Source organism: Micromesistius poutassou (assembly GCF_964030765.1).
Source record: "Micromesistius poutassou genome assembly, chromosome: 20".
Lineage (NCBI taxonomy): Eukaryota > Metazoa > Chordata > Actinopteri > Gadiformes > Gadidae > Micromesistius > Micromesistius poutassou.
The window spans coordinates 4,487,674-4,558,060 of NC_140290.1; the positions used below are offsets into that span (position 1 = coordinate 4,487,674).

At 42.3% G+C, this 70,387-nt stretch overlaps 8 protein-coding genes across 9 annotated transcripts; 6 read left to right on the forward strand and 2 right to left on the reverse strand.

The window, feature by feature from the left end:
• Positions 1-4,216: 4,216 nt before the first annotated feature.
• rpz2 (rapunzel 2) lies at positions 4,217-6,767 on the reverse strand. The gene is made up of 2 exons (XM_084485117.1): positions 6,653-6,767; positions 4,217-5,255 (listed from the first exon to the last, which is right to left on the reverse strand). The coding sequence occupies exon 2, from the start codon at positions 5,196-5,198 to the stop codon at positions 4,509-4,511; it is 690 nt and encodes a 229-aa protein (XP_084341243.1). The 5' UTR covers positions 5,199-5,255; positions 6,653-6,767; the 3' UTR covers positions 4,217-4,508.
• A 3,669-nt stretch (positions 6,768-10,436) lies between these two features.
• On the forward strand, positions 10,437-11,816 carry LOC311365290 (uncharacterized protein; the record flags this gene model as incomplete). The annotated part of the gene is made up of 3 exons (XM_084484808.1): positions 10,437-10,471; positions 10,778-11,348; positions 11,550-11,816. 3 exons carry the CDS (start codon positions 10,437-10,439, stop codon positions 11,814-11,816), a joined length of 873 nt encoding a protein of 290 aa, XP_084340934.1.
• Positions 11,817-12,353: 537 nt separating this feature from the next.
• LOC311364925 (transmembrane protein 272-like) lies at positions 12,354-13,947 on the forward strand. 2 transcript variants are annotated; one of them, XM_084484430.1, is made up of 4 exons: positions 12,354-12,406; positions 12,523-12,573; positions 13,053-13,244; positions 13,505-13,947. In XM_084484430.1, the coding sequence occupies exons 1-4, from the start codon at positions 12,364-12,366 to the stop codon at positions 13,750-13,752; spliced, it is 534 nt and encodes a 177-aa protein (XP_084340556.1). In that variant the 5' UTR covers positions 12,354-12,363; the 3' UTR covers positions 13,753-13,947. The 2 variants fall into 2 exon arrangements, with proteins under 2 accessions (XP_084340556.1, XP_084340557.1); XM_084484431.1 differs by having other exon boundaries at positions 12,372-12,406; positions 12,520-12,573.
• A 147-nt stretch (positions 13,948-14,094) lies between these two features.
• On the forward strand, positions 14,095-16,031 carry mrpl9 (mitochondrial ribosomal protein L9). The gene is made up of 7 exons (XM_084484535.1): positions 14,095-14,337; positions 14,572-14,734; positions 14,822-14,946; positions 15,063-15,116; positions 15,221-15,322; positions 15,466-15,549; positions 15,761-16,031. Exons 1-7 carry the CDS (start codon positions 14,260-14,262, stop codon positions 16,019-16,021), a joined length of 867 nt encoding a protein of 288 aa, XP_084340661.1. The 5' UTR covers positions 14,095-14,259; the 3' UTR covers positions 16,022-16,031.
• A 1,205-nt stretch (positions 16,032-17,236) lies between these two features.
• Positions 17,237-20,380, reverse strand: prcc (proline rich mitotic checkpoint control factor). Its single transcript, XM_084484534.1, has 7 exons — positions 19,660-20,380; positions 19,508-19,558; positions 18,786-19,271; positions 18,576-18,680; positions 18,271-18,417; positions 17,682-17,747; positions 17,237-17,376 (listed from the first exon to the last, which is right to left on the reverse strand). Exons 1-7 carry the CDS (start codon positions 19,966-19,968, stop codon positions 17,290-17,292), a joined length of 1,251 nt encoding a protein of 416 aa, XP_084340660.1. The 5' UTR covers positions 19,969-20,380; the 3' UTR covers positions 17,237-17,289.
• Positions 20,381-20,735: 355 nt separating this feature from the next.
• Positions 20,736-24,881, forward strand: LOC311365438 (hepatoma-derived growth factor-like). The gene is made up of 7 exons (XM_084484975.1): positions 20,736-20,858; positions 20,998-21,156; positions 22,295-22,371; positions 22,673-22,811; positions 23,438-23,596; positions 23,747-23,935; positions 24,033-24,881. The coding sequence occupies exons 2-7, from the start codon at positions 21,070-21,072 to the stop codon at positions 24,051-24,053; spliced, it is 672 nt and encodes a 223-aa protein (XP_084341101.1). The 5' UTR covers positions 20,736-20,858; positions 20,998-21,069; the 3' UTR covers positions 24,054-24,881.
• Positions 24,882-26,521: 1,640 nt separating this feature from the next.
• On the forward strand, positions 26,522-28,518 carry mrpl24 (mitochondrial ribosomal protein L24). The gene is made up of 5 exons (XM_084484363.1): positions 26,522-26,937; positions 27,035-27,130; positions 27,398-27,501; positions 27,626-27,756; positions 28,080-28,518. The coding sequence occupies exons 1-5, from the start codon at positions 26,755-26,757 to the stop codon at positions 28,214-28,216; spliced, it is 651 nt and encodes a 216-aa protein (XP_084340489.1). The 5' UTR covers positions 26,522-26,754; the 3' UTR covers positions 28,217-28,518.
• A 7,643-nt stretch (positions 28,519-36,161) lies between these two features.
• Positions 36,162-58,432, forward strand: LOC311365291 (brevican core protein-like; the record flags this gene model as incomplete). Its single annotated transcript, XM_084484809.1, has 16 exons — positions 36,162-36,170; positions 36,707-36,795; positions 37,632-37,708; positions 37,932-38,360; positions 44,625-44,799; positions 44,924-45,051; positions 45,462-45,755; positions 46,190-47,158; positions 47,331-47,614; positions 47,717-48,365; positions 51,192-51,299; positions 51,948-52,106; positions 52,659-52,741; positions 53,074-53,218; positions 53,590-53,772; positions 58,308-58,432. The coding sequence occupies 16 exons, from the start codon at positions 36,162-36,164 to the stop codon at positions 58,430-58,432; spliced, it is 3,906 nt and encodes a 1,301-aa protein (XP_084340935.1).
• Positions 58,433-70,387: the final 11,955 nt, after the last annotated feature.

The following is a 70,387-nucleotide window of genomic DNA, read 5'->3' on the forward strand; positions in this document are numbered from 1 at the left end:
ATTTGTAACAAGAGAACCTCCAAAGGGACAATTTTGACAGACCCTTTAACCAGGGAAGAGTTTTTATTTATATGTGATACTTACTAGGCTACTGTGAATTAAAGAGACGGATTTTGGAAGACGTTAAGAAAGTTTTGTTGCTTTGTTCCTTTTACTTATATCAACTTGCTTTTCAGAAATCCTCTCAACATCTATTTGTTACTACCGTCCTGCCACTTGGGACCGGTAACATACAGGTACTTTCCTCGCCACACCTTACAAAGAACATAACTGACAGTCACAGCCAAACAATAATCATGGGAGATTTATGACTTACAACCATGCATACACACATTCAGACTGTTCATGCACAACAATGGTGTTGCTGTAACCTAATTATTAACTATGACCTCATGTGGCATACAAGGAAACTCTCATCTATCTCTCACACACATGCACGCACACCTCACAAGGTCTGTGTAAAGAACACACTGACAATAGGCATGTAAAAGGCCAATGTGTGAGCAAAATAAACACCTGTACCACACCAATAACTATTAAGTTAGGTGGTACACAAGGCACTTCGCTATATCTCACTAACACTTTTTTTCAAAACCAGCCCAAACTGTATATCGCCCAATGCTAACTTTTCCAGCCTAAAGTGATGAAAAGTAGCCCAATTGGGAGGGGAACAGCCCAATCTTGCAACACTGGTTAGTGTTTTTGGGGAAAACTGATCCAAAGTTGATCAGGATGATCAGCGTATTCTGGAGTTTCTAACAGTATAGATTTGCACAGCTGTTTCGATTACTGATAGTTGTAACACATTGGGTTGGAGAGTTCGAAGTTTAAAATATCCTACCAGGTAGAGAACAAGCGAAAACATATCATTGTAGGCTAAATTGGCAATGGCTGGGGCAGAATGGTTCTCTGCTTACTAAGAGCAACCAATCTGTCCATCAGGAATCCTGAAGTAATAAGTTTGGCTAATGAAATCATAGGTGGAATGTAAAGGTACTTCTTTGGAAGATGCCATCAACCGTCCCTTGGAACCATTTCCTTGACACGCCTTAAAAATAACATAACAAACATTTATGAAATAGCCTCAGCTTGGATCTGGTGATAGGCGAACCGTACAACAAAAGGCTGAGGAGTTATGAGTCTTTAAAGTTTTCAATTAGTTGCCATAGCGCCCCCTATGGTCGTATTTGGATGAACTTTAGCGAGGTTGACCTTGACCTATGCTTCTTTAAGTACTTATTTTGTGCGATGATTGATTCAAGTTAACCCCACCTTTAGTCACCTAACATTGATTGGGCTAATTTGGACGTCCAGCCGCCATTTTGTTACAGGTTCTTGTTTCCCTAGGAACATGTGCTCCACATTAGGAGAGACAAATGTCTACAGGATTTCATGACTGTAGGTGAAAGGGGTCAGAAAATATGGCCGTCAAATGTATGCATTTTCAGTTTATGGTTATAGCTCCCCCTATCGCCCGATCTGGATACAATTTGGAGAGGTTCATTTTGATCCATGTGCCTTTGACTCCACCAAGTTTGTTGATTGGGTTAATTTAACCCTGCCTTTTGGGGATAAATTAAATGTGGACGATTTTGAGCCTCTGGCGGCCATATTGTTTTGTCAATCGACTTCATCTTACTTTAACAGTTAGAACTTTGGTCCCCAACAGCCACTAAGTTGGTCCTGCTCAATTCAAACATTCCGTCTATTAACTGTGGTAATTTTAGTCACGTCAGTCAAGGCACTTCGCTATATCTCACTAACACTTTTTTCAAAACCAGCCCAAACTGTATGTACCCGCCCAATGCCAACCTTTCCAGCCTAAAGTGATGAAAAGTAGCCCAATTGGGAGGGGAACAGTCTAATCTTGCAACCCTGGTAAGTGTTTTTGGGGAAAACTGATCCAAAATTTGATCAGGATGATCAGCATATTCTGGAGTTTCTAATGGTATAGATTTGCACAACTGTTTTGATTAGTGATAGTTGTAACACATTGGGTTGGAGAGTTCGAAGTTTAAAATATCCTTCCAGGTAGATAACAAGCGAAAACATATCATTGTGGGCTAAATTGGCAATGGCTGGGGCAGAATGGTTCTCTGCTTACTAAGAGCAACCAACCTGTCCATCAGGAAGTAAGTAATACTTTTGGCTTATGAAATCATAGGTGGAACGTAAACGTACTTGTTTGGAAGCTACCATCAACCGTCCCTTGAAAACATTTCCTTGACACACTGTGGCCGGCTGCTCGGATTCGCTGTAGGACTTGCTGTAGGTGGAACCTGTGCTCCTCCCAAGACTGGCTGAAAACAGTCATTCAAATATGCTGCAGAGAAGTCACCAACCTCCCTCAGCACATGGTCCATCAGTCTTTGGAATGTGGCTGGCGCCCCCTGGAGCCCAAATGGCATGACCTTGAACTGGTACATCCCAAAAGGGGTCCTGTCAACCTGAAAGCAGTCAGTTCCCTAGCCTCGGGTGCCAAGGCTAATTGCCAGTAGCCTTTGCTCAGATCCAGCGTAGTGATGTACTGAGCTCTGCCCACTCTCTCCACCAGATCATCGATTCGGGGCATGGGGTAGGGGTCAAAATTGGAAACTGTATTCAAGTATCTGAAGTCAATACAGAATCTGAGAGATCCATCTTTCTTGGGCACAAGCACAATAGGACTACACCACTCACTACAGGTGACCTTGATTATCCCCAGCTCCAACATCAGCTTGATCTCCTTCTGCAGAACAGGAATCAATCACTCAGGGATCCTGTAGCTCTTCTGCCGGACTGGAACATTCTTCATCAACCGAATCTTGTGTTGGACCAACGAGGTGAAACCTGGTGTTTAATTGAAAAGCTCTGGCTGACTTGGAAATGAGACCCGATGTCCAAAACTACTATCCCTTTAATTTCCTTCCTGCCAGGCTTCAATAGGCTTAATGCTTATGGTTACTCCACACTTGGAAAATAAAGCAACTTAAAACTTTAATTCGGTATAGCCCTATCGTTACTAGGGAAATAAGTTGACATTTAACCCCGTACAATAACAATATAATTATGTATATAATTTATCTGAATTGTTTATTCTTACTTAAGTCACGCCCCGGAAACTAGTCGCCCTGTTGATTTTCATCAACAGTTAAACGCAAAGTTTAACATATCAGTTTAAACAAAAAAAATTTATGGCAAGAATATGAATGTGTATATATGAATGAATATAAATGTTGATTATAATGAAGAATTAAATTAAAATAAAAAATAAAAAAGTTTAAACAAAAAAAAAAGACTACTTTCGTCTGGAAAGATTATATTGAAATATAACATAAGCTTTCAGAAACGAATGAGCTGCATCATGGACAACAGTCAACAAACTCTTGTCGCTTTCCAAAAAGAAACACCTTCATCTTACCTATAAGTTGTATATTCTCAAAGGTATGCAGGACAAGATCTTCGAATAGTAGCCTACTATTCTTGTATGCCTAATAGGCCTTATTGACTTAATCGGTCAATGTGTTGCCGACAGAACGGAGAAGGAAACTGAAGAGGGTCCGGTTGGGTGTTCGTTCGTTGATAACAGCGTACTCTGGCGGCGGGATGGACGTATTGCATTTCGCATATTAATATATTATATTACTTGCACTGACAGTGCTTATAAATAATAAAATAGTATGTCCACTCTACCTACAAATTCTTAATTATATTTCGTAGTATAACTTTTTATTTTTTAACATATTGTCTAATATCAACCCAAGCACGCTGTATATACTGTTGGCCTATATTGTATTCATGCATAAACTGTCATTTCCATCTGCCTCATGTGTATAAAGAAACCTGGTAATCATTCCATATTCATTCCAGCATCTTTGCACTCTGCAGTGTTGCAACAACTATATCTATATTTAGAGAAATTGTTATATTTACCTTTGATTAGCTTAGTTCTTTGTTTTAGCTGTATGTCTATCCTGGGTTAGTGCATACAGTTCATAATGTATGTATAGTCCAAATGCTATAGGTAAGTTGGAAGTTCTCTGATATATTTAGCAATTTATACCTATTTTTTAAGAGAAAAATAGCTAGAACAATTGTACTGTAATTAAACACATGTGCCGTTCAGAGTTTTTTAACCTCCCATCTCCCCCAATGGTAAAGTAATATCAAAGCGTGAAAGTAAATAAACCTTGTAAAAAACAACAACATTTGACACATTACAGCAGCATTTATTGAGGCAGCTAATGCACAAAAGCATGGTCTCCATTAAACTAAATATCACACCCAGCATTGATGTGTCAACCAAAATAATGAAAACAATAGAATATGTGGCAGGCATCCTGACTATACAAATAAATCTCTAAAGTATTCCCGGCATGATTAAATATCTTTGGATTGGTCGAGAGTGGATTCAGGGAGTAAAGTGACCCCACCCCACCTGAAGTGCTTCCATAATGATATGGACAATATCGTATCCCCCCACCCCCACCCCCCCATCTCCCCTCCCCTCCGACCTCCCCTTTCAGAACCTACGGCGGGCTCTCATCCTTGCATTGACTCAGCACCTCCTCCATCTTCCTCTGGATCTCCTGCACCCTCTTGGCCCACTTCTGGGCCACCTCCTCCTCGTCGTCCTCCGTCACCGCCGTGTAGGCCATGAGCGCGATGAGGCCCATGTGGAAGAGGTGGCGCAGGTGGGAGCAGCGGTGCTCCATGACGGTGCGGTCGCGCTCGCAGTGGTCCAAGTACACCAGCAGGAGGGGCCGGCCGAACACCGAGCCCTTGCCCATCACGCCGCGGTAGTAGACGTCCAGGCTCATGTCCGCCTTGTCCCGCTCATAGACCCTCTCGAACGCGCTCATGTGGTGGTCGGCGGCGGCCGGTTCCTTCTTCACCCGGGTCACCATGTCACAGAAGGCGGCGTACTGGTGCTTGATGAACTCCTCGTACTTGCCGAAGGTCTCGTTGACCTCGTCGATCCGGATCTTCTGCAGGCACTGCCGGTTCTTGGCCGAGATGCTCTCCATCTGGGTGTGCAGCGCCTGGAAGTCCTTGTCCATGGGGTGGGCCTCATCCTCCTGGAGCCCCTTGCGCAGCAGCCCCACCAGGGGGGAGATGATGCCGCAGATGGGGTCGACGGAGGAGGCGAAGGACGAGACCTTCTCCACGCAGCACAGCACCTTGACCACCGTCTTCTTCACCTGAGCGGCGTCGGCCATGGCTCCTGCTTCACGGCCGCTCGGCTGCTCCGTACTAGTAGAAATTTGGTGTGGAGACTGTAGACGGAAACACAGAAACACAGTTGGTTTTAACCAACATCGAAGTCTATCCTGATCTCTTTATTATTGTAGGAGCCTAAATGCCTATTTGTTCTTTTTAAGTTGATATTTTATGATAATGTTTGGATTTTCACGAGTGAATATTATAATAGTCAAGTGTGGTAATTCGGAATACATATAATTTTATTTTGAAATTCAATTGCATTATTTTTGGTGCATGCGCACATTTAATTACTTTATTTTGAAGTGTGAGGGGAAAATTTATTGTGTAAACGACGTGAGACAGACAGCCAGGATTAACAAGTGTGCTACACAGTTTTTTAACCTCTCTCTCTCTCACCTCTCTGACTCTCATTTTATTATAACCTCATATTGTGGAAAAGGATTTTTGTATTTTGTTTTTGAGAAGAAAACCTTTCAAACTTCGCGTTGTGGTCCCGTGGATTCTTTTTGTGGATATTGGACGAGGTAGGCCTATGTGTCGAGGGGAAATACGGAACGGCAAGCTGGAGCTTCACTAATTAGACCCAATAGACAATACAACCCTGCAATTATTATTCAAAAAATATATGATATTATCATCAGTTATAATAGATCAGCTTTGTGTGAAAGGTGTCTTTTAACAGAGAAATGAGTAAGACCCGAGGGGCTTGGTTAAATGTTTGTTGTCATTGCTGCATTAGCGTCAGTCTGTCACCAAGGGAAACCGAGATCAGATGGTGGGTGGGGTGCATGCCTCTCAATGTGCAGCGCCATCAACATGTATGTAATTAGAGGAGCCTGTGAGCCCACCATATGTCCACGTCTCCACTTACATCTTAATTCCCCGCAACGTAAAACCAATGTTTGGCCCACACAGTTATCCAATTTTTCGATTTGATGGAATTAATCATCTCTTCTAATTATGACCATGTTATTAATAATTGTAGATGTCCCTAAGTAGCAGTGGCACTTTATTTTACAAGGCAAGATATGATCACACCCACTTACACGGAATGAAACTCTTTGTATCCATTCATATCTATGATCTTAATCACCAGATACATATCCTGTTTCTCAGGAAAAATAACTTAATGAAAAGTGGATAGTGGGTGTGTCTTAGGTCTTAGGCCTATTCTTTACGTGAAGGATAAACACATTTTAATATATTTGATTCCTTTTATAGACATATCCAGATTGCATTATTAAATAAAGTCACATAGCAGTGCTCTTACAATTATTTGTTTTGATGAGACTGATGTCATTCCTTGATTCTTAACTATACAACAATCAATCATTGGACTTCCTTTCTCTTTCATCTGTTCAAACCATGTTCAATCGTAATCAACTGTAACGCATGTTAAATGCTCTCGTCCAACACGCTATAACTGATTAATACTTTAACGTTGACTTACCTGAGAGGAAACAATTGAGGTTATTCTGTCTACATAGGATGTCAGACATCTCCTTCCACCATTTTCCTCTGTAGTCAAATAAGGACAGCCCCTTTGTTCCAAATAAGGGCATAGGAACGGGGAAGTGGTTTGTATTTGACGAGCGCTGATTTGCTAGCGAGGAATGTCGTCGACCAGGAAGGGGAGTGCTTAAACACCACGGTGCGGTGCGATTCGGTTTTTAGAAACACCAGCTGAGGACAGGGCGGGGCAGTGTAAATCGTTTGGGTTGTTTTGGTCATAGCAAACCCTCCTAGTCCGTGTTGGTTAAAATAAAATACGCAAAGATCTTATTTATAAGATATATCTTATTTATAATACGAGTAGAAAAGCCAATGAGAGCATAAGTAAAGATTATAAACTTGATATATCCTGCAGGATGTGAATCTTGAATCAAGCAAAAGTGACTAGTTCCTGTCGTCAGCTGTGTTGATCCGGTGCATTTCTCCTATATGACGGAGAGAACAGTCCAGAAACAATGGATGGTCAATGCGGACAATTTAGGAAGCACATGTTCCACAGCAACATTTTCAACCGCAGAGAAACTCAGTTCATTAGAAATGTAGCCATTATTTGTTGTACAGGTGAATAATGTTATAATAAGCAATAAATAAGGGGCAAAAATCGATAAGAGGCGGTGCAGTTATAAGGGTCCAATATATATATATTTTTTTTTTATCAATGACGCAATTTGATAATTGGTTTATATATATATATTAACCAATTATCAAATTCTGATACAAAACCATTATAATCATAATTTCCGACAAACATACAAATACATACGATGAAACTAGTTTGCACTTGTACCTTCTAACTTAATCTAATATGCTTCAGGAAAAACTTGAAATGATCTATACTGAGATGGTGATGGTTCCACTTGCAGTGCTAAGGCCAACCTGTTGAAATAACCATATTGCTGGAATGTAAAAAAAAAAAATTGTATAGGTAAATATAACACTGCAGATAAGGTTGTGTTGTAGTGATTGCCTTCTTGGAAGTGAAAGTGGAGAAGCTTCCAACAACATAAGCCTACCCACACCAGCACTCCCAGTGTCTCCCACATGCACATGTGTCTAAATACTGGCTTGCAATTGTAATTTGAATCCATTTCTTCTACGTTTCTATAACAGCCATAGTGTAGAGCAGCGAATGTTTCACAATTGTGGTAGTAATGGTGACAAATTAACATTTGCACAACAAATTACAAATTGATAAAACTATATCAAATATCTTTGTGCTGTCTGTGAATATAATCATAAAGGTTAACGATCATATTCAGAGACAGCAGAAAAATATTATACAATATTCACCTCAACTCAACTCAAGTAGTGTTGAGTTGAGTACAATAGGACTGCATAATAAGATCAACACCATGTAATGTTTATCTTTCTCTCCCTGATAAGATAATTGATGGGAAAGGTATCACCTGTGGAACTTTACATGCCTCTTCATCTTCAATGGGTTTTGACCTTTGACCATATTGTTATTTGGTCATCAACATATTTTTCATAATGACAGTTTGTTGGATGGATTGTCTGTTTGCTATGCCATTGAAATAAACAATGCAATCAAGTTAAATCGAATGCAATCAAATTAAAATCCCCCAAATCTCCACTAACTAATAGTGTACTTAACAATCATCCCCAACCACCCCCACCCCCACCCCCCCCCACACACACACACACACACACACGCCCCAAGCCCCTAACCCAACATACACGTCACAACCCAGCGGGTCCGTACAGTATAATCTCTGGTCGGTTCCCTTCCTCTGTCTGTTAGGCTGTGACCACGCTCTCTCTCTGTCCATCTGTTGCTACCTTGTCTGTCCACCTTCATTCTTACGACTGCCTGGTCGCCTGAACACTCCAGTTATTTGGTTTCAGGTAAACAACACTCCAACAGCTAGCCACTGTCGCAAACACATGCTTTGGGTCTAATTTTGGGGGGATTAGAAAGGTTAAGCCCTCTATTGAAATGCCCCCAGAGGGGTGAGCCGAGTCCAGCCAAAGCCTGGCCTGAATTTGCTTATTAGCTGCTATGCTTTATTTATCTTCGTGTCTTTACTTTTATGGCCTGTTGACGTTATGTGAATGTGTAATCGTTTTAGAGAAAATGAGATTGTGAGAAGTACAATAAGTTGGTTCATAAATTATATATTTTAAAATTGGTTTAACTTTATTTTTTCACTCAAAAAAACTTGAAGGATCACATCCTTCATCGTTTGACATCAATGTCAAACGATGAAGAAGACTGTACAACTAGTGAAAACTTCATCAGCAGTGTCAAGACAGTAGATGTAACTTTTATTACAGTGGGGTGTGTTGTTGGGAAAAACTGTCTGTCTAGTTACTTGACCAGATGAAATGAGACAGAGAGGTAATAAAGTCTGTCAGCACGAGGGCCTTGGATTTATTGAGTAAAGTAGCAAAAGTGATACAGGTTCATAAGGCGTGAGAGATCGAATATTTCTAAGTCCCTAACAGCGCTGAGGTCATCTGGCGCTTCGCCTCCGTGGAAGTTCTGCTTCAGAAGAGCATGAGGTGATCTGTGTGGTATAGTCTTATGCTGTATTTTCCCTCCCCACGAGGTGTGTGCGTTCGGGCTGGTGTGTGTGTTTCTGGATGCTTAGCTTGACCTTGAGCCTCTGGGCACTGATATCGTTTATGAGTGTCTTCTGTGTTTCTAACCAGGTGCGAGGGGTTCTCGAGGGGTATCTTGACCCAGTGTTATGGCCGAATATTGTCAGCAGACTGACTCCTGTTCTTGCGAATTTGTGGTGCATTGTCTGAGTCTCTAGCATCTCTCCATATTGGGAGATGTGGCCTCCGGCTCAGGCCTTGACCTGAAGAATAGCTGGTTATGCATGTGTTAGTTAGAACAAGGGTTAACTATATTCGTAATGTACGTATCATGTGGTGTGTTCGTAATGTACATATCATGTGGTGTGCTCATTAGGTTGTTTTGCCCATCAGTGTCACGGCTTCCAAACATGAAAATATAATATAAAGCCGTATCGGACGCCTAGGGACGGACTTCAACGCGCTGCGGCATCAACTTACGTTATTGTTGAAGATTCTTGAAGATCGGCCGGTTGTGGTGCGTGCGTGAATGAGTAAATGAATGGACGTGTGTGTGTGTGTGTGTGTGTGTGTGTGTGTGTGTGTGTGTGTGTGTGTGTGTGTGTGTGTGTGTGTGTTCGCCATTCAAAGTAACAAAAAAACTTAAAGACGATGCATGCATCTAGTGTATACTCAACTATTCGTTCAATTGCAACAAATCAAAAACGGTGTCGCCTATTCGCTTCAAACCAATTATAAACAAATCAAAAACGGCGTCGCTTATTCGTTTCAACTTTCCTTTTTCTAAATAAATCAAAAACTTCTATGCGGTCTATGACGTTCTATGCGGCGTGGTACCGAGCGGTTGAAAAACAATTTATGTCGGCGTCTCCTGTCACCTCTCACACCTGTGTTAAATTACTTATTTAAGGCCACGTCACGCAGTGTTGCGTCATTAATAAAAAAACAAAATCAAAAGTGCGACACTTGTAGTTATGGCTCCAACAGGGTGTTTGGAATTGGAAAGATGGGGAAGTGGTAAAAATGTTATTTGCATTCTTTCCTTTATTTCTTCTTTTCTGTTGATAACTAGTGGCTTTAACCCCAGGTAAAGTCAATGTTGACCTGACTTTTTGTTCTGGAGTACAGGTGCTGGAAATCTGATGACGGGCACTGCAGAAATGTATCAGACACTCCAGCTGTTGCTCATTGCCGGGTGAGTCTGATTATAATAATGAATACTTGTTTTAAACTACTAGTGAGTAGAGTTGCTTGTTTTTACATTGGTGCTAGAATATTGCTATAGATATGGTTCATTCATTTGTGTATTTTTTTATTATATATTATTTGTTATGTTTCTGTTTTATAAGCTTAAGAAAGTACATTTCATGAAAGTACAATTTAAAAAAGATACGTTTCTTATTTGGATCTGGGGGAATACACAATGACGGCAAGAAGTATAAGCTTTTGAATCCTCCAGATATTCAAAAGAAAATGTCCCCCAATGTCTTCCATTGATCAGAATCGTTTGCCCAACTGACGGTGCCATTCAAGGACCTGTCTACGATGAGACCCCCGACCCAGAGTTCCTCAACCCTTCCTGGATGTCCGGCCTCCCCGACAGCTCCCCCCTCTCCGAGGTCACCATGCCAGGCACCCACAACACCATGGCTCTGTTTGGCGGAGCTCTCGCTGAATGCCAGTCCTGGAGCCTTGGGTCCCAGCTCCGCGCCGGTGTGCGCTTCCTGGATGTCCGTGTGCGCCACGTGAAGGGTAACCTCACCATCCACCACGGTGTGTCCTACCAGAGGGCCCACTTCGGCCATGTCCTCCAAGGTGTGGTGGACTTCCTGGACGAGTACCCCAGCGAGACCGTGCTGATGCGTGTGAAGGAGGAGTTGAGCGAGACGCGTGACATCTACGGTGCCTTGGTGAGCTACATCCACCGCTACGCCAACTGGGACATGCTGTGGCACAGCCGGCTCATGCCAACCATGGGGCAGGCTCGGGGGAAGCTCATCATCTTGCAAGACTTCCATGGACCGGACCTGGGAATGCGCTACGGTTCCCTTGACATAGCTGATGACTGGAAGGTATGAAATACAATCTGATGGGCTCATATTATTTCTACCAAGGTGGAACCAATTTGTCATTAATTAGAAATAATTAACTGCAATTACACACGTTTCAAGAGAGGTGCTGTCCATGCAGTTCCATTTTGTAATTTGTTTTGCTTTAATCACCCTCACTAGTCACCCTTCACCACTCATTCTAGTCACTGCCTCCCTTTATAGATACCCTCCTTACTGCAAGTGCCGAAGAAGTGGCAGAGTGTTCACAAACATCTGGAATTGGCTCCAGTAGGAAACATGGCCCAGATGTTTCTCACCTTCACTAGTGGGGCTGGGGTCTTCGCCTACCCCAGTGCCGTGGCCCAGCGCATCAATGCCCAACTGTACAACTACTTGACTGGCAAAACGGGGAGGAACCAGCGCTTTGGAGTCATCATCATGGACTACCCAGCAGCCCCTGTCATTCAAATGATTATTGACTTCAACTGAAGTCAGACAACATGGCCTCCAACACATTTAAGATTTGATTGCAACTTTGAGATGGCCTATGAAATAAATCATGAAATTCTGATCAAACTGTATATTTGTATGAGCATGCTATCTTATATTTTAAGACTCTGAATACAACAACTGAATAAAAGAACATCGAAACTAAATATATGCAAACATTAGGTTAGGCTTTGTCATTTATTGATGTTATTTTACGCTCAAATTCTAAAAATATGAAAACTATGAAACTCACCCAAACACAGCCACAGACACACACACACACACACACACACACACACAAATACACAAAGTCATGCTGAGATATAGTTCCAGGAGATGTTGAAATGACTTGTCATTATGTGAAATGTCTTAACATCCTGTTTAGACAAAGCGCAACTTAATTCTCTGCACACTGCGTAAAGATAAGAGGAGTTCAGGAGAAAGTATGCACTGTAGGATTATCAATTGTATATCTCTTTTTGAGTCATTCTAATGATAAATCTCATGCTTCATGCTCTCCCTCCTCAACAGGTGTGAAGGACAGAATATGGAGAACGAACCCCAAGGACCTGTGTTGCTTTCAGTAATAGGTCGGTGTACTCTTCCGTAACTTGCTCATGTTTGTCTACACTTCTCTGTTGATCAGTATCTGCCTTTAATGTGGTGCACATGTCTGAACACCTTCTCCTCTGCCTCCTTTAAGCAGTTGTACTGAATCTTATTATATGGATGATTATGGTCTTCGCCATTGGACTGGGTAGGTTCTTCGTGCTGAAGAAGCGAATCGTCTCGTTGCGTCAAAAATACAAAACTTTTGATTTATGATCAGAAAAAGCTAACTAATCGAGATGGTCAGTAAATCACTTTGGGGTCTTACTAGTGAATGGTAATAGATATTTGAAATTATTTCAGCTTTTTCATCAATGATTCATGAATTAATGACATTTTAAAAAGACAGATTTTTGTAATGAGGGTAAAGGAGTAGAGTAAGGTAAAGGCTGTGCTAGGTCATTTTCTGTAGTTTATTGAAAAAAAAATGGAGGGTGTTGAATAGATTTGATTTGACAATGAAACAAATCATCAACTAGTTCATCCCTATTAGATTTGCTTTTCCTAGAACAAATCATGATAATGATAATGAAACCAATATGATGAATATAATGAAGTCCCTAACAAAAAATCCTCGTCGTAATAATAATAATAATAATGTTCTGATATCCTACCATGCTCCTTCAGGGACCATCCATTTAAACAGCTGCCCTGCCCAACCCTACATCCCCATCTACCTGATAGTGCTGGGAGTCAGCAGTCTCCTCTTGCTGGTCCTAAGCTACGTCCAAAGCCCCAGGAAGCAGGGTGTGGTCAGCATCCTGACCTCCGCCTGCATCAGCGTTCTGCACATCTTTAACACCTGTTGGTTTGTGGCAGGTGAGAGGATCCGATGATTGGTTGCTATTGGTAATAAGAGATGAGGACACAAACCTGAGCAGTGCCAAGTCAACATTAGGATTTAGGGACCATTAAATCCCACTCAGCAATCAATTTATTATTCATATACCGGATGATCTAACACAGCTCACTCTGGAAAGTATAAATCAAAGACCAATTTATAAACCAACAGACAAAGTGAGTGCACACACTATCATCCTCCATCCTTATGAAAGTTGCATGTCTCTGTCCCTCTATAGGCACCCTGTGGGTCTATGCTGTTTACCCCCCCAGCTACTCAGACGCCGAGGACGGTTACTGCCAAAAGAATGTCTACCATTTTGCTTTCTACCTCACCAACCTCTGCTGGCTTCTTGTGATTGCGACGTTCTTTTACGGTGGATGCATGCTTCTGCTTAACTGCTTGGATGCTGGCACCAGGGGGCGTGGTTTGTCTCGCACGAAGAATGACTCGTACGGTGGAACAAATTCTCATTCTACTGTGTGACGATGGGCTGAACATGAAAATTGGAATAGCTTTGCCTGTGTGTGTGTGTGTGTGTGTGTGTGTGTGTGTGTGTGTGTGTGTGTGTGTGTGTGTGTGTGTGTGTGTGTGTGTGTGTGTGCGCGCGTCTGTGTGTGAATAAATTAATTGAATGAAAAAACGTTTTGTTTAATCAATAAATACATTGGCTTAAATTTATTCCTCCGATATATTTCATTAGTGTGAATTAGGATTATTTGTAAATACTGAATATTTAATCGTTTCAGGCACTTGCAAAGGTGCCTGTTCGAGTTAAGGGTCCTTCTTCTATACTCGCGCCTTATAACTACGTATTACTGTCAGCGGTCTGTAAAGTCGCATTATTATTATTATTTTTTTACCGAATACTACTAATGTGATTAAGACATATAACTACATTACATTTAAGAGCGTCGTTACCAAAGTTGAATCTAGTCACAGGTGGTTTCTAGTACATTCATTTGTGAACGTGGCCGGGGTTTGCTTGTAAGCATGTGGGGATCCAGCCGCCGTGTCCTTCAGGAGGTAGTGACGTCTCATTTCAGGTGTTTCTCCCAGACAACATGCAAGGTTCGTGCATTGCTTGATAACTGACCGATCCTTAAATATGGTGCACAGACTTGGCTGAAGCAAGTTAATGCACAAGTTTATGCACTGCCAAATGGTCCACAAATATCTGAACGCGTTCTAGTGCCCACTGGGGCTCAATGCTTGTGGTGATGGTTGCTTTTGCCACGTTTATAATGTCTGTGTATTAACCACTGTTATAACAGTATATGTATGTACATGTATACTTTCCCATAGAATACAGTTGTGGTGGAGCGTTGGTGGCAAATCCCGCTGGCCAAAGTAGATCGGGCCCCCAGACTCCATCCACGAAGACACAGGATTTACAGATTAGTGGAGGACACCAAACTAGTGCCGAAAGAGAAGAACATGGAGCTGATTCTAACACAAACTGTTGAAAGTCAGTACCCCAAATGCTTCTGGTCATATGTGTGGTCTGTCAGGGACTTTCAATAAGGACGTTTGTCAATGTGCTTGTTTTTATCAGAGCTGGGGGGACGAGGGGACACGGTGTGTGTGAAAAAATCTGTTGGCAGAAATAAACTGCTGGCTCAAGGTCTCGCGGTTTATTCATCACCAGAAAACAAACAGATGTTTGCAGAGGAAATACGGGTATGCATTTAGTCTTGCTTCAAATCACTTGCTTTTGGTAAAATCACAATCTTGTTATATTTGAACCTGTTTACGTTATGTATATGCCCCTAATTTATTCAAACATCTATCCACAGCTTTTGCAAGAGGGGAAGCCAGAGGATAGAATCCAAACACGCACAGGACAACTTGTAAATGTTTATCTTCCTTTTTCATTTATCCTTTCATTGTTTTTTTGAAGGTCTCTAGTCATCTCTATTCGTCTTCCTAAAAAGTTGTCTTTATGTATTTGCAGACTGTGGACCTCCTGAAATGCTCACAGTTGAAGATTAACAAATGGCCCTCGGATGAGTATACACTCACCAAAGAGATTGCTTGCAGGCAATTTGCCCGGAAGGTATTTCTAAATTTATTTTCAGGGTGATTTTCAAATATATTATATTTGATTTTCAAATATATTATATTTGAAAATCACAATCAATATATTCAAATATATTCTTTAATTGCCGGATTATTCAAAATGATGGTCTTTCTATTTAGTTGGGAGTTATTGTGCCAGTTCATGCGTTGACACTTCCAGAGGAGCCAATCAAGGATGTAGGAGAATACTGGTGTGAGGTTACGGTAAGACATATGGATGATCTTTTAACAACCTTACTCAATACTACTTCATAGAGTGTAAACAAATGGTATGCATGTCTGCTTAGCTTTTTTAAAATTATTATTATTATAAATGTGCTTATAATTCTTGTTTCATGAGAGGATTTTGGTCATGTTTCATTTATTGGGTCAAAAATAAACTGGGATCAAAAGACATGTTTTTCTTCCTCCTCAGGTGAATGGAATAGACACAGTGCGTATTCCAATGTCGGTTCTGCCCTACGAAGACAAATCTGCAATGGCGCAGAAAAGGTTGAGGCAAGAAAATGCTGTTTCTATTACAACGGAGACTAGTTCTGAAACGGCCGCGCCCGTGTTAGAAGCTTCTGATGTTTCGACTTCTCCTGATGGGGAGTCTACTGCTTCTCCAGAGACCTTGCCTTCTGAAGACAAAACAGGACCACCAACTGAAAACCACCCAAAGGATGGACTGTGAATTAAAAATCCACTTAAAGAAAGGAAGATTATCATGTTAAAAGAAAAGTAATGGATCATGATCTGGTGACATCAATGTGAATAAAGAATGACAGATCAGTTTAGTGTCCTTTTACATTTTTTATTATACTTTATACCGAACAACATGTCTGCAAATTATCGCCAAGAAATCTCTTCACAGCTGATAATTTTCAGGAATAAAAATACTTATAAATTCAAAACCAAAGGCCTTGAGTATTACCTTTATGAACTCAGCAACTATTGTGTTCCCCTCACCAAAGAATCCCACAAAATAAAACTCTTCAGCCCCTAGCTATCTTTATTCTCTAATTTTCTTCTTAACGTAAAGATGGACATGCAGTACTATTGCCACTTGGTGGCTGCATCACAAATGTAAAACAGGTGAATACTGGCATTCGGTTAGAAAATGATTATACTTTCACATGCTCAGACGGATTACAAAGTATTCTTCCAGTATTGGTGTGTGGTGTGTATGTTGATGTGTATATATATGTATTTATTTTTTGTACATTATGGTTTGATCATTATAAAATTATAAATTTCATCAAAACTTTGAGTTTGTTTATAAAAGCTGGCCCCAAAGTCATTGAGATGATAACATCAGCACTGAAAACCCATACTGCTTTGCTCCAATATCACACTTGAGTGGTCAGTGTCTTAAGTCTTAAATAGGAGTCAAAGGAAAGAAAATCCCCTGCAAAAATAATCTTTATTACGTTAATACCAATTTAGGGTGAAGATGCAACATGTCACTAACGCTATGGGATGACTTAAAGTGGACTAGATGAGAGCATGATCAATGGAAGATGATAAATATAATAAAGATATATTCAAAACTACCTCATGGAAATTGAATGGGTTAGGTTGAGGGTGTCACATTAGCATTTACTGGCTAGAGGAATAGTTATGAAGCACTTGTTTAATATTAGGAAATATGTTTGAGTCTTATCAGAAGCTGTAAAGGGGTAGACACAGGACAGCTTTTGCTAAAATCCAGGAGCCAAACATTGTTAGATTTTACAGTTAACAAACAAAACATTCCCAATATGGACAATTTTAAACACAAGATGGACAAACCAGGGGAACAAAAATGGAGTAGTCCGTTTTATGAGACAAATATTTCATCCCAAGCAACAGTAGAAGAACGCCTTTGCTCGGGTGAAAAAACACTGGAAAGCTTTTTATCTATGGTCTATGCTTCTGCCAAAAATGCTTTTGCAGGCCACAGATTGTCAAGAATACAGCTGCTTAGAAGCCATATTTTGCCTGGGTCTGGCGGCGTGTTAGCTTGTTTTCGGCCCAGTTGTTCTTCAATTCCAGCTCCCGTTCCTTTGCCTACAGATAAGAGGTAGAAGGTTAAGATGTAGTACTGTACAATTGATTCTAAGGAATCATCTCAAAACATTTATTTAGAATATAAAAACAAATTATTTTAGAACTGACTTTTTGCAATTGTTACATAAAAACTTAAATTCCTAATTTTACACCTGTCTGTATACCAGTGTTTTCACTTTCTTATCATTTTAAAAAACAGCCCCAATAATTGGTTTGCATCTTGTCAATACTTGCTAGGCTATCTATCTATCTAGTATACATATCTCTCTCAAAGGTTGCAGCAGTAGCAGCGCAGAAGGACTTGCCTGGTGAATAAGATATGTAATCTGGTGCTTTCGTCTCTGCTGTCCTGTAGGTTGGTCTCCCTTTTTCTGAAAACAAATGAACAGATTAAATACAAGTCAATAAGATGAGATGAAGATGAGATAAGGTTTACACATGAACAACCAATAATCATGTTTGACACAAAGGATAGCAAAACAAACCGTAAAAGCAGCTTAAACCCTGTAAAAAATGTTGACTTGTTTTCAGGTGTCATTTACACTTACCACCGCTTTTTAGAATGGAAAATTTTGTCCCCATCACTTTTTAAAAGCATGGACTGTATCTTTTGTTTCTATTCGAACATGATTTAGGATTGTGATATTAGATGTTGTTATAGCTGGGCTGACTGACATGCAATGGTGATTTCATTGCCTGAACAAAAGTTTTCTAGCCCTTATGTCCTGACCACTAATCCAACTTAATTGACTTACCATGCGGGTCAATTTGATAACCATGTAAAAAGAATCCTTAATTAAATATAAAATATCTTTAATTTGTGATTCATCCATCATACCATTCAGTGCAGGCTGATGTCGTGGAAGATGAGCACATGTTGGCGTAATAACTCACCTTGCTGAAGGACTTGCGCTCCTGTTTCTCCTCACTAACGTTCTTGGTCATCCACTGCTGGCTGCCACTCAACTGGTCATCGCCTTTGATCTCCAGAAACTTCACTTCCTCTTTGCCCCGGTTTCGTTTCCCCTGAAGCCTCATGAACTGTAGCGGGAAAAAGGAAAAAAAATAATAAAAATAAAGTAGGCTTAAATAAGCATTAACCTTCAATTACAACTCAGAAAAGACTTTCAATGAGGGTCTAAAAGTACATCAATGCAAGAGAACCAAAAACCAAAACAATGGAAAAAGCTTGCACTTACTGCCTCCTCATCAAACATTTCCGAGGATCCCGGCTCATCATCGTCCTCATCATCATCCGCTTGTTCTGGGTTTGCCTCCGGGTAGTACGGCTGGTTATAATAACCCTGTCCCATGTGGAAACAATTAGAAAGGAAGAGAGAGGTTCCCATTTCATTTCAATTAGAGATCAGCTCCGAAATGTATAGCAGGCGTTTTACAGTTCTTCCTACCGGAGCTCCGGGATCTGTTAATGGCTGCGGGTACTCTGGCGGGTGGCCGCACCAGGCCCCAGGCCCCTCTTGACCGGAACCAAAGTCCAGCGGGGCGTCCGATTGGCCATCTTCGTCTACACTGGGCACGAAGGGAAGGGTAACCATAGGGGCCCGGGATTCGAGGTCTGGGATGGGGGCCGCCGAGACAGGGAGCGACACCGTACTCTCTCCAAGGGAGAAGTAGTTTTCTGGGGCCACATCCTCCTCGTCATAGTCCTCGGCGGCTATTTGCCTGGCGAGCTGCAGCGCCGCGGACTTGGCAGCAGCCTTGATGGCCGATGGAGAGGCACTGGAGCTAAAGATGCCCTTAGCAACTGCTGCAGGCTTGAGAGCTTTAGGTTCCGCGGACTTGGTGAGTGTGTAGGGTATCAGTGGTCTGTTCATCGCCTTCACGCTCATGTTCCTGGGCTGGGGCAAGAGGGAGGAAAGGCCTGTGCCAGACCCCTGTTTGGAGGGAAATGTGTGCAAATACAATTAAACTGTATACTAGATTATACTAACAGATAGCATTTGCTCAGAGATTACCTTACATCATTTTGATGAGCATGTTGTTGCATGTCTCTAAATTAAATCCCCAAATATAGAAGTAGGTTTTAACATCTTTAGGTAACAAAATATGTATACACTGCAGCTTCAAGATTACTTCCATGCCAAGTGGGAGTCTCATCTCGTTTCATTACCTGTGGTTGTGATGACCTTTTCCTTTTTGGTTCTTCGTCATCGGAATCCGACTAGACACATTTAGAAGCATATTAATATCGGTAGTTATATTATTAAGATGATATTGATACCAATTGAAGCAGAAATTGAAGCATATATTTCGTTAACTCACATTTTCTCTTTGGATCTTCGGTATAGTAATTTTGACAGGCTCTGTACGTTTCTTCGGTTTGGGCAAGTCGAAAAGTAAGCCCCCCTTTTGAGACTGCGAATCGGGGCCATCCTGGAGCGAAGTGGCCCTGGATGAGATGCTCGACTTTGTCTGACTGCTTGGCTCTTCACTTCGAAGTCCACTTGACGTTGCCTTTTTAGGCGCTGGTAAAACTGAAAATAGCCCTCTACTCGGTTTGCTCTCCGGTGCAACACTAGGAGTTTCTTCGGAATCACTATCGTCACTGCTTGCATAGGCAACTAAAGACATGTTGGCTGATGTAATTTGTGATGCTGGGGCACCTAGCGGACATGTATAAATTAATTTGTTTAAGCTACAATAACTCCTACTTACGTTTAACTTGCGTTTTTGGCTTGGCTGCCAAAGTCTTTCGTATCTTACTTGAAACTAAAAAAGTAATTGAACTACCAGCATGCAGAATGTGTAGTGGCTATGACAAGGCCATCACAGCGAGCTTGGGGACCATCTAAAGTCGGATTAACGTTACAATCTAGGCCGCGATTGATAATACCACTTATCTTCTGCGTTTGGAGGAAGTTGATTTCGGGTTACTTCATGAGGAATAGTGTGACATGGATCTATTCACTTATATATTGATATCTGGGTTTCTGCAACCAAAAATAGCAACCTCGGATCAAAACATACCTCTTCTTTCCAAGTCGAATACTCTCCACTGTTGCGCAGGTTCTCGCGCATGTTTACTTCTTCGTTTTGACCTCCGTCTTGCCTTAACGTATCTACAGGCCCTACAGCTCACGACCGCCACCCAATGGTGCAGTGGGATCTGCATCTCAAAATGGATTTTTATTAAACGTTATACTTGCACTTATATGCATCATGTCACATCACACTGATGGTGTTTGAAGTACATATACGTCTTTATAATGGCCTCGTTGCTGGTAATACCTGAACCGTTTACCAAGCTTAGCCAAAACTAGAATAATGCATTTTGTCAATCGAGGTCCATTAGTTGCATACTGTACGCAACCAACAGGGGCGCTGGAATGAATTGCCACTGAAACCAGTGGGTGCGTCTACGAATTGGGAAGCGGGTTACAATTTCAAACCTAAACAGTCAAGAGAGCGAAGATCGAGACCGGGCAAATATCATCCGAAATCCATTTTAAAGCGACCTGCAGGTTATAGAATATAATTCGTAGCGTTTACATTGATAAGAAGGGACAAAAACTGCGAAAATATAATTTCTTCACATTTGTTGTTCCCTCCTTGCATTTAATATTATTGCTTCAAACCACGGCGTTGTTTGTTTATTTGCAGGTGTTTTGTCGGGATACCAAACCAAGCTTTATTACCCTCCGCTCGCATACATCTCCACGTATTCCCTCCAACATGCCGAGGTCGAATAGGCAAAGGGAATACAAACCTGGTGATCTGGTGTTCGCCAAAATGAAGGGATATCCACATTGGCCTGCGAGGGTAAGCAACCAACCATTCAGGATTGTTTTGTTTTCCTCTTTTTTTTTTTTTTTTTTTTTAAATTTGGATGGATGATAACGGGCGGCTGCTTTAGTTTTCATAGCCCATGCATGTAAGGCCTCATGTGGGTTAGCCACCATTAGCATAGCTCGGTCGTGTTAGCTCACTGTTAAACATGTAACGTCTCCGGCGGCCGTGGACGTTACGGCCGCCTGGACGATCGTCCGTTTCACTTTCTGTCAGTCGGGATCCGTTAGGGAAGACCGCACGAGCTTGTCTACAACAACCAATGGTTGTGCGTGTAGTCGGTTGTTCTGGCGCGGGCTCTCTCTCTCTTGCCGTTATAAAAGGTTTAAATTCGTGGTACACACAACACAATTCTGTTGTTCACGTTGTGTGCGCTAACGTGAATGTGTATGTTCATTCGCAGCGGGGTAGCGGCAACGGTCATGTGGTGCTTTTGAAAAGGAGCCACGTCGCTCACCAGCTGTTGGAAACATGTTTAGTTTATGTTCAGTTTAGCATTGGGAGTTTGTAATCGACCTTCTGTCCGCGGTTTTAATCAGAAACTGCACGTTTCCCACTGAGTGGAAGCGTCTACCTGTAGGATTATGGTCCACTCGTTCTAGACTATAATGCCGCCGACTGAGCGTGGGCGCTACTTGTCTAGCTACTTTCAAACTTGTTTACAGTCATTCTGCACCACTTCAATGAAAGTAGACGACAGTGTATCCCTGTCTCCATTCATTCCCTTAGATTACTGGGGAAGCCTATTCAAATAATTGGACATGTTTACGAAATCCAATGTTCCACATTATTGTGTTCATGTTATAGTAAAACGTGCATGCATAACACCTATTATTGTTCCATGATTATGGTGTCCATTTCCCTCCTTTACCGTATGTTTACCGTTTGTTGTCTAACTACATGCCCTACCTGTAACTTGACAAACTTGCCTCATCTTTGAATGTCCATTTCAAAGAGGCAGGAAGCCTCCAAGACCACAGTGACTTTAACTCTGTATGGCTCTTTGTTGTGTGTCTGTATCTGATTGACTATTGAGTGTTTGTTCGCATCTTCACTGTCATATTTTACTATATCAGTGATATGCGGTACGTTTTTATCTGTTTGATCACAGATTGACGAGTTGCCTGAAGGAGCAGTGAAGTCCCCCTCCAACAAGTATCAGGTGTTCTTCTTTGGAACACATGAAACGTGAGTTAAGTGTGTTTTCGGCCGATCAATCCAACTGAACACTATTGATCTGGTACCGATTGCTGCACCGTTCTCATATTGTTAAACACATATACATAAAAAGGTAAATGTATATATATTTGGGGATAATTGTGTGCAACAAGGATGTATGGATGTATGGCTGTATGTAAGGATGTATGTACAGAGTTCTGCTTTTGTGAACACATTTAACGGAGGAGGGAAGGTGGTGCAAGTGTAAATACCCGTACAACGGTTAACCTCGTAGGGTCAGAATAATCAGTGTCATGTTTGTCTACTCCAGGGCGTTCCTGGGGGCCAAAGATCTGTTTCCCTACGATGAATCCAAGGAGAAGTTTGGAAAACCCACCAAAAGGAAAGGCTTCAGTGAGGGACTCTGGGAGATTGAGAACAACCCTACAGTGACGCATGAGGCCTACGAGGTTTGTGTCAAAGGCTTGGCACGTCTTTCTGGCTGCACACTGGATGCTATCAATGATTTGTCTATGTATGCTTGTTATACAGCAATGTGAATTTGATCGGCTATTATATAGGAACAACCTTTTTAAGATGGCCCTGAGGTTGGAGAATTTTATAGGATACAATAATAAAAAATTCTGGAGGAGAGCCTATCCAGTTGGACACTCAACACAAGCTTGTTAAAAGCATTCATTGAGATTGATGTATTTTGAATTGGGAGTTTTTTCAAGGGAGTTTCGGCTTGCAAATCTCTCTTAATACTGAATAAAACCACAAATAAAATGGAGACTGGCATCACTTTCATGTGGGCAAAAATCAGATTCATGATCATTTGTGGGGTTTTGATCAGAATCAAGTGTTCAGTCAAACAGCTATTCTGTGATTTGCCAATGCGATCACAATCTTTGGTCAATTTAAACAATTGCACTACATTAAATATCCAAGTGTAAGACTACATCTAGGCTACACAAAGAAAATAATGTTATCTTGCACAATACAATATACTCCTGTAATACACTGCAAACAACACCCTGTTTTAAGATGATATGATGTGTTAATTGTAAGTAATGAACATCTTTTCCCCACTTAGGCTGAAGAGAAGGAAAGCTTGGCCGATGGGAAACAGGAGGCTGTCGCCGTGGAGAAGGCTGAGGCAGAGGGCAGCAGCGACGAAGACGAGGGTGCCCTGGTCATTGACGAGAAGAACGAACGAGGCGGGGCCAAGCGGAAGGCAGGGGAGTCCACAGAGGTAAGCCTCCACAGAACCATTTGGTCTAGCACCTTTTATAAATGAGGCAAAAGACACTCAAATCGTGCAATCATGTTGGGTTACTGCAAACAATTTCAAGTGCTGCATGACAAAGTAATAAAATGATCCATCCTCTTTTCCTTCTGCTAGGCATCTCCCAAGCGTCTGAAGGACACAGGAGGGGAAGGCGACTCGAAGGCAGACGACAAGAAGTCCAACGCAGAGGCCAAAGCCAACAATGTGGCAGGGCCCCCATCTGCCGCTCTCTCCTCACAGAGCGAGTCGAAAGCAGAGTCCAAGAGCGATGCGCCCGTGGATGAAAAGCTAACTGCAGATAAGGTGCGTCACCTGTCAACGGGCGGGAAAAGGGCAAAACAATGTTTAGAAATTGTTTGAACTAATCGTTTTGTGGTGCTATCCCCCATTCTCCTTCTAGCCTGTGACGGACAGTGCTTAACAGCCAATGGAAATCAAGAACCTGGAATTGAATGGAATCCGAGGCGCCAAATTGATTGCACTGCAGGATGCTAGATTTCGGCTGTTATCCAATAGAAGAGTTTTAAAAGCTAAAGTGTTTGTATAGAAAAAAAAAATAACCAAAACATTTATTTGTCATTTTGGGGTATTATATATCCCAGAGTTTAAAGTTTCCTAATCTGATTTCAAACAATTTGAATGGAGCAATTTAATGCTCATTTATACATGGGATTTGGTGGTGTGTATATATATTTTTTATTTCCAAGTGCAATTACATAATCACAAACGCTAGGTGTCAAACATGGTTTATTTCTGTGAGCTTACATGGACATACAAATTACTAGTAATACTTCAATTCCAAAAATGGTCTTGTGTTTTTGTGGAGAAAGAAAGAATGCTTTCATCCATAATCATGTATCGCTAAATCTCCCGTCTGACAATTTGGTTGGACATCGGTGCTTCATAAAGTACATCTCTTACCTTTCGATTTTAGCCTCAACACAGCATTTATGCAGTCAAGGTTTAATTTCTTTCATTTGTCTCACCTAGCCTCTCGACATATTTCAGTTTCTTCAGTGATTTATCTTCACAAACGCCGTCGCTAGTGCAATGTCGTCTTGTTCAATGTAGAAAACGTACTTGCTTATGAAGTCTTTATTTCCTTTGATTGCTTTTGCATGCTTTATAGTAGGTAACCATGTTGTGCTGTTAATGTCACTGAATCCCACCGACAATTTCACAAGGGTATCGTTTTTTTGGAAAGAATCTTTTAAAAAAGGAAAAAAATAAAGTGAACATTTTGATGGTGTTGATGATTTTCCTCTGTGCCCATTGCGCTGTCGATGACATGCATTAATGAAAGCAGACAGACATTCCCAAATATTATTGTGTACATTTTGGGTGTTAGAAAGTGGAGAAATTGCATTTGGAAATGCATTTTGATGTTAAATGTAGCTCTTTGTTTCGTTTTTCCCATACTTTTGAACAATGTTTTTGGGGTTATTGTTAAATGTACATTTTGGGGGGCATTTTACAATGGTGGTACAACGTATCTTGTATTTCTAAGTTGCTAAGAAAGCTGTAGTACATAATGCATACAATTGCATCCAGACATTACATAAATCTGTAATTAAGCCCTATTGCCCGCAAGTAAATTGATTGTATCATTCCCAAAGACATCACATTTAATACTGCATATGTTGGCATTTTTCATTTTTTAAAATTAAATGCAGTTATGTTTTAATTTTTCCTCATCATTAGTCTGTTTCAAAGTTACTTATGTTCCTTTCATACATGTTTTTATTATGATAATGGAATCAATAATATAAATCCTTAAAAAAAAAAAAAAACATCCTTAAGTAATGGTAACCTGGAATAGTTAAGTTTAACTGCAGTTCTCCCAAGCAGACATCCTCTATTCATCATGTCCCCAACCACTACTGTTGCCACTTATTTATTTACCATAGAAGGGGTATGACCCCTGGCTTCACGGCTGAGGACTTTCTGAAGAAACAGCTTAGAGTGGTAGTGTTTCTGCATTCATTTCTCTGTTTTTGCTGACTACCATTCAAGTTTAGTATACTGTGTATAAGCAGTTGTAGACAGTACATTTAATAAATATGTTGATTAGAAAAATAACAGTGTTACGTCTTTTTATTATCAATCTTGTATTAAGTTTCCCTAGCATTTTGACACAAGCTTTTTGGAAGAATTGAACAGTGCTTGTGAATACAATACAAAAGCATTATTATTCAGCCTCTAGAAACAGATTCCTGCCTAGAAAAAAGCATGGGCTGATTTAAAAAAGCAATTCAACTTCCTCTGATATTTTGATTTGGTCCTTTTGGATAGGCTATTTATTATTTGGTTCTGCTCTAGAGATGCAAGAGTTGTATCAGATTATAGAAGCATTGAGCTTCAATACTATATACCTCTTAAAGAACAACTAAACCATGAACAATGATCTCTTGCAGGATTTGTTACTTTTAACAACAATCTCTTTGATATCTTGGGGGCACATTCATTGTATTGTGTATTAATATTGAAGCAACACCCACCTCCACATGCATGGTATCATCTTGATTAATAAGGTATATGTAGAGCTTGGTTTGAGACTGACTGAGGAACAAAAAAAAGAACCAAACATTATTTAAGAATAAAATGTGATGTATTTCAAGCAATTAGTTGAATTTACCAGCTAGACCAGATAATAATATAAAGATGACAGACAGTTAGCCTACTACCTTTATAGTCGTCTGCAGGCATGTGAGGAGTTAAATAATGCCAACCACCAGGACATGCAAATCCGGATACGTGAACGCAACCAGGAGTGTATAAGGAGATGTAATAAATAGTTTGTATCAGGTTTGTATTATATACCGTGTCCTCCATTCCACTAGGGGGCGGTGAAGAAATCGAACTCGTTTCTTGACCTGTGTGCATGTGACATTGAACCAAGAGCATCCCGGACCCATGCACTGCTGCGTATATATCCATTTAGCTAGTATGAATTAATCTTTCTTATTTATGTGGGACCACTCTGATCGTGAAACATATTGATATGCATCACCCAGCAAACTGGATAATATTAGCATTGCCCAGAAGTGTTCCTTTACAAGAGGAGTAGGAGAGAATCTGGACACTCACCAGGACAACTTGTTCGCCAATCAGTTTTAAGCAGAATGCGTCTTACAGCTTTTCTGTCGATGGCAGCCAAGGTGGTTTTGCCCAAGGACTATCGCTATGGAATGAGCAGGCCTTGGACAGAATCAGCAAAAAAGCGTAATCCACTAGGCAAGAAGAGGAGAAAGGTGTTCATTGAACCAATAGCCTCTCAAGACTGGTCTGTTTTCAAAGGCGACACTGTGAGTTTAACTACTTGTTTTGCTCTTCAAAAGTATATTAAGATGAGTGCATACATATGCTTTACTGTCTGTCTGTTACTGTGCCACCCTATTTCAGGTTGAGATTCTAGCTGGTAAGGACAAAGGGAAGCAAGGAAAGGTGGTCCAAGTCATCCGAAAAAGAAACTGGGTTGTTCTGGAGGGGCTTAACACGGTAAGAACAACTCAGTTATCCTTACGAGACTGTTTGTTTATTATTGTGATGCTTACAGTATAATACAGCTAATGAGACAAACAGAAATAATTGTGCATCATCAATATTCCTTCTTATAACGTAGCTTTCCTCCATAGTCCCACATGTACTATTTAAATCCATTAGATGGAGCCAGACGGCGTTCTCCAATCATGGGCTGAGATGCGTGAACTCGGCTGTTTGCCCAGACTGCCTTGACGTCTGTACCTCTGCCATTTCTTGTCTCAGCATTTTAGGTACATTGGAAAAACATGGGACTACCGTGGCACGTACATAGCCAGTGAGGCTCCGCTGTTGCTTGAAAACATAACCCTGATCGATCCCACAGACAGGTAATCCTTACAGTAACAGAAAATATAGTGACAGATTCTAGAGACATCGACCACTAGAAATCTTAGGCATAGCTAATGTGTGTGTATGAGGGTGTCATTTTGATGACCTAATCGCTATTTTTAGGAAGCCAACACCGATAGAATGGAAGTTCACAGAGGAAGGAGAGAGGGTGCGGGTTTCCTCCAGAACGGGTCGAATCATCCCCAAGCCTATCTCCGAGCGCTGCGATGGCATTGTGACGCAGCAGTGGAAAGGTGTGCAAAGCCTATATGGCTTTGGCTTGATTGAAATTGATTTTGTGGTGATGATTTATTTATTTTCATGCAGTTTTCAGTTATGACTTCCTAATCCTCATGAGGCCGCACTACTAGTAGACATGACGTAACGCCATAAAGTTTCACTTCTTATTATTAAGGCCAATAAAACATTTATTCTATCCTGTCCATCGCTTTAGGTGTTTATGGCTTTTCCGAGTTGCACAAAATGTGGATTACCATTTTGCATTTTGTGCTTACCGAGACATTGCATCAGTTCCTTGTTGACATTATTCTGAACCAGTCCCTGTATGGCTTTGCAGACGGGCCGAAAGACACCAGTCCGGACGACACTCTAGAGAAGACCTATGTGCCGTCGTTGAAAACCCTGGAGGAGGAGGTGATGGAGAAGCTGGGCATCCAGGAGCAGCGACGGCCCCGGACATCCTACTGGTACTGAGTTTGAGGAACTGAAGAGAGACCCTCACTCAGACTCAATCTTTTCCCCACGGCACGTGAAGATGCAGAGTTTTTTCCCGAAACTGCTGAAAGGGCATATTTGGAAAGGGACACGATAACAATAACACAACATTGGTTATGTGTAATTTCTTATACTTAAACCCATGATGGGGGGGAAATGAATACTTCAACAGAGTAGTCATTATACCCTGCATCCCAGATGGTTTTGACCTGAAATGATTAATGGTAACAGAGCTGGCTTTTTCTTTCTCTTTTAAAAAAATAAATCAAACAACTAAACTATTTGTGTAAAGGTTTGGAATTTATTTAGGACTGTACATCATTAAGTGCAAAACAAGATTGAGAAAAAGGAACATCAAGATGGTGGAGCAAATACATTTACATTTCATGAAGTTTGATAAATGTTTAAGGTATACATGCATTGTTTATTTTATAACTTTCATTGGTCAATACACACTATCCGTTGATTCCGTTGTCAAAGCACTTCTATAGCTCATGTCTGTTATTAGTTTCAGTGGTGGTATGATTGGTTCAACTGTTGCAATATGCATAGTCATAGCTTATGTTGGGTTCTGTCCCTACCGTCCGCCACTGCCCATCTAACCACCTCAAGCCGATGATGTATGAGGTAGCAAGTAGCTTACTTGTATTACTGCCCCCAGATGTGTTATTAATGCTGTGGAAAGGTAGTACTGTCCCGGAGCTGCCAAGGCACTGTGCCCAACACCACAACTTTCTTTTCAGTTTTTTTTTCTTTCTCAAAAGTTGGTAGACAGAGTCATACCAGGTAATGGAGGAACTCCAAAAGGAAATACCGTGTGGACGAGGTTTCACGAATGAGCAGTTTCAGCAGAAGCCTCCCATTATCCTTGTTTGACACTGGAAAGTATGACTCATAATCTTCTCCTTAAAAAGAGCACTGACCAATTAGAAATCAGCATGACACAGGAAATGAACAAATATACAAAGTTTCTAAAGAACAACTTGCTTTATCTCAAGCTATTAAATGGCTGTTTTTGCACTTTAGTCTGCCTTGCTTTTGTGATACATTAAGAAAAGACACAAGAGCCATTTAATACAGCCATAGTCCTTACTCATTGATCCCTGAGCTGCTGCGTAAGGGAAGGGTAGCGGTTTGAGACGTGGGCATCTTTCACTTTCCAGATGCCTCAGTCTGTGTGCTGGGATTTGATCCAGGCCCTTCTCTTGATTGCCTGTGTTTTCTCAAATTTTCTTAAACGGGCCATGGGTCAGAATAAAGCAGTATATAACATTTTTTAACATAACATTTTTTTTTTATACTACCAAATCCTAATGTTTTTTTTTTTTTTCCTGGAGGTAGCTGCTTCTTCTGGGGGTGTTTTATTTTCTGGTTAGTCAGCATGGTCTTTATGCAGACCTGTGGCTCAATATCAATGTCTGGCTATAATCCTTAGTGTTTTATGGTTGTTTGCTGTAATTCTGAGCCATGAGGGATCTTCGGTTGGGATATCCAATTAACTGGAATAGTGGTGCAATTTCCCGCAATAGACTGTCCTTCCCCCAAACTTATTGCTGTGGTTTGTCAGAATACTTAACTCCTTCCAGTCATATGGGGTGACTGTTAACTTCTGGTCCAAGGGCTACAAAACATTTTAAAAGCGATTATCTGGGGCTGTAAAACATACGTCCGACTGTATGTCAATTGGTTTCTGAAATTTGACACATACAGCCCTTACACAATACATTCTCTCTCTCTCTCTCTCTCTCTCTCTCTCTATATATATAATTTATATATATATATTGTAAAAACTGTTCCAGGTTGTGTGAGTGTATTCTATTAAGTTAGCATTTAAGATAATTATCATTAAATATATAAATATAAATATAACACACTCACACAACCTGGAACAGTATTTACAAGCAATAAATCCTAACTTTTAATGCAATGCTTGTGTTAACTTTCAACACTAATTCTCCCATCCATCTATTTCATAGCATGGGATTATGAGCTTTCTGTGCAGTTCACTAAGAGCAACTTCAGCTCTATATGTTAACATCTGTGTACTGGAGATAGAGAAAAATAGCCCCCTCTTTACTTTTCTCTTGCCATCACCGTTTTTTGCAGCCACTAGCCTATTAATACATGTTGTGTCTAAATTTAGTAGTTACCAGGTCTACAGCTGCAGAGGCATCTGTAGCTTACTAGAACGCCCAAAAGGGATGAGTCAGGGATATGATAAGTGCGTCACAGTTCCGTCTGTCCACGTGTTGTCCCCTACATTTTGGTAGGTGGCATGGCGTTGTATGTAAAGATTGGTAAGGCGTTGGTTTGGGTGATGCAGCCAGGAGAAAGGGATGATGATGAGGAGCATGGCTTCTATTCCCAGCGCTTCCCAGCGACTTTCTCCCACAATGCTGCTGCCACTCGCATCCCCGGAGGGAGGGGAAAAAAAAGAGCAAGTCAGCGGAAACAAGACTTTTGAGGTTTCCTGTTTTAAAGGAGGAGAGAATGATTGTTTTTTGTTTTTTTCATCACTGCATGAGGATCAGGACTTAACAATAATGGGATAAAGGCAAGGGGTACCTGGTGTTTTAAAAATTGGGTTGTGGGCGTTTATTTGCCGTAACTAGGTAATATTAAAAAGTATAACATTCATCAGACTCTTCCATGGACGTGCAAAATAGGTTAATAATCTACCCTTGTCCATTTTCTTTCATTGCCTTATTTGTTGAGTCAATTCATTCGGTTACCATTGCTGGTAACCAAGTTGAGTAAAACCGGCAGTGAGTCAGGCAGAAAAGATGAGACTTTATAGGCAGAGTGGGCACAGCTGTTTGTTTTACATGTGATGATTCAAATCGGCCTACAGTTCTGTTAGAACACAAAGGTATTGCAAAAAAACTCCAGATGATGCAAATGTCTATGAATCTATTATGTTTGTCCTGCCCAACTACGTTTATTCCTGTCCTATAATGGTCAAAGAAATAAGAGCTGTTTAATGCAGACATGGGAACATGTTTCTGTAGAAATGCATTGAACAGGGAAAATGTGGGTGGGAATAGGGGAGGTACTAGTATAAGAGACAGTTTTGCTGACTAAGCAAAAACCAAGAACATCACAGCAGCCTCCCTGAAGATCCTAACAACCAGCCACAACACCATAGCAACTATCTGGAATCTCATAGCAGCCACCCAGAACACCATAGCAACCACCTAGCTTGGTCGCATAGCAACCATGTACAACACCCTAGCAACCACTCAAGACAACTTTAGCAACCATCCCTATAACCGGCTAGTAACCACACACATAGCAAGTACCATAGCAGCCACTCAACTCCAAAAGACCCCTTATCCCAGACAACCCAGATCCTAAAGCAACTACAAGGCAAGTGCATCCTTGCCAGGTAACCATGAACATAGAACACTACCACCAGCGCACATTTGACCTGTCAATTAGCCACAAATCACTTCATCTGCTTGCAAACACGTGTATTACACCTTTTAGATGTCAATATTGGTACACAACTAAGAAAAATAATTAAAGAAACATTTAATTCAGAGACAGTTTCCCACTGCCAAGCAACTCACTGACCTCATCCCAGGAGCAGTATGACATTGGACTGTAATTATTGTTGTTGGAAACCATAACTTTAGCCTGCCTCTGAGATCTGAAGCATGACTTTCTGTGTAACTATTGATTACGTTTGATCTAATTTAGACTTTCTCTCTGTGCATTCTTGTTCACAGGATACACATCATTTTAAATGAATGGGGAGAAAAGTGATCTATTTATTTCTTTGAGGATATAGTCTATATTCATAATGAGTGGTTCCAGCTCATCTTAGATAATGTGATTCATGTTTTATCACCAGTTTGGAATTTCAATGCAGAATCATGTTCAGATTTTTATCAAAATGTATTTTAAAGATGAGGCCTGTAGAGTACTTTATATACACTCAGGCTTACACTCATGTAAGCTTGGCATAAATAATGCACACGCGCACGCGCACGCACACACACACACACACACACACACACACACACACACACACACACACACACACACACACACACACACACACACACACACACACTTTCAAGCCCTGGACCCACAGTTGGTGCAACCCAACCTGTGATATACGTACTATATATTCCACCTTTCTCACCTTTCTTAAACGGAGGAGTCCGTTGACTCAATAAAGTGTTTAAGTGTCCGATTTCGTAGGATAAATCGATAAAACATGGTGGTGCCAAGAGGGTAGTGAGGCTATGGCGCACAGCCATAAAACAGCTGATAGGCGTGCCCTAGGCCATGTGGTCTTATCATCTATATTGTTTATTTTCTGCTTCTTTCCGAGAATGCTCATGATTGTGATTATTTGCAACGATGCTTGTGATTCCTCAATAGGGTTTAAACCGTGTTTACGGCCGGGACTGTGAATAATAACATATCAAAAAATAATTAAATGTCTAGGGCAAACTTCAGGAAATGTCATAATCAGATACTTGAAAACGTGTATTGAAAGAAAAAAGGACCTAATCCAGCAGCCTGGGCCTATATATTATGATCATAGGTAGCTTTGACACAAAAGACAACGCAACAACCTATTGCCATACAGAGAACATAGAACGAATATAACACATCCAAGACACATATCAGTAGGCATAGTCGCTCTCAGTAATCCCACCAGAATACCAATCGCTTCTCTCTACAGACCAGCGGGGCTGAGCTGCGACATCCCCGCAGCAGAGCCCGTACCTGCGGGTCTCTCCGTGCAGATATCAGCGCCACCGCATTGACCCAAACTCTCCGTAGTGCTCGGTTAATTCCGAGGCGCACTGTGCGTCTCTCGTTTTAAGCTGCATCTAAACGTTATTGGCTGAAAGTACACAGTCACCGTCATCACTAAACAGCCCGTGACATTAGATATTTTCTAGATGTCACCACTCCCCCGCCCCCTTTTCGACTCAAGCATGCACTGTCTTAGTTCTGATTGTTTGGTGGGGGGTCCTACGAAAGTGGGCTGTTCAGTGGTTCATATTTGGCTTCGCTTTGGCGGAGGTCTCTCTTTCTCGACGTTCTCTGGAGCCGGCCGGACGCTGAAGTTCCCCTACCTGCGCAGAACACGTCGCCTACTGCACACTCGTGGTCGTCGACGTCGCAGTGCACTGAAGTCTACGCACTGCGCCAAGTTCACTGGAAACGGTCAACGGACAGAGAGAAACCTCACCAAAGATTGATTTCATCAGCTGAGATGCTTTTAAGGGGAATCCGGTAGGCTGACGCTTTCTTAAATCCATCATCCGCGGTGAAGTCTACTTTTGGTTATTTCTATTAGTGTAACGTAGTAGCCTCATCTACTTCCAAGTTCAAAGGCTACTTTAGGCTATTAAAAAGTAATGACCGAGTATTAATGAATGAATGAATTAACGAATTGCCTTGTCTTGGCTACTTTGACTTTCTGTAGTGCATCCTACCTGTGTTACTTCACTGCTCTTTCCCCCCGGCCACATCAACCTGTCAATCAGCCTGATCTGAAAGGAAATCCACTGGCGGTTGTTTTTTGTGGGATCCAATGCACTGCAATCGCAAGATAACTTCAAGCGACCTAAGATTAAGGTGTAGAAAATGTACTTATACAGACTACATATACATTGGGAATATAATAATAAAAACCTCATAATTCACAGAAGATGGTAGCCTAGTTCATTCAGTAACATGGTACCAATACAATAACCATAAAATATTCCGTTATACTTTGCAATGACTATATGTATTTAATTGTGTTGAATTGTGTTATGTTTGTGTCTTCCTGCCTTCTCTTTAAACAAGAGAGTTGTGCCAGAGGCACGTTTAAGTAAATAATAGCATTCCCCTGATCCATGGTTTAACCTCAAGACCAATTGCAAGGTCATCATTAAAGGACAGGTAGAGGGAGAGCAGAGAAGAATATGACGTCTTATGTAATGGGGAGAGCAGAAGGTTTCCTTGTTTGAATGTTGTACTCTGCCACAGCCATTTTAAAATATAGCAATGGCAAAGTCTAAGAAAGGGAAGCAGTGATTCATTCAGATATATATTTTTAAAAATGGCCCTTGATTTCTGAGGTTTTGCCACGTAGATGATGTGAACGCAGCACATGGTTTATATGGTAGCTCATATATCAATGACCCTTGCATCAATGGTCCGAATGGTAAAAAATGTGATGATGCATGCAATATAAGAAAATGGAGTGGTTCTAATTAGGGATGCACCAATGAGCATTTGTGCAGGCATTACTACAGATCTGAAAGTGATGAGTCGTGACTTTTCCCAACAGGACGTAAGTGAAGTAAGCCAGAACTCATTCAAGGAGGGTCTGATGATTATATTTAACATGTGTCATACCAGTTTTACTTTGGCATTGGCTACCATTGTCCAAATAAAATAATGCCAATGCCTTCCTATCACAGAGAGACGGCACGAAAGAAAAGTATTAATTGGAGGTCAGCAGATTCAAAACTTGAGATGGGGACAGAGAGAGTGGGACTCTTCCTTAGGAAAACGGGTGAGACATGCTGTCCTGGAAAATGAGAAAAGTGCAGACAGTAGCAGAGGGAGCTCTAGCCCCACAGTCCACTGAGCCAGGTTCAGCAGTGAATTATTGTCCCACATATGCCTGACCTGGCTAAACCGGGATCAGGAGTAATTTCCCTGGTCACTGCTAACTGAGGTAATTAGCTAAATTGACCTTGAAGCATACAATCAGTGCCCACCCACCAAGTTGTGGTACCATGCACAACTTAGCATTTAATTATTTGTTTACCAAACACGCACCAATGGTTTTGGTTGTTTCTGTTTTAGTTTGAAACATTAGGCTTCATATTTTGAAGTTGTCGCCTTTTCCCACCTAGTTTTTTCCCTATAGGTCTAGGTTTTTCATTCCTTGTTTGTATAGCTGACCAGTATGTCACCAAACTCCCTTAACTCCCATGATTTCTGGTGGTTTTTCATATATTTGTGTATATTCAGCACTGATGGCAGAGTTTTCGCGCTTGTCTTTACTCTTTTTGGTAATTAAAAGCAGCACAAAGCCATGATGAAAACGTGTCCATGATGAAAACGAGTCCATGATAATAACGATGATCTGAAAGAAGAAGATGGCAAAAACAAACCAGTGCCAAGCCTTGATCTGTCGTCATCTGCTGTTGGATCAACACACACTGTGGTTTTCAGCCCTGCTTTCAAGACAATTATACCATTTGAAACATTTCTACTGACAGTATCTTAATGTGACCTTTACTATACCCTACCAGGGCTTCTCTTTGGCCCTTTTCTTAGTGGTTTTCAACTTCTCTTTTCATCCTTGAAAAGAGAAGAAGGATAAACGCAGAAGAGAAAAGTTTAAAAAAAGCAAGAGTGCTTGTGCCATGTCCTTTAATTTTCCCTGAGGGATTTTTTGTAAGCAAGTCTCTCCGGAGTGAATGGCCAGCGTGCAGCTGTCCTACTTGCCCACTGCCCGTCTTTGTGAGCAGCTATCCAGTCAAGAATACTAATAGTCATGCCCAAAACGTGGAGTGACCCAGCTGGCTTGGAAACAGATTCACATTTATTCAACCTCCAAACAACGCCATTTAAGATGACCATGAAGAGTGTGCTGCGTTTGTGCTAGCCCGCCCCCCCCCCCCCCCCCCGCTCCCCCATTTTTTTTATCAGCCATGCATTTATGACACAGTTGGAGCTCTGTTCAATGATTCTGTGTTTATTATACGACTCCTTTAGGTAATCTTGTTTTATTCACACTGAGATTTGTGTCAATGACACCCACACACACACACACACACACACACACACACACACACACACACACATGCACTCATATGCGAATGCACACATGCACACACACAGACACACACGTTTACAGCACCTCCTCTGTGCTGTATGCCCCAAGGCTTCTTTCAATATGAAGAGTGTGAGTTAGATTCATGATTTGGACTTATGGTTGTCTGCTTTTGTTACCAGCAGCAGTCAAAGGCCTAGCTGTCTGAACAAAAATAAATAAACCCTTAATCACCATCTCTACCTAATAGCTGAAACAAATCCAACAGGAAAAGCGGTAGTGGAACATAGCTCTGACTTGGTTAACCCATTTCATGGAAATAAAAGTCGCCTAAGTATAACCTCCAATGTCACTTAGGCCGCCCTCCTCGCGTTCCAGCGGCGAGGGCGTGTAGGAGGAAAAGGCCCGGTCGCAGTAGCACATCACAGCTGGACCAGCAGCCCCCGTTCCCCACAAACACACCCCCACACTGAACGATCACAGCTTCATTACAAGCACATCACAAGCCCTTCCAACGGTGCCATCACTGCACTATTTTAAACTCACTGAGCAGCATATTCTTCCGAGAGTGCTAGACGGTTGGTAGCCCGTGAGTCGCTCCCGTGGTGTGGGCACCGCTGCTGGGTGAGGTGGTGTGAGGTCAGTGTCTGGGCGGTCTCCCGTGCCAGGGGGGAGGGCTGGTGACTGGTTACGGGGTGCTGGCAGGAGGCCTGCGGGGAAGACCAGACTTGTCATTAGCTCGCAGCGGTGATGAAGAGTCTGTGGTGAGACGGCTGTGTGTGTGTGTGTGTGTGTGTGTGTGTGTGTGCACTCCAAGCCTTCCCCTCCTCGGAAGCCAGCAGGAGCGTTGCCTGTTTTCCACGTCTAGATTTTCTTTTCCTTTTTCTATGGTGGCTTTGTTGTGTTTAATGGTTATATTACAGGCAGATTTTTGTGTTGTATGTTGTGATTTCCAGCCAAGGTTTACGTTGTGCGCCAATGTATAGCAAAGCTACTGGATTTCAATCCTTTTTCAAAGTTATATTCATATACATTTGCGATTTTTCCTTTTCAGTTTTTGTTCTTATTGTATTCCCAGAGGCAGCTTTGGAAGTTGATTTAATAAATTGATTTTATCAGATTGACCAAAAAACATGACCAACAAACCATCCATTTCTTGTTATACGTGTTCCATTCATTCCTATATGGATGAATTGAATGGTTGATTTTATACCACCTGTTGCTAATCGACCAGATCAAAGGGGAGAGGAGTGATGGGAACTGATGAATCAGCATGGCAACAGTCACTACAAAGGGTTGTGTGGGCTGACCATCGCACAGGAAAATCTTTTCGGTAAAAACCAAGTGTTTGGATGACTGCCTGACAGGACATGACCGAAAGCCTGTCTACCGCTTATGATCTAACCGTTCCCATTTAAGGAAATAAAATAAAATGTTGAGCCACGTTTAACCATGTGACGGATAAAACCCACAATAGGCCAAGGGTGTATTTAGTCGTCTGTTACTTTAGTGAGCTTTCTTTTTTTTCCTTTTTCTAGAAATCTCCCGCCTTCTGTTTAAAGCTTTAATCCTTTTTCCTCTCCACCTCCATAGATTTGCCCAGCTTCTACCAATCTTCTGTGCAGTCTGCCAGCTCACCACAGCCTTCCCAGCCACCCACTATGCACAAGGTAGTTATAGCCACTTTTATTATCTCTTATAAGTTATCATCTCTTGCGTGTAGGGAATAACATTCTTCATTCTATTGGACGTGTTGTAAAACCACAATATTGACTGCACTGGCCTCTGAGAAAGAGAGGGTGTAAGATCAATATCTATATCTGCTCCGCGGTTAGATTTAACACCCCACCACAGTGAATCACTTCTCCATCATCTCCTCCCTCCCTCTCCCAGACCACGGCCCCAAGCTCCAGGTAGACATCCCCTCCCCAGCCGTCCTCTCCGTCCCGCTGGGCAGCTCCATCGCCATCCCCTGCTCCATATCCCCGTCGTCGCTGCTGTCGACCCAGTCGCCTTCGCCGTCGTCCCCGTCGCCGACCACGACCTCCGACCCGCCCTCGTCCCCTGCCCTGCCCCCCCGGGTCAAGTGGACCCTGGTGGCGGGCGGCGTGGAGACCGAAATCCTGGTGGCGCGGGGAGAGAGGGTAAAGGTCAACGAGGCGTACCGGGACCGGGCGGCGCTGCTCAACTACACGGCGTCCCCGCTGGACGACCTGACGCTGTGGCTGGGCGAGCTGCGCGCCAGCGACACCGGCCACTACCGCTGCGAGGTGCAGCGCGGCCTGGAGGACGCCAGCGACTTTGTGGAGCTCAAGGTCAAAGGTAACTCAAGGGCGTTCCCCCCCCATACCTGTAGTAATATTGTATCGATCCAGGGGGTATTTGGACTGCGTGTTAAAGAGGATGTTTGTTTCGAATATGGCCGAGTTAATCCATAGGCAAGGATTCCATTTTGAAATGGTTCTAGAGACCACAAACCCATGTTTGTTTTTCGAACACGGGTGTGTTTATATGTGAGTGAAATCATTTGCGTTGTCTCTATCGGATACGTTTCTTAACGTATCTATCTGTTATTTCTTCCATATATCCTCGTTCTCTTCCAATAATTTCAAATGATTCATAGAATATCACTTTAACTAACTTGCTACACTACGTTGTACTTGTGCCCCTAAGTCCAGGGGTGCATTTGATTTGATTTGAGCAACACACCGGAGTGAGAGCTAATCTTCCTGGGGTCCGAAACATAAAATATAGACAACAGACAATCACTTTGACATTATGTCAAACAAAAATTTAAAATAGACAAATAATAAACAACAGTATGATTAAGAAACATCCGAATTACAAATATAACAAAAGTAAAAAAGATATGAAGGCTACAAAAGAAATGAAAACATTAAAAATGTATATACATTACATATGGACCAGTTTTTTTAAAGAATTTTTAAAGTTTTGCTATTTATGCTAGAACGTATGATTTTTGGTAGTTCATTCCATAATGAAATTGCTCTGTAAATTATGGTATTTTTGGGTAGATTGGACCTCGGTCTGGGTAAAGCTAGATGTCCATTACTTGCTGCTCTAGTGCTATGACCGTGTCTGTCAGACACACAGACTAAACCTTCAGCAAAGAAGGCGGGTCTTTTGCAGCTTATGACTGACCTTAGGAACAACAAGAGACCAAGACAGATCTTTTGTTTCACTGTGAGCCACGAGAGGCTAGCATGCATCACTTCAGAGCCAGTGTGAATGGAGCAGCTCAGTGCCAAACGAGCTGCTTTGTTCTGAGCTACCTGAAGTTTATGTATTTTTTAGTAGCTGATGACCAGATAATTGTACAATACTCAAGGTTTGACAAGACCAGAGCATGTACAACTTGTTTGATTATCGAAGGTGTAAGATACGATGAACATTTTCTCGTCATGCCAATCATCTACCCATTTTTGAGACAATGGTGTCAATGTGAACTGACCAGGACAGTGAATCAACAATGGTAAGACCTAAGAGTTTTATTGTGTTAACTTGTTGAATTGGTATACTACCTATAACTAAATTTAACTGAGGCTTTTTTGCCAGCATATATCTTGAGCCAAACACAATATATTTTGTCTTTTCAGTGTTGAGAGCCAGTTTGTTCTCATTGACCCAGTTAAATACATCATTTAATGAATAATTTAAGTTAGCTGTGAGCTCATTGCACAGAATATCAGCACAGTAAACAGTGGTGTCATCAGCATACATTCTAATATTGACATTATTTGTACATAGAGGCAAATCATTAGTAAATATTGAGAACAGTAATGGACCAAGGCAACTACCTTGTGGCACGCCACAGCACACCACACAAAAACTGCCATTGAAAAAAAACTTTTGTTTTTCATCCTGTAAGATAGTCCTCTACCCAAGCTATTGCTGTAGATGTGAAGCCATAGCTCGTAACTTTTCCAATTAGCAACTCATGGTCAATTAAATTGAATGCTGCACTAAAATCAAGCATAACTGCCCCCACTAATTTCCGACTGTCAATGTTAGTCATCCAGTCATCAGTCATTTCTGCAAGTGCAGTGCAAGTGGAATATCCTTCTCTATATGCATGCTGTGAGTTAGATGTTAATTTGTTACTGGTGAAATAATCCTGAATTTGTTTAAATACAACTTTTTCAATTAGTTTGCTCAATACTGGTAAAATACTTATAGGTCGACTATTGGGACCATTAAAAGCACAATTCTTATATTTTATAAGTGGAATGATTTTAGCTTCCTTCCAAAGAGCTGGATGCACACCTTGGATTAGACAGTTGTTAAATATATGGGCTATAGGAGTCGCTACATGGCTGGCAGCTAATTTCAACAATTTGCCATCAAGATTATCAGTGCCAGAGCTGTTATTGTCAGGTAGTGACATTAACATTCCCTTAACCTCTTCAATGCTAATGAGATGAAACTCAAATTGACCGTTACAATTTTTCATTATGATCTCTTTAATTAATCTATTTGATTTTACCCCATCACTTGATTGCATGTTATTACAGATTTTATCAATCAATCAATTTTAATTTATTTAAAAGGGACAATGTACAGTTAAAACATAAATGTTGCCATTTGATGCACTATACCAGATTATAGCTTTAAGCTAATTTGCATCTGTAGTCCCTTGGCAGGTCTCAAAAAATACAACACAATAATAAGACAAATTAAACAGTATACAGGGATAAAACACCACAACAACATGGCTACACATGTCTGCGTGCAACCCCCCCCCCCCCTCTCATCCCACCCACGCCCACACCTATACCCACACACACAGAAAAAGAAGTCTAAGGACCAACTTAGTGGTTGCAGAGCTGAGCAGCTTTTAACAGATTTTTTAGGTTAGATTTGAAGACTCTGAGAGAGCTACTGCTCCTTACGGCTTCAGGTAAGGTATTCCACTGGTTTGTGGCTCTTACAGAAAAAGCAGATTGCCCAGCTACAGTGCGGCGAAATGGTATGGTACAATCTCGTATGGAGGATATTCTAGTGGATCTGATGGAATTAATCAATGGATGGAATTATCAACCTTACCAATAAAGAAATTATTAAAATGGTTCGCTATATCATAAGATTTAATTATGAATACTCCATCAGAATGAATAAATGAAATTGACATTTTAGATTTCCTTCCCATTATATCATTCATTGTAGTCCACAGTCCAACAGTTTTTCCTGTCATTTTTAATTTCCTGGATTTTAGATTTTCTAGAAATAGCTACCAAGTTGTGATCACTAAATCCAACAGATAGTGATACTGCTTTAGAGCAATGCACAGGATTATTTGTATTGTTATGATATTTTAGTCCAGGAAAGGCCGCCGAGACAGGATCGCTTTTAACTCACTTTATTTGGTTAAGGTTATTGGTCTATTGTCTATCGTCTATGAAACAAAAGGAGAGGGATCGTATATAACACGCGCGGAGCGTCTCTAAGCTTTACATCTAATCGATACGCCGCCCAAGAGATTCCGATTCTAAAATGGCGGAGTCCGAGTTAAATAGGCAGGTAGAGGTGGGCGTGTTCTGTGGCTTTAAAAGCCTGCCCCCTTCATCTATGACGCAAGTCTTACAGCTTATGCTATGTTTACTCGGTATTGTGGCTATGGGAGAATATTATGGCTGAAATATGTTACAATTCCCTCCTTGGTCATCTCAGATGACCATTCTACAAGCCATAATCACTACTGACCATATAAAGTAGGAAAAGTAAAAAGCAAAAAAAAGAAAATATGCATATACCCATGGGTTGGTTACCATGGAACAATCATCAACATCAACATAATCAACACCACACAATACAATCAATATGTCATACGGTCATAAAGACACATAAGTATTCATCAATGGAAAATTTTGTCAAAACACTTCTAGGCATAAAACAACATAAAATTCATTTATTCATATACTTTTCATATACTTCAATTCAATATAAATTCATATACTTTCAACCTATGTTGAAGATCAACACTACAAAAAATTGAGCAGCATAGGTAAACAGTTAAACCTTTTTAAAATTCACTTCTGTTTTTCATAACACAAAATTTATACCATTTCAGTATGCATTGAAAATTTACCGAACATAACAAAAAATAACACAATTTTTTCAGCATGTATTGAAAATCTACTGAACATAACAAAAAAAACAAAAAATTTTCAGTATGTATTGGAAATCTACTAAACATAACAAAAGGTAACACAATTTTTTCAGTAGTATAAATATGACCGATACATGTTTTTGCTTATTTGTGAATATTCTTGTTGGAAGAGACATGACTTCGGTTAAGTTACAGGAGTCATTGAGTATAGCTTTGATTTCAGCGGGCACATGGTATCCAACCAATCAATGTTCATATTATGGAGGTAGATTTGTGTCTTTATTATGCAATCAAACAGAATAGGTTTGGGAGCAAAACTTTCCACACTGCAATCAAAAAATTGATTTGAGAGAAAAACTATCGACACTGCAATCAAATTTTTTTTTATTGCAAGTAAAATAAATGTGAAAAAAAGTATCAAAAATGTATTAATGGGAATCCAAAAGTTTTGTTTGCAAATCCAAAAGTTTTGTTTGCAAATCCAAAAGTTTTGTTTGCAAATCCAAAAGTTTTGTTTGCGAATCCAAAAGTTTTGCTTGCGAATCCAAAAGTTTTGCTTGCGAATCCAAAAGTTTTGCTTGCTGTTGAGCTGAATCTCGTGGGCGGGACCTACGCCGAAAGATGTAAGACACGTCTCTATTGGCCAGTCTCGATCGGAGTGACAGCTTGGCAACATCCACAGTTAGTAACGAGAGAGGGAGTTTTGAAGTCCATGATGAGAACGAGCGGGACTCGGGAGCGGAGTTGCCAAGCTGTCACTCCGATCGAGACTGGCCAATATCATATCACCAAAAAAATATAATTCTTTTTTCATCAGAGGCTTTGTCTAACATTGTACACATTTCATGAAAATACTTAATGTCAGCACTCAGAGGTCTGTAGCAGCATCCAATATGAAAATGTTTTAGATGTGGCAGGTGAACTTGTATCCATATAGCCTCAATATTGCTACACAACAGGTTAGCTCTATATACTGCAGGAATATGGCTTTCTATTTCTATCCTTTCTGAAGATATTGTACCCTTGTATTGAAACTTCTTCATTTTCAAATGAGGGGTCCAGGTGAGTTTCTGATATACTTAGAATATGTATATTATGTAACTGTACTAAACAACCAATTTCATGCATTTTGTTTCTCAGACTACAGACATTCAGATGAGCCATTAACAGGCCTTTAGTTGGTAGTGTACTCATATCAGCAGTCAGAACAAGCCAGTTGCATACATGTTCATCATTTTATTTTTAATTACTGACATTTTTTGATGAAGCCAAGACATAATGAAATGGTCTTATTGTTCTTATAAAATTTTTACTACTGTATTCTTCTCTCTTGTTGACGACCAGAGCGAGTGATGAGCTTGTAGTATCTTAGAACAGCATAGTCCCCATTCTTTCTTGCCTCCAGCATCTTAGGTATCAGCTCCCTTCTCTTCTGTCTCACCACCTCAGGGTAGTCTTCGTTTATGAATATTTTGGAACCCCTCAGCTTGTTTTCATTCCACATGACGCTTTCTCTATCTTTGAACCTGAGGAATTTTACATCAATGGGCCTTGGCTTGTCAAGTCTCCTCCCAAGTGCATTTGATCCATTCCCGTTGTCTGATTGGACGTTGTTAGTAACTTTTCCAGTGCGGTGGGCCCTTTCTATTTCTATTTTGGTTGGATCCAAATCCAGTTTTTCACCAAATAATTTCAGTACCGTCTGTTCAGTGTCTGGCCATTTTTCATTCTCTGATTACAGAAGTCCATCAATTATCAGATTATTGCGTCTAGACTGGCCTTCAAGCTTATGTGATTTGTAATCCATTGAGAGTAGAGACTCAGCTAGTTTATGGATATCACCTTCAAAAGTCTTGCCGTCCAAGGAGAGTTTGTTGCATGACTTAAGTTGATCCACATCCTTCTGTGTGTATTGAAGGCTGACTTTGAGGTCTTCCACGTCTTTTAGAATGCCATCCAGTCTACTGTTAGTATTGTTCATTATAGTTTCGACAATACTCTTGTAACTGTTCTCCAGCTGTTGTAAGGAATCCTTAAAAAAATGTTTTTGTTGATCCAAAAGCTAAAGACACATTTTTTGCCATCTCCAAAAGTTTCAATGGACCGTCAGGAAGACAGGATGTGCGTGTGTGTGTGTGTGTGTGTGTGTCTGTGTGTGTGCAGCCAGGCTCAATGTTTTTAGCGAGCTAGCCTAGCAGGCTAATGTCCCGGGCTAGCCTTGAAGTGATCTGTCACACAATCACACTTCGTGGTGCTACTCACGTTGTCCAAAAATGATCTTGCTTGATCGTATCTGCAACAGTCAGATTTTTAACCTTGTTCTAATAAAAGCTATTCCATCATGTCATAGAATTCAGAAACTGCTGACTGCTGAACCATTGGTCTAAGTGTCGGCGCTCCGCGGCGATGCATGCATGTGTGTGTGTGTGTTCCTGCTTATGTTTTCCATCTCCGTCCAGGTGTTGTGTTCCACTACAGAGAGGCGTCTGGCCGCTACGCCTTCTCCTTCCAGCAGGCGCAGAGGGCATGTGAGGACATCGGAGCCCACATGGCAACTGTAGACCAGCTGCTGGCTGCTTATTATGACGGCTACGAGCAGTGTGACGCCGGCTGGCTGGCCGACCAGTCCGTCAGGTAACACAAACAAACAGCCTCTGAGTTAGTGTTTCGCCACCCCAGCCCAAATATTACTGTTATGTTCCTCGCTAACTTTCCTGGTGGTCATTGATTTTTTTTTTTTTTGTGTTTCTTTTTCAAGGTATCCCATCCAGGTGCCTCGGGAAGGTTGCTTTGGAGACATGGACGGTAAACCGGGAGTGAGGAACTATGGGACTATGGATCCAAAGGACCTCTACGATGTGTACTGTTACGTGGAGCAGATCGATGGTAAGGGATGGTTCTTCACTTCCATTGCAGGAAAGGGAAGGGAGGCGTTTAGTTAATGTACTTTCCTGTCGTGACAATGAACCAATGTCTTATGTCATACGATAGCAGGTAGTATCATATAGATAGTATAGAGATTTGGGCTTTTTTTAATTCATGGGGCTGTGAACCAAGAATCTTTCAGCTTTTGCTTGGTGAGATGTCTTATATGATCTTCAACATAGTAATCAATGCCACTATATAATGAACAACTACGTATAACACAGTGTGTGTGTGTGTGTGTGTGTGCGTGTGTGTGCGTGTGTGTGCGTGTGTGTGTGTGTGTGTGTGTGTGTGTGTGTGTGTGTGTGTGTGTGTGTGGGTGTGTGTGTGTGTGCGTGCGTGCGTGCGTGCGTGCGTGTGTGTGTGTGCAGGTGAAGTGTTCCACGACCCGATCCCCCAGGCGTTGTCCTACCAGGAGGCGCTGGCCTACTGCCAGCGGGCCGGGGCGGCGCTGGCCACCACCGCCCAGCTGTACTCGGCCTGGAGCGAGGGGCTGGACCGCTGCAGCCCCGGCTGGCTGTCCGACGGCAGCGTGCGCTACCCCATCCTCACCCCCAGGGAGCGCTGCGGGGGCCCCCAGGCCGGGGTGAAGACGCTGTACCGCTTCACCAACCAAACGGGCTTCCCAGAGCGCTCCGCACCTCACGACGTCTACTGCTTCCGAGGTCAGCCTCCCCCGTATCTACATCCTGCTGGTTACTGTGCCAGGTTAAAGGGCGTTGCAGTTATTTGTATTTTGATCACTATTTCTATTTTTGGCTTAAGCTAACTTTTTTTCTTATTATTTAGTCACTGTTTTAATGAAGAACAGTTGGATACATATTTGTACATTATTTTCTATTTGAAATTTCAAAGTTCTCAGTTACAAAGTCTTTTTTTTTGGAGAGAAATGCTGAATAAATACATCACGTTTTCAAACTGGAAAATAATCGTTTGAATAATCGTGATTTCAAGATTGACCAAAATAATTTTCCATAATCTAGCAGCCCTACCAGGTTATATGAATCAAGCTGGTTGTGTTTCATTTTCTATCATCAGCCCACTGACCCTTTTCACAGTTTTCTGTTTACATTCCCAACTGTAAACCCGCCCTCTGCAGATCTCAGCGACGCGCAGACCGACTCTCCACCGGACTACGCGGCCACGGAGCCCGAGGACATGGGCCAGGACGTGGTGGTCCTCCTGCAGCCCGTGGAGGAGCTGCAGCTGAAGCAGCAGTACGACCACAAGGAGCGAGAGGCTCAGAGCGCGCTGGAGTCCCTCCCCATCTCCCCGGACCCGACTGTCCTGGACCGATCACCGGCACCGGGCAGCACCGGGACCGCGCGCCTCCTCAACACCACCGGGACCGCGCGCCTCCTCAACACCACCGGGACCGCGCGCCTCCTCAACACCACCTCCCTGATGGAGCTCCTCCAGCCCTTTGACAGAACGGGAAACGATTCCACCGCCGCCACCACCACCGCCGCCACGCCCGCAACCGCTGCCACCGCCTCAACATCGCTGCCTGATACCAGCGCCGCCACGGATGACGCAGACGACACGGACGTCACCGACCACCCCCTCTGGTCCCCCTCACTGTGGCCTGACGGCGATAACGTGACGGATACCAACAGCACCGGCCTTGACCAAGCAGAGCTGGAGAAAACCGACCAATCCCTCGAGTTCCCCGAGCCGTCGTACGAGCCTCACAGGCACTACCAGCCGATGCCAGATGTCAATCTGGAAGAGCACCAGTCTCAGCTGTCGGATGGCTCCAAGCATTTCCAGCCGATGCCCGAGGCCAACTTGGACGCGAAGGAACACTCGGAAGGTAATAACAGCAGTGCAGATGTCGACCAGAGTCAAGAGGTGGTTCCCTCCGTCGTCACCTCCACGACCCTTGACCCCGTGCTTGATTTGAACCTGGAAGAGACCAAACTAACGACCGAAAGGCAGCAAGTGTCCTCGTCAACCCGACCCCCCGGAGAGGTAGCAGGGCGTGTGCTCCTGACCTCCACCCTGTCTCCTACCAGGGAGTCCACCTCCTTGTGGTTCCCTGACGAAGGCTCGGCCGAAGATTCTCAAGGTACGACAAGAACGCTGTTTACTCAAAGATTTACCGTGGCGAGGTGTTACAAGGTTTTGACAAGATTTTACAGAATAGTAAAAAAATGTGGATAATACATTGATGAAGCCATGTTGTGATGTTAAAAAGTCTCCTCTTGTGCAATTCCAACTGTGTTGTGGCTTTTCTCCAGAAAACGTCTTTGATGGACAAAACGCCAGTTCAACGGCGACAAGTTCCACCGCCGTGCCAGTGTCCGTCACCTCACCCGTCTCTTCCACTCACCTCGCTCCGTCCACCGCCACGGCGAGGGTCATTCCAACGGACCTCCTGTCTGAAGTCCCGGCAGCCACCCTCTCGCCTCCTCCGGAGGTGTCTGAGGCTGAGCTCCCCCGGGTGGTGTACTCCACGGCCGTGAACCCCTGGGAGATCTCAACCAGTCAGGAGGGCAGCGGGAGCTCAGAATACGACGATGTTGTGAGCTCCGCCTCCACCTCCAACACCACCAATGCGACCACCACCGCCGCCGCCGCCACCACCACCGCCGCCACCGCCTCCGCCGCCACCGCCACCACACAGAAGGTGCATCCCACCGGAGCGGTTTCGTCCGTGGGCAGCACCGTCCACGGAACAGGCCTGAGTTCCACTGAGACTCCGGAGAGGAGGGTCAACGGCACCCGGCTGACTGCCCGCCCCACTGCAGCGGTCCGGGGAGGGGCCGCGGCCGACCCAACGTCAGCCTTCACGGAGGCCCCCTTGGAGCCGGCGGGCACAGCGGGATCCCGGGCCGCACTCCGGGAGCACGGCTCTACCGCCACACCGAGCGACGCCTCCCCGGAGGACGAAGACCTGGCCGGCTTCCACATCAGCACCCAGAGCCCCGCCTGGACCCTGCCCCAGGCCACCTCCACGGCGCAGGAGTCTCTGCTGGCCCCCGAACACAGCAGGGAGGCGCCCTCTCTCTTCTCCGTGGTGACCCGAAAAGTCACGGAAGAAGACGGTGAGAAGTACAGCATGTGGTCGAACACGCGGAGCCCCGCCGCGTCAACGCCGGCCAAGGTTTCCCGCAAGACCCCGGAGCCGTCGCCGCCGTCGCCGCGGACGACCACGTTTCTGCCTCCGGTGAACCAAGGTCGGGTTGACGACCAGTTCATGCTCACGCAGCCGCCCACACTGCTCATCTTGCCCAATGAGAGGGCTGCTGTGGGCAGTGCAGGGAACCCCTCAGGTAACGTTGAAGCCACTCTTATCAGTCTAACTACCCTGCTCTCTTGTTATTCGATTCAATGATTCCCTCGAAAAAATCGGGCCTGGTCCCAACCCTCTTTTGCTTTACTCCCTGTCTAAACCTTCTGATTGACTTGCTCCTCTTCGTCTTCCTCAAACCCTCCTCGTCCAGCGTTGGCCTCGCTTTTTCTGTGCTTTTTCTCCTCGGCGTCCCCCGATTCACCCCTCTGACTCCCCACACGCTCCTTCCTATTTACGTTGGAAGTATTCCTCACCTCTTCTCCGTTTGACACCCACCCCACACTACTCATCCACTCCCCCCCAACCACCAAGACCTGCACAAGCTATGTCTATTTGAGCTTGATTTCTTCTTCTTTTTTCTTACTCAAAGATTGACTTCTATGAAGTTCTTACCAGGAATGTCTGTGGCATTATTTCCCCCTCCCCGAGTCAAATGGTCCTGGTGACGCCATTCACATTTCAAAGTACCTCGCCTGTGTCAACTGAATTTAACTGAATCTCTGCCAGCTCCGGCTGAATGTTTTGCGTACCTGAGATTACAACCTTTGAATGAATCCCCCCCCCCCACCAAAAAAAAGAGTACTTTCTGCAGCAATCTATATATAGCCAGCCTGACACCACCAGACTACTACGCAAATGCGTATCAGCAAAATGCGTGTAAGTCCGGAACCTCTCAGTTCATTTTAGATTTCCAAGGGGCGTTCTCAACTGGGCAGACCAAAATGCCTCTGGCCGCATTGGTTAGACCTACAACCAATCAGAGCAACGTAACGTGTGACACATCAGCGGCAGCCATCTTGTTTGTTTATGACACTGCCTAAACATCGCTCCCATAGGGCGTACCTCTGTACAGTCATGTATCAAACCCGCCCCATATTAGATAAAAAGTTGGTGATTGGCGTGAATGGCCCAGACCAGGTCAGGTCCACTGGAAATCTGTCTGAACTGGAGGGGTGCCAGACGCATATGCCACAGAAAACAAAACATGAGCTTGCAGATTTGTCTGGTTCCCAGGCTAGCATAGAGCCGCAGAAAGGACTCAAACTTGAATGTCACTGTGTTGATCAATGCAATTGCACAATGTTTTTAGATACTGTGAATGGGTATAAAATATCGATTGATCAAATGTTCAGATAATAGTTAGTAACCTTTCTCTTATGTTAGATTAGAGGCTTTGGCTCTGTAGTGGCCAATTGTTTTCTTACTTACTGAAATGCTACTGACGCTTAACAAAACAGTAACAGAAATACAAACATTGTCTTAAAAAAAAATGTTCGTAAAATTTTACGTTAATTAATGAAAAAAAACTGTGAGCACCAGGATTTCTGCAGATCCTCTGCCTTGTGATTGCTGTAGACCTAGATATTTTATTTTGACCTTCAACAAGTAAAATGCCCCTGAGACAGGTCGCAAAAAAAACTGAAGGGGTGGCAGCTTTCTATTTGATCTAGAATATACAAAAAAAATATGATATGAAATAGCTTCAGAACATGACTGTGAACATGACTTTGACTACTTATAATTGTGGATGGCACATGCAATCATTTTAGATAATGCTGATAATCTAATGCACAAATCCTGATGGTAATTCATTATTAATTAGAAAGCACAAAATATCATGTTTGTTGCACAAAAAAAGTCAGTTGTTCTAATTAAACTTTCAAGAAATTATTAAATGAATGACTGTGTTGGCGTTAGGTCTGTAGTCTTTGTATAGGTGCCAGAGTTATATGATCAAGCTCATCACGCTGGTTTGCTTTCTCCCACTAGAAAGCATAAAACAGGTAGTTAATACATTTTTTATCAATTATTTAGGAGCATTTTAAAGCTTTAAGACAAAGCATTACAGTTTTGTAGTGATCTTAGTTTATCTGAACTCATGGGGTGCCAAGCAGTGGTTGATGTTAGAATGGTAACAGAAGGGAGAGGTGAAACAATGCACTCTTTCATGGTTACAGTAAAGCTTTTCCTTATTCGCATGCCACATTCACATGTTTAGATGATATAAAATCAAATTAAGATTTTAAATGTAGGCCTGTGATTCAAAAAGAAAGTTGAATTGTTTTTTGTGTGAATGGACCCATTACTTTTTATAGCAGCCAGCAGCTTTCCATTAGCTTGAGTCATTGCATGTGGAACGGGAACACCGTTGACTGGCGCTCCGAACAATGCCCTTAATCCTCCTCATCAGCCGTGTTTGCGGAATAGGATTTATCGCTCCATGCACATTGTGACTGCTCTGCCTCTATCTAGCACACCTGCATCTTCTGAGTAAGAGGCTGCTGCTGCTGCTGCTGCTGCTGATGATGATGAATAGCAATCAGAGGATTAGGATTTCTTTCCGGAACATCACTTTCAATTGAGTTGAAACGGAAATGTCCCTATTATTTAAAGATAGTTGAAATGAGACCTTATCCAAACATAAAGATGGTTGTATTAGAGGTTATGGCAAATAAATGGTTGGATCGAAAACTTAAAAACATTATCCTGTCACCTTAAACTCTTTAGCAAATCATAGCTTACATTTCAAACCATTATTGGTTTGTAACCTAGTTTGGGGTTTTTCTATGTTGTACACTATTTGTACTGTGTAGACTACCAAATATTGAAATTGTATGAATGAATACAAAGGTTATAGTTATAGAGACGTAAGTTAGGCAGATTTCCCCATACCCCACTGACACTCACTCAAAACAAGACAATGAAAAATAGGCTTGGGAGTTATGAAATTGTGCTCTTGAGTCATTTCCTCATTGAAGTTATTTGGATGGTCCTTTAAAAAACAACAACATTGTGCATGTTTTAGATGCATGTCTGGTGGACCCCTGTCTCAACGGGGGGACGTGTGTGGATCACAGCGGCCGTGTCCAGTGCCTCTGTCTGCCCAGCTACGGAGGGGACCTCTGTCAAACTGGTAAGCTATGTTAAAAAAATTAAATTACCATTAGAAATGTTAAAGGCGCTGTAAGGCTGTACAATTCAGAGTTGTTAGGAGAGAGAGCACAAGAGACTGTTTTGAAACTAAAAACTGCTGTTTGATGTCCCCTCTATCTCTTCTTCCTCCCTCACTATGTCATTCTCTGCCATTAATATATGTTGCATTGTACTGAGCTTAAGCCATTTCTTACAAGTTACATAGCAGAAAAGTGCCCTTAAATCGTGCCTACAGCACCAACTCTCATTGTTACTTAATATACTGTATATATTCCCATTCCAATACAGTACATACTGTGGAATATATACTGATGTTGAATTATTCCAGAACATCTATATGATTTGACCGCTTTGTTTTAGTGGTCGAATCAACCTCCTATAGAAGGATGTAGATGCTTTGTGTGATCAACATGACATTATTTATTGTTCATTAACATGTCTGGGGCTTGCACCGTTACAGCTTCAAATATAAATATACAAATATGAAACGTATGATATGTAATGTAATGTAATGTAATGTAATACACATGTTTTAAGACATATAATAAATTGATATATCATGTCTAAAAGGGGCTGTCTTGTCTCACCCTTTGCCTACCCGGTCTCTCTCTAAACTTTGACCTCCCAGACGTGCAGCGGTGTGAACCGGGCTGGGATAAGTTCCAGGGCTTCTGCTACCGCCACTACGCCCAGCGTCTGAGCTGGGAGGTGGCCGAGCTGCATTGCCGCATGGCCGGCGCCCACCTGGTGTCCATAATGAGCCCCGAGGAGCAGACCTTCCTCAGCAGTAGGTGGAACATGGAGGCCGCTGATGAGTCATGTGACTCTGTTGATGTGATGATTGTTGTTGGTTATCTTGGCTTTCCTATTTTTTGTCAGAGATGCACGGCTGTGATTCCGGAATAATAGAGAGGAGGGATGTGGCGTGGGATGATTTGAAGACAATACAAACTAAACAAAAATATACTTATTTTGTGATGGATTGAATTGGTCAGTTGCACAAAAGTTGCACAAAAAGTAAAAAAAGTTAACAAAAACGTAAGAAAGTCACCACCGTGTTCTGACAACACTGTCTCTGATTTTGAACATTACATCATTTTCTAGATTTGTCATTTTATCTTGATCGTACCAGATCAAATGTAACATTGAAACAAATATTTAGACCATAATACATATTTCAGCCAAATGTTTAAATGGACACGTTGGAGGGAATTGCAATGTGGATGTAATGAAGCAATCATAGGCTAAATGTCCCTTAGCTCTTCCTGAGAAGGGATCTGGAGCATTAGGTTTATACAAACCAGCTGTGGTGCATGACCTGGTCGCCTCATCTCCCCAGGTCAATACGAGGAGTACCAATGGACCGGGTTGAATGACAAGACCATCGAAGGAGACTTCCGCTGGTCTGATGGAAACCCACTGGTGAGACAAGAGGGCAGCAACATTCAATTAAAAAGTGGTGGTTGACTTAAGATTGAACACATTAAGTCAACCACCTCAATGTATTTAAATACTTCTTAGTTAATTATTCATAAATTAAGAAGTGACAGATATATATATATATATATCATTAACTATATTTTTCAATGGAAAGCCACACAATGAGTAGTCAAGTGAAAACATATATTTTCATGGCCCTTTTTTAAAGATCTATCAATATGAAAAAATAACAGCGCATTGATTTCATGTTCCCTCTGTACATATCTATGAGTAGGAAAATAAAAGTGCCTTGTTTTCATGTTCCTACTATACAGCTCTATGACAACTGGCACAGAGGGCAGCCAGACAGCTACTTCCTGTCCGGGGAAGACTGTGTGGTGATGATGTGGCACAATGGAGGACGATGGAGCGACGTGCCGTGTAACTATCACCTGGCATACACCTGCAAGAAAGGCACCAGTGAGTGACTATGAAAGGATCCTTCTGACTTAAAGCTGTGTTCACATTGTTTTAAACTGAATGTAATTTGTAACGTTATGCATGTCAGGCCCTTATTACAGCAGAGTCATCGTATGGTGTATGTCATAAGGTTAATTACAGACACTGGCATGCCCACATACACTTAACTTATTGAGCTGCACCTGTTCTGAATCTACAACTCTGCCTATTCCATGTAATATAGTTGTTGTTTTTTGTGCTTTCTCTGATATATTTCTCTGATATTTCGTCCAATATCCTAGACAGTGTCAGATCAGAATCTATCTCATCTTTGGGATCTTTGGGATCTTTGGGATATTTCCTAAGTGCTCTCACCCTTTCCCCCCCGACAGCACTGTGCGGCCCACCGCCCAAAGTCAAGAACGCCTCCATTTATGGAAGAGTGGTGCAGAGGTACCAGACGGGGGCGTCCGTGCGCTACCACTGCGCCGAAGGTTTCCGCCAGAGAAGATACCCCCTGGTCAGCTGCCTGTCCGGGGGCGTGTGGGAGGAGCCTCGGATCCAATGTGTCCCAGGTAAGCCATAGGCCACACCCCCAACTGGACCAGGAAGATGAAAAACACCCAGAAGAGGAGACCTTAATGTTAGACTAAAACCAAGTCCAAGAAAGTTGGAGCTAACTGTACACAAATAATCACGTTTGAAATCTGAAAAAATATGCCTTATCAAATCCTAATATTAGTTCTTTGCAGCTTATTATGAATGCTCTTGTGTGGTGTATAATTGTACAGTTGCCATTGATACTATTGTATCGATCTTGAGGAAAATCCATGATTATACAAAGTGAAATCTGCAGTTCAGTTTATGGGACCTTGGAGACAGAAAAGGGCTGGCTCTAGCAACTTATTATTATTAGATCAGAACCGTCTGCTGTTTATTGCGTAATGGTTATCCTGTTCATAGTTTGCATCCATTCATATCTTCAGAAGGACCATAGTGATCAAAATTGCCCTTCGATATCCAATGTACGAGTTATTATTTAGTAAAATGTTTTATCTGGTTTTGAACTGTGATCACCTTTCTTGTTGTTGTAGTCGGAGGGAGGATGTTGGAGGCTGCGGGTCACATCTATTCCTCCACCGGAGTGATGTTCGCAGCTGTCCAAGACGACGTTGATGAAGCCACAACCACAGAGGCGTCGCCACAATATTGGAACATCAAGTTTTAAACCGACAACTGCTTTTGTCCCCGTCTTTTTGATTGTGCATTGACATATGCTATGATGACGCTTCCAAACAAAACGTAAGAAGTAAGCAATTAGACCACCGTTTTGTAATGTTAAGACATTATGTTGTTCTTAACTTAAAAAAAAAAAGGAGATGGGTTTTTTATACTTTCTACTGATTTCTACTTTGTGAAATTGGATACACCAATCCAAGGAAACCCTGCTGTGTCCAAAGCAATAAGATGATGTTGCGGCTAGTGTCCTTCGCCACTAGATGGTGCTAACGCTCCATAGAACCCTTGTACGTCTACTGAATATTTGGGGGATTATGTTGAAGTAGAAATATTTTCAAACCAATGAATTTAAAGGTGGATTTAGAGTAGGTTATTATTCAAAACAGAAAACAAACTGTACAACCTGTAGACCTATTATGCTTTTATATTCAGCCCATGGTTCTTAGGAAGCCACGCATAAGAAACAACAAATCAAAACCGTCAGTACTTTTCCAATCATTTGTTGTGGGGAACCTATGTCGACACAGTTTTGTCCATCAACTTTGTGTTATAATAAAGTTTTGTAGGACAGCGCGGTGATTAAAATACATTTCTTAAACCATAACAGTTTCATTTCCGTTGTCTTATTCGAGAACGACATCATTAGGGGTAAGTCGAGGTATATCTGCATATCCACATGTATAATGTGGAGAAATTATATAAATTGTGTGCGTGGCCAATCACGTACCAAAAGATGGCGGCCATCTTGTTCATTTGATTGGTCTGCCAACTATGTCATGTCATGGACCTATAAACTAGTGCTTTAGGACATCATCTGCATAGAATTGTATTGGCAACCCTTTGCCTTTGCAAAGGGTTGCCTTTCTTCAGTACATTTGTAGACCTACACATCTTCTACAGGTGAGCATGTATTGGTATCTTAAATATTATTACCCTAGAACCCAGGCGTTATTTGAGTTAAGCGAGAACATTTTTTTTTTTTTTTGTTCTTTCATTAGCCAATCACAAAACCCTTTTAGTTACACTCAAATATTTTATAAAGGGCCTATGTCGTTTTTGCTGATTTACTATCATTGTATTGTAGCCTATTTGTTTCTTGCTAAACTTTCTTGGATAATCATCATCATCATCACCATCATCTTCATTCATGCTCATTGAGGTAAAAAATAAGCAAACTTTCATAATGGCCTCTGGTCCACCTTCCTCCTGCCAATGCTGCTTGCATCGTTAATTCGTTTGTCATTTTACACAGAACATGGTTTTGCAGGCAGTATAGCTTCTCCTAGCCACCATAGGACTATCCAAAACGTGCAGGGCCCATACTGTACAGTTAACTAGTTCCTTTCCACCCTGTCCTTGATGTGTTGTAGTCTAGGTAGTACTGAATATATGTTGAAATACATGTACAAGATGATATCGTGTGGATATTCTAAAACGCCGCCAGGTGGCATTAACGAACCGTTAACAAAAAGTGTTAATGACGCACTGTGCACATCAACTTTATTCATAATTAAACAACGATACAATTTAAATGTATGTATATTATTATTCAATAGTTGTAGTAGGCCTAATATTAATAGTGTATTTACTAGTATAGTGAATTATTAATTTGAAACAGAATAATTATATAAAAAAATAAACAAATCTAAATTTTAAAGGAGGTCATAATTCCAAATGAATAAAATTGGCTGAATATAAATACAAATAATTAAAATTACCCTATGTTCTACCCCATGGTGTCCTTTTGGCAAATAATCTGCTGTTCTATTTCTTTATTACAAAAAAAAACAAATATATTGAAAAATGGTACAAAATATAGATGCTTACAAAACCCTTTCAAAGTTCTTTCAGATACTCAAATTTTGTATATTGTAACTAGCCTATATAACTCCCAAGTGTATGAGAAATAAATTAGTTGTAATTAATCGTCTTCTCAAAAAGACACGCTTTACAAAAACGGGGACATTCCTACTGTATTGGCTATCATATACAAGCCTCTCTCATGTATTCAGAATAGATCATGGCCCATGTTTGGAACACATCCATGTGACCCGAGGCTCCAGCACAGTGGCCGTCAGCGATAGGCCTCCACGTCTACAGCGCATTAACGGATTAGCCGCTAACAGTTTGGGGTATCCCAGGTGGCTCCCACAGTCTTATGTACGCAACCTCACGCCCCCAAACCCCCCCTTTTTTACTCTCCTTCTACTCTCATTCAGTCAACAAAGACCGACCCCATCGCTCCTAATCAGCCCAGGAGATGTGAATCTACGAAGACCACTTGTTTTGTTCCGTCCTTCCAGGGCGAGGGGCGACGTGGTTCCTTGTGGGCATGTGTATGGGACGGCGTGTTTCTTAGGTCCCTCAATAGACGGCGGCAGTTGTGTGAATGCAGAGGGCCGGTGCCCTCACCCTTCCGACACGGGCCCGTGACACGGCTCCGGATGGGCCGCATTGTGGCCTGTGACCTTAAGGTCGCGGGGGTTGGCCCGGGTAGGGTTTGTGTGTTAAAGGACTCCTTATGGACTTCCTCCCTCTACCAGAGGAAGTGTGACTGGCTAATTGAGGGCCGGCCCCCCGGGGTGAGGGGGGTTAGTACATCCCCTGGTGCGAGGTCCTTATCACCCCATAATGATCACTCCTGGGTCCTAGGGTGGCCTGGGTGACTTCTGGCCAGTGAAAAGAAGAATGGAGCGTGGGGCTTTGCAGCAGGCCAGCCATGGTATCCTACTAATGAGGACGCATTGCTCTTCAGTCGCGGTGTGAGCTGGTGGCTTAACACCGCTATGTGTAGCAGTTTGAAAACTCCAGTCGCTACGACGCAACTAAGGTTGTCTCACTCATGATCTATAATAAATGATAGAATCATCTAGAAGGCCTTCATTCAATGGATCCATGTAGGGGAGTAGATGGTTAAAAGGAGGTGTTTGTGTTGGTGGGAGGGGAGAGAGGAGGCAGGTGGGGGGGGGGGGGGGGGGGGCGGCGGCGGTGGCGGGAGTTCTTGAATAAATATAAATAACAACCAGTCCACAATAGGGCTTGACTCGACGGCATGCATCTTGCATCCCCCCCAACCCCCACCCCCACACCACACACCCCCACACCCCCGGCCCCCCAAGCTCCTTGTGAAAAGCCAAGACAGCGACGACATCAGAGGTAGTATAGAAAAAAGTTACAGGCCCCGCGGAAGAAAAGAGACAGAGGCCCCATTCGGTCTGGGAACAGCCTCAGTGCGCGGTCCCCAGCAGGCTCTCCGCCGGCTGCATGCGGGGCGCGCTCACTGCAGGCCCTGCATTCTAATGGTAGGGCCGACCACGTGCACGCTGCGCGCTTTTGTTCTGGCCAGTGAGAGCCCTCGGGGCGAAGGCTTCCCTCTGCGCACCACTTCAATGCTGCACAAGCACGCACAACCAGGGGGCAAAGTACACGCGATTCATCTTGTTCAACAACACGCATCACAACGCACAAAGTTGTGCTGTGATATGTGCTGTAAATGAAGTCTTTGCAGAAGCATTGATACATGTTCATTGTAGGATGTGTGTAAGATGTTGTGGTACAATTTACGATTTACGGATGTGACGTGTGTTGTGAGTTTGACTATAATCAGGCTTATGTGTATTTTATATATATATATATATATATATACGTATATCTCTGTATATATAAATATAATATATTATATATGAAAGCTATTATACATAAGTCTTCAAAGTCTTGTGCTTCAGGAGATGCCCAATTAAAACACACAATATAAAGGACATTTGAAAGGAGTCACATATGGTGCTTTACATTATTCCAAACATTAACACCCAACTATTGAGGCGTAAGGACTCTCTTGATCTGGAAGGTCACTGCGTCCTCGTAACCATAGTCTTCCTCACCAGAGTCTTCATCACCATAGTCTTCATCATCATGTTCTTCCTCCCCATAGTCTTCATCAGCCTAATCGTCATCACCATAGTCTTCGTCACCATAGTCTTCCTCCAATCACGGTAGTCTTCCTCAGCCGCAGCGGCCCTATCAGGGCGTAATTAACACCCGTGATCTAATGGCCGGGGGGAAGGGGGGGCTGACTGCGGAGCGATGGTGGGAAAACAGCAAGATGAAAGACTTTGTGGACGGACAAACAGACGGATGGGTGGAGAGGGGTGAGGGAGGCGGGGGTGATGGAGGGGGTGGGAAAGGCTGACTCTGTAAAGGAAATGATGAGGAAGTGCTGTATAAGCAGTCACTGGTCACATTAGTTTTTCTTCATTATCTCAGCCTGTATTATTCTGTCTTCTTAGGGGGATTATATTTTTGTTGCCTTCATCATTTAAATACTTAGTAATCAATATCCTTTCATATTCGACTCAGTGACAGTAAAGTTAACATGAATAAGCATCTCTTTTTTGATGAGACATCATTTATAACTTCATTAATGTAACATATGACATATAACAGTACATAACATTATCTTCCTTTACTATGTTAATTCATACGATGTAACTATTCTTTTTTTATATAGTATAGCCTCATCAAATATTTTAAGTACTAACTTTTTAATTTTCAACATTTCTACACATTATCGTTAATACAATTATTAAAGAGTACTTTTCTAAAAAAAAAAAAAAAATGAAATCTGTTTATAACGTGTCATCCTTTTTTCTCCAAATAGTGCTAATTGCTTAGCTTGTTATTGGAGCATGTCCTGATATCAAGAGACCGCATTGCAATATCTTAAGAGACCAGTAGGGGTCACTTGTACATCAATAAGACGGCTACATGGATATCATTTATCTATGCATCCCATGCGACGGTGGCTACAATAGAACCTTGTTGTGTGTCCATGGAATGCATGCATGCGTCTGGGAGTTTGTCTGGCTCTCACGACTCTGGGGCTCCACTCACCATTGATTGGACCCTATCTCAGACAAACACACACACATACACACACACACACACACACACACACACACGTACATGCACAAACACGCACAACACCTTGCGAAGAAACACACACTCACACACACACACACACACACACACACACACACACACACACACACACACACACACACACACACACCAGTTAACAATATCTAGTAAAAGAAAATGCATATTCAATGTGAACGGTTTCCTTACTTTTTCCTTACAATTGGCCTATTCCGTAATGTAATTTTTCTGATGTGTTTAAATAATTAAATTGTTTAAGTTGATGGCATTCTGTAAGGAGAATCTTGAGAGGGCCTGATGACTTATTATATTTTATACTGTATTATACTTGAGTTGATCTACTGAATGAAACACATCCAGAGCACATCCTGCACAATACACATTCACACATCCTGTACAATACACATTCACACATCCTGTACCATTGTTACACACATCCTGTACAGTATGTTCACACATCCTGTACAATACACATTCACACATCCTGTACCACTGTTACACACATCCTGTACAGTGTGTTCACACATCCTATACAATACATTCACACATCCTGTGAAATATGTTCACACATCCTGTACCATTGGTACACACATCCTTTACCATACTCTCACACATCCTGTAGAGTACGTTCACACATCCTGTACCATACGTTCACACATCCTGTACCATTGGTACACACATCCTTTACCATACTCTCACACATCCTGTAGAGTACGTTCACACATCCTGTACCATACGTTCACACATCCTGTACCATACGTTCACACATCCTGTACCATTGGTACACACATCCTTTACCATACTCTCACACATCCTGTAGAGTACGTTCACACATCCTGTACCATACGTTCACACATCCTGTACGATTGGTTCACACATCCTGCAGGCTTCACCCCAGTCAGTCAGGCGGGACTACAGCAGTGGTAGGGCACATTGGGGGGCAGGTGCGACGACTGTTTTGAAGAACAGCTTACTATTTTTGGTTAGCTGGTCTACTGTACATTTTAAACAGCGTGTAATCCGAATGAAACTAATGGTACACCAACTCAGTACAGCCGTGTCAGTCCATTTCCACAACCTGTCCAGTTTATTAAGCAGCCTCAACCGCCTCCCAAGGGTGGCGTTGCGCTGTGCAGACGGTCTGCACTGCCCCTGGCCGTATTAGCATGTGAAAGCCTCCAGTTCCTGTGAACCTATTTGCCCTTTGACCTTTCCACTGTGTGTCTTACAGACAGCAAATAGCAGTGGCTGAGCTGTGAGGTCCCCCCCCTCTTGGTTCTCACCCCACCCCTTGCTCCCGCCCCTCCGCGCCCACCCCTCCGCACCCACCTCCCCCGGCTTCAGCGAGCCATGCATGGATGTAGACACCAGAGAAAGAGTCTGACATGTCTAGCCTGATGCCCTCCACCTCCCTCATGGCTCAGACTTGATGTTCGCCATCCAGGGAGGCGCCGTCCATGGCGGCCTTCAGACACTGCTCTCCCCGCTCACAGGCCAGCTCTGCAGGCTGGGGTTCTGCTGTGAGAATGGAGTGGTGCATAAGCAGATTGGTCCCAGGTCTACTGTGAAACATGTGGACTCATGAGGAGAGATGCCATCTGAAACTATTAGCTCACTGATATTATGAAATTAATCGTATTGTTTTAATGTGTACTTGGGCGATGCCATAGGTGGCAAATTGCAAACGATCGGTTGAAATGTCATTGATACGTCATATGTAATATGATTAACACAAAATAATGGTTAGACTCGAAGAACTGTAAAATATATGAATGCTACCTTTACTTTTTATTTTTAAAAAGTATTTATGTATCAACTACAAGTTAAGTTTAGACCTGTATAAATTCCCTTTGTTTCTCTCTGTATTGAAGCGTGAGACCCACAACGGCATCTGTACTAAATTGATTTAATGTATTATTATTATTAATAATAATAATTATAATAATAGTAATAATTATAATTCATTATCTATTCAGAGTGTAAAAGGATTATTTATTTTGATTGGCAGGAAACCCAGCCAGACAGAGCTCTTCTTTTATATATTCTTTTGTAGTTCTGCATTCCTTACGGTTTGTATTGCGTGTAGATATGTTAAGTCGGCCTTGACTTTCCTCACACACACAAAACACATCTATGTTGACCGTGCCCAATCAGGGCAGAGTTGACCAGGTTCATGTATTAATTCAGTGCACATGAATTCACCCACACATGCAAACACAGACACACCACCTCTGCACATTCCTAAACACACTCCTACTTAGTAGACATAGACTCAGACACAAGTATGCTCTCTCTGAAACAAATGCACATACAAACACACACACGCACACACACACACACACACACACACACACACTCAAACAAACACATACACACACACACACACACACAGTGTGACGCAGACAGTTTGAAGTGTCTCATCTCGCCGTCCATTCTCTGGCTGTCTGCTCCGTGTGACCCCGTCTTTTTATAGGTCTAATTAAGGAGTCAGACCCTCAAACATGCCTCGGCACACTCACGGCTGATACCTCCTGCTGGTCTTCATGTGTGTCTGGGCGGGCACAGAAGGGCTCTCAAAACGCCATCATTCAGATATTGTTTTCCCATCTACCTCGGTGGCCCTCTGGTCCGACGCCCTGAGAACGTCCCACAAAGATTTACGTCCTTTTCAATAACTAGACATTTTGTTCCAGTTTTGGGTTTTGTGGGGGATTAGCCACGGGCAGCTGTGGGAATTTATATTACATTTGTGGACAAAGGTTAAAATCTACACTGGCTCGATGATATTGAGGCATTCATTTATACATTTTGTTGACGCTGTTTTTATCTGTCTGCCATGATATTATGGCACAGATTTAATTAAAATAAAGATTATTGTACATTTATACACTCATATATTTATTTGTATACAGTGCATTTATATTTTAGGGTTAGTTATTAAGCCACGTGAATTTCAGCATTAAAAAAACCTGAATTATTTGTATATTGTATTGCACTGTATTGCATTGTGTTGATATTGTCTTATTTTGATTAGTTTAAATGTATTTGAGTTTGTCATTGACATTGATTGGAATAAAAAACGTTGGCTTTTTGTCCCTGGATGTCATTCCAGTGTTTTGTAGCAATGACACACTTCTGTCCCCACGCATACCGTCCATGAAAGCCTCTCCTTGACCCTGCCGGTCTGAACCTGACCTCTGACCTCTCATCAGAAAGGGAGGCCAAGCGGTTGACAACACTAGGTCAACAAGCTCTCTCTCTTTCAGTTGACTTGACAAAAAATATTTTCTCCATTATGCGACTTAAATTGAACACATTGACATTGTTCTTTCCCACCAAAAATAACATAGCATAGCATTTGGAGAAGTTACTGAAATAAAAAGTAATTCTATTGTATGGTAACGCTGCATGCGTCGTCCGAATCCCCAGGGCCTTCTAAAAAAGTAGGGTTACAAGTGTCAGGGTCAAAGGTTAGGCTACTTGATGCTTTTTAAAAGGCCATCGAGGAGGGTCACACTGGGAGCGATGTGCTGCCTGTCCTCTCTCTCTCTCTCTCTCTCTCTCTCTCTCTCTCTCTCTCTCTCTCTCTCTCTCTCTCCTCTCTATTCACCCCACACACATGCTCTACTCATACTCACACATACTACAACACACACACACACACACACACACACATGCATACTACAACACACACACACACACACACACACACACACACACACACACACACACACACACACACACACACACACACACACAGGTCAGCAGAGGTCAGCAGAGGGTGAATTAGGAAATGGCCCATTATCGCTGTGACCCTGGTTCTGACCCCATCTTCCCCTGGTGTCGTGGTGAGGAAGCCCCTCGCCCACTTCATGAAATACCTCCATTAACATTCCATTAGGATCCCGCGTTCAGAAGCCACCCATTCACACCACGTTTCCTCTTTCTCTTCACCCCATTGTGGGGTCTGAACAATCTTGTGACTTTAGAAGGCAAGTCTGCAGATTTCCTTTTACGAAGTTGACTTTCCTTGTTTTCTCTAACCAGGACATTGGTGATCAAATGAAGTGACATACTGTATATATGCTGGAATATGTCGTCGACATGGTAATCTATGCCATTTTGTCTTCATTACAAAAATAAGACGATGATGATTTACAAAAAAAAACCAATGTATTTGCCTGTCTCTGCCAACCAGTGTATGAGCATTCCTCTCTGCTCCAAAGGCAGGTGGTGTTCTTCTGATGACATCAAAGTCCCTCTTAGTACCGCTTTGACATCACGACGAAGGGACACCATGGACGAGGTGTGTGTGGTCCGTTAAGCTTCTCAGACACTTAAAAGTACAGTATAACACCACGATGTGCGGTGAATTTCAAATACAACATCACTCATTATTATGCTTCTACACACGGTGGTACTGCAAAGTATCACAAGGGGTCGCATGCTAGAAGTCTTAGCAAAAATATGTTTTTTTAGATCTCATAGTGTTCGAATCCAAGTTGAAACACTTACACTTTAATGTACTCAACTAGAACAGAATACCACTGTTTAATGATGTGCAATCTTGGTAATGGTATGCTTATTTGTTTCATTAGTATATAACTGTGCCATTTTATTATCAAACTTTCAACTCTATACTGAAAGAGTTTACATTTTAATTGTGCGTGCCTCTTTGCACATACGTACCAAAACGGTAATGAGATCAATTGAATTTCATGTAAAAGTTTATTATCTTATATAATATATATATATATATATATATTTTTTTTTTTTTGTCCAATTTGAACTCCCCTACTAGTAATTTAAAAAAAAAGTAATTCAACACAAGCATCTTTCTGAGGATGTGAGATTAGTTTTTTATAAACTCCTATAATGTGAACCATATTGGTTGTTCTTCGCAGTCCTCCATGTGTAGAAGTTAGACAGCGGAGACACATCTCCCACTGGGAGGGCCCTTTGTTCAGTTTATCACCGCCCTTTTTTTCCCACTCCTCCTCTGGACATACAGACGGTAACTTGAACTTGAACTTGAACCCCTCAGACACACCCAACCATGCTGTAGCTCTCAAAATGTGTGTGTCTGTGTGCGTGTGTGTGTGTGTGTGTGTGTGTGTGTGTGTGTGTGTGTGTGTGTGTGTGTGTGTGTGTGTGTGTGTGTGTGTGTGTGTGTGTGTGTGTGTGTGTGTGTGTGTGTGTGTATCTGTCACAGAATGCAAATCAGGCCCTTGGCAGCACGATATTTATCCCTCCAGACACAAGCTTTTGTTTTGCTAATGATAGTGTGAACATCAGAGGGCCCCTAATGTCTCTGTCTGGAGGGCCGGTCTGTATCTAGTCCTATTTTAAACAGGCTTGGATCTAGTTGAACGGGGGGCAGACCTGTGTGTATGTAGTCTAGTGGAATCTGTATCTGGTGTAGTGGAATGGGTGGGTGAAGAAAGCAGTGGCTGAACTTGACTCGACCGCTCTGGGGGCATTTCAATAGAAGCTTAACCGAAAACTGAGGACCAAAACATGACGTTTGCGACGTTGGCTTTACTGTTGGAGTCTTGTTTAACTGAAACCAAAGTTCAGGCGACCAGGCAGTCGTAAGAATGAAGGTGGACAGACAAGGTAGCAACAGCTGGACAGAGACAGAGAGAGAGAGAAGGTCGATTTTATTTCATGCACACATTAGTTAGTGAAGAGTGGAGTGATTTTAATCAGATTGCACTTGATTTAACTTGATTGCATTGTTTATTTGAATGTTTACTCGCATCTCATTACACTGAGCAGTGGGGTTCAATATAATATATTGGTTTATTTTAAACGATAATCATCATCCATGCTGGAGAGGGCAAGGAAAAAGCATAGCACACCATTAGGATGAATATGATGATCATATTCAGAGAGGATCTCTCACTCTGGTCAACCCTTAAATCAGTCATACGGTGTCACTTACACTCCCCGAGCAACAAACTTCTAATGCTAAACATCCACTGTACCTCTACCTACCTATGTGCATTTCTACAGAGAGTGGTGCGAGACTCTGACCCTGTCCTCCTAACTTCGACTCAGTGCTCCTTGCTGCTGGCACTGCAGTGTCTCAGCACACAGTGGCCCTGCTGTATCAAACAGCACAGTGCTCAGAGCTGAACGTGCAGGTTGTGCCTCCACACCTGCCCTGAGGCAGAGCAGCAGCAGCACATGCCCAGTACAGCGGGGTGGAATGATTGGCATGACGAGAAAATGTTCATCGTATCTTACACCTTTGATAATCAAACAAGTTGTACATGCTCTGGTCTTGTCAAACCTTGAGTATTGTACAATTATCTGGTCATCAGCTACTAAAAAAGACTTGCATAAACTTCAGGTAGCTCAGAACAAAGCAGCTCGTTTGGCACTGAGCTGCTCCATTCACACTGGCTCTGAAGTGATGCATGCTAGCCTCTCATGGCTCACAGTGAAACAAAAGATCTGTCTTGGTCTCTTGTTGTTCTTAAGGTCATATGTTGCAAAAGACCCGCCTTCTTTGTTGAAGGTTTAGTCGGTGTGTCTGACAGACATAGTCACAGAACTAGAGGAGCAAGTAACGGACATCTAGCCTTACCCAGACCAAGGTCCAATCTACTCAAAAACACTATTATTTACAGAGCAATTTCATTATGGAACGAACTACCAAAAAACATACATTCTTGCATAAATAGAAAATACAACTTTAAAAAGTCTCTGAAAAAACATGTGGTCCATATGTAATGTGTATACATCTTTAATGTTGTCATTTATTTTGTAGTCTTCATATCTTTTTTACTTTTGTTTTATTTATAATTCTGATGTTTCTTAATCACTGCTGTTTATTATTTGGCTATTTTTACTTTTGTTTGACATAATGTCAAAGTTATTGTCTGTTGTCTTTATTTTATGTTTCGGACCCCAGGAAGACTAGCTCTCATTTCGGTGTGCTGCTAATGGGGATCCTAATAAATCATAAATCATAAATCACAGCTCTGAGTGTCTTATTCTGTCTTGGGGATGCTTTAAGCGAGGGCTGGGGCATTTCTCCTGTTCAGCAAACCGCCTCACGGAAGGAGGAATCAGTGACAATCACCTGTCCCATTTTTGTGAGCAGTGTAGTATTACATGGGTTGCCAGGTAGAAGGGGTGTGCACAGGTTTTTCCACAGAATGTCACTAGACGATCACGTGATTACTTGCAATGGATTCTCTTTCCCAGGAGTATGCTTTATAAGGGTGTGGTTAGTGTCCAACTTGAGATAGCTTTGCAGCAGAGAGACTAATTTGATGACATTGATGTTGGTGAGAAACAGCAAGTATGGGCAGCAGTAGGCAGAATATCCTTGTTGAGACCGGAATGGGCTTAGCCCAAAAGGAGAGTTGGCTCTCGTACCAACAGCACCATCCTCCAAGTCTGTAATGGTTGCATGGAGCTCCTCCAGCTGACCCCCCAATGGCTCTTGGAGAACACAGGCTTGCCCCTGCAAAGTGTGTGTGTGTGTGTGTGTGTGTGTGTGTGTGTGTGTGTGTGTGCAGCGCCGCCACTCCCCATATACAGAGTATGCAGAGCACGTAGGGCCCCAAGTACCTGGGGGGGGCCCCCAAAATTAAGGTTGATAATTATTACTACAATACTATTGCTATTACTATTACTTATTACAATTTTCTAAACATATAAATGAATTACGAACAGGTCCACCGTTGTTATTTCGCATCGGAGGCGGAGCACCCCTTATCAGCGCAGTCGCCCCGTCCCCGTCCCCCCTCGCCAACAACCAGTGGACATACAATTCCCCCCCCACCCCCCCGCCAACAACCAGTGGACGTACAATCCCCCCCCCCCCCCCCTCCCCACCCCCCCCCCCCTGCCAACAACCAGCGGACGTACAACCCCCCCCCGCCGCCAACAATCTGCGCGTAGGGCCCCCAAAAGCTTAGCAACGCGTGTGTGTGTGTGTGTGTGTGTGTGTGTGTGTGTGCACCAAGAACGAACACTTACATTTGAAGCCCTGAAGGTCACACTGGACATCGCCTATGGACATGGATGCTTACAGAAGAAAGCGGGCAGCACAGCAGACAAAGCTTAGCATCTGCTTCGTAGGGCTAGGATCACTTCCTCCCGTTTCAGAGAGGTGTTCTTAGTGAGCTCACAGAGCGCTGCAGAGCCTCTGGCGAAGACTCAGAGGATCCTCCCGCGAACCAGGCAGACGGCAGATATGAGAGTACTGCGAGAGGAAAAATGTATCTGTACCCCGTGGTGCCTCATCATCTATCTACAGTAGATGCCCCTTGGCTTGGCACCACACCAGCTGGGGGGCTCTCTGATCCAGTTTGATACAGCCACCATTTGGACTGGTTGAGATAAAGTGTCCTAGGCTGAGGACTGTGTAGGTGGTAAATACCTCGTCATTCACCAATCCCTCTATATCAACCCCGGTTCTCCAGACGATCGTCGCCAGATCGTAACAGACCCTGAATAGTTTGTATCTTCTTGTGGCCTCTCTGTTTAATCCTTCTTTCCGAAGAACTATCCAGTCCAACCCTTCTAACCAGTGTTTCCTTGTTCCTCAGTTCCATGCTCCTCAGCCCCTCCGTCAGGACTCCACCGGACCCGTAACAGATTCCCACTATTCTCCTGCCCCCCCCCCCCCCCCCCCCGGATTCTCAATAAACATCTCTGTTCCATCTAAGTTGCCTGGTCAATCCTGTGTTGTGCTTTTGGGTCCGCTACCACCCCCCGTGATCGTAACAAGCTGAAGCCTAGCTCTAATCTAGTATTGCCAGAGAATGTCTAATATGAAGAGAACTGGCACTATCTGGTAACTTCCGGTTTCTGAACTGGTTGCGGTAACACATCTCTGTCAATGCGAGGGTGCTCGCCGGTGAGTGCAGAATGAATGGGAGTCGACGGGGTTTCACCCTCAAATTCCACTTTTCTCAGGGTGTAATTTTTTGTCAAGTAATTTGAAAGTTGCATTCAAAAGGGGGGGCTAAGATAATACACTCAGCTGAATATTGTATTTTTCTGAGTCACTTTGGCACTTCCGCATATATAATATATAATATATATATATATATATAATATATACCATATATATACAAATAATAACAATTAACTTCGATCGAAAGTCCTCGTTAAGATAATGTTTATGATTCTGCTTCAGCTTCAGATGCCATCAAGAGGGGTCTCTGGTCGTAATCAGTCGCAAGACGTCCCTGACCATAGCCGAGCTCTAACCTAGTGTTACAACCCAGCTATAGCCTAGCTATAACCTAGTGTTACAACCCAGCTATAGCCCAGCTATAGCCTAGTGTTACAACCCAGCTATAGCCTAGCTATAACCTAGTGTTACAACCCAGTATAGCCTAGCTATAACCCTGTGCTTGAGCTTAGCTATAGCCTAGCTATAACCTAGTGCTATAGCTCAGCTACAGCCTAGCTATAATATAGATGTTTCACTGAGCTTAATAAAAATTACAAAATGTACAATACGATACGATACGACTTCATTATTCCCCCGTAGGAGAAATTTGTTTGTTGCAATAGCCCAATTGACATTTAGTAGTACTGAAGCTGAGTACATTGCTACATGAATCAACCTAACATGGTTGTTAATAGTCCGTAAATATGATAATAAGCAAATGTGACAGTGTAAGTGTGTCACTCCTCGTTCAAGTGAACACACTGGGTGTGATCTAATCGGAGCACTAATCCTCTGTGTAACTGGGTCTCCTGGACCGACCGGCAGCACACATGTGCTGGAACCATGGACAGCTCCTGAGTGGAAGGGCTTTCAAGCATGGCGCTGGGCCGTGACGATATACAATCTACATGCTCACACATTCTAATAGATAGATAGATAGATAAAAGTTCTTCCATCTATTTCTTCATCCATCTGTCTATCTATTGGTCTTTCTATCTATCTATCCATCCATCTTTCCATCTATCTATCCATCCATCCATCTATCTATCTATCTATCTATCTATCTATCTATCTATCTATCTATCTATCTATAGGTCTATCTATAGGTCTATCAGTCTATTGATGAATGAATTGATATAATTGATAAATTAATTGTTTGAATTTTGTTAGCCATTCACCCTGTTGAATGTTGAATTCCAAATCTGTAAATATATGAATATACTTAATGACATACAATTTGTTGCACATTCTGTCATCGACTTGTACTGTGTAACAGCTGAAAAGTTAAATCAAATCTAATGGGAACATGTTTAACTAAGAAAGCTGACAATACGTGAGACATGATGAAGTTACACATTGATGTTGAATCAGAAGAGGATAAGATAACTTGATGAGGTAGCAACCACATCACTCATTGCCTTGCTTTTGAATATATCAACTTGATGAGCTTAATGTTTTGTTCTTAATGTATTGTGCGTGTGGAGCAGGTTTTTCAACCCATTGAGATTTAGAAACAAAAGTGTGACATTTTCTTTTGTTTTTTATTGATTATTTTTCGCACATTCTGCATAGTATATGGTTACATACTACTCAGTAGTCAATGTATATCAATATATATATATGAGTATTATCAGTATATATATATATATATATATATATATATATATATATATATATATATATATATATGTATATATAGTAGTACACAGTTTCATATAGAACACAGTTGCATAGTCAGGTAGTTGCATAGTACAGGATCATGATTTATAGCATAAATCTAGCTAATGACACTCCTGAGTCAGAGTGCACAAGAATTAGAATAAAATGGCGCATAAAACTGCTTCACAATGTTCCCTGTGGGTAAAATTCAAAACACGAATTTAACTATTGAATGAACTATTCCCCATACTTAACGTGTCTCGCCTCACCCCCTCATGGGAAACAAGCAAGAATGAACACCTGATGGCCAAAATAAAAAAAATGTATAAGGTATTTATATAGTAATATAGTAATAATACTGTATATGTGTACAGTATATTATACATATATATATAATTTTTTTTTTTTTACCCCTCAGTTTTACAAGTCAAATGTAA

Bases quoted from the DNA above. Each gene is read 5' to 3' on its own strand.
- rpz2 (XM_084485117.1), bottom strand. From the start codon at position 5,198: ATGGCCGACGCCGCTCAGGTGAAGAAGACGGTGGTCAAGGTGCTGTGC.
- LOC311364925 (XM_084484430.1), top strand. From the start codon at position 12,364: ATGGAGAACGAACCCCAAGGACCTGTGTTGCTTTCAGTAATAG. The intron at 12,407-12,522 runs GTCGGTGTACTC...TCCTTTAAGCAG, and splicing joins TGTGTTGCTTTCAGTAATAG to TTGTACTGAATCTTATTATA. The intron at 13,245-13,504 runs GTGAGAGGATCC...GTCCCTCTATAG, and splicing joins CACCTGTTGGTTTGTGGCAG to GCACCCTGTGGGTCTATGCT.
- mrpl9 (XM_084484535.1), top strand. From the start codon at position 14,260: ATGTGGGGATCCAGCCGCCGTGTCCTTCAGGAGGTAGTGACGTCTCAT. The intron at 15,117-15,220 runs GTAAATGTTTAT...ATGTATTTGCAG, and splicing joins AAACACGCACAGGACAACTT to ACTGTGGACCTCCTGAAATG. The intron at 15,323-15,465 runs GTATTTCTAAAT...CTTTCTATTTAG, and splicing joins GCAGGCAATTTGCCCGGAAG to TTGGGAGTTATTGTGCCAGT.
- prcc (XM_084484534.1), bottom strand. From the start codon at position 19,968: ATGTCTTTAGTTGCCTATGCAAGCAGTGACGATAGTGATTCCGAAGAA. The intron at 19,559-19,659 runs GTGAGTTAACGA...AAATGTGTCTAG, and splicing joins CGAAGATCCAAAGAGAAAAT to TCGGATTCCGATGACGAAGA. The intron at 18,681-18,785 runs GTAGGAAGAACT...CACATGGGACAG, and splicing joins TAACAGATCCCGGAGCTCCG to GGTTATTATAACCAGCCGTA.
- LOC311365438 (XM_084484975.1), top strand. From the start codon at position 21,070: ATGCCGAGGTCGAATAGGCAAAGGGAATACAAACCTGGTGATCTGGTG. The intron at 21,157-22,294 runs GTAAGCAACCAA...GTTTGATCACAG, and splicing joins ATCCACATTGGCCTGCGAGG to ATTGACGAGTTGCCTGAAGG. The intron at 23,597-23,746 runs GTAAGCCTCCAC...TCCTTCTGCTAG, and splicing joins AGGCAGGGGAGTCCACAGAG to GCATCTCCCAAGCGTCTGAA.
- mrpl24 (XM_084484363.1), top strand. From the start codon at position 26,755: ATGCGTCTTACAGCTTTTCTGTCGATGGCAGCCAAGGTGGTTTTGCCC. The intron at 27,502-27,625 runs GTAATCCTTACA...CGCTATTTTTAG, and splicing joins CTGATCGATCCCACAGACAG to GAAGCCAACACCGATAGAAT. The intron at 27,757-28,079 runs GTGTGCAAAGCC...ATGGCTTTGCAG, and splicing joins TGTGACGCAGCAGTGGAAAG to ACGGGCCGAAAGACACCAGT.